This window comes from Schistocerca serialis, chromosome 2, assembly GCF_023864345.2.
Source record: "Schistocerca serialis cubense isolate TAMUIC-IGC-003099 chromosome 2, iqSchSeri2.2, whole genome shotgun sequence".
Taxonomy (NCBI): Eukaryota; Metazoa; Arthropoda; class Insecta; order Orthoptera; family Acrididae; genus Schistocerca; species Schistocerca serialis.
In genome coordinates, this window is record NC_064639.1 from 886,751,971 (window position 1) to 886,824,059 (window position 72,089).

General features: G+C 42.5%; 1 non-coding gene across 1 annotated transcript; it reads left to right on the forward strand.

Annotated features, from left to right (window-relative positions):
• Positions 1-23,380: 23,380 nt before the first annotated feature.
• On the forward strand, positions 23,381-23,453 carry Trnav-uac (transfer RNA valine (anticodon UAC)). The gene has a single exon. It is a non-coding gene; the product is annotated as a tRNA-Val (tRNA).
• Positions 23,454-72,089: the final 48,636 nt, after the last annotated feature.

Sequence of the window (72,089 nt, forward strand, 5' to 3'; positions counted from 1 at the left end):
TCATGTGACCAGAAATTCTTGTCTCCTTTCTATTTCACTTCACTGACCACTACTATATCTGGACTGAGCTCTCGCATTTCTCGTTACAGGTTTTGTAGTTTCCCTAACGTGTTCGAACTTCTGACATTCCACCCCCCAACTCAAAAAATGGCTCTGAGCACTATGGGACTTAACATCTATGGTCATCAGTCCCCTAGACTTAGAACTACTTAAACCTAACTAACCTAAGGACAGCACACACATCCATGCCCATGGCAGGATTCGAACCTGCTACCGTAGCGGCAGCGCGGTTCCAGACTGAAGCGCTTAGAACCGCTCGACCACAACGGCCGGCCCACGCCCCAACTCGCAGAACGTTATCTATTCGTTGGTTAGTCAATCTTTTTCTCATGGTCACCTCCACATAGTTCCCACCGAGACATTCGAATAGGGAACTAGCCCAGAATCTTTTCGCAATGGAGAGATCATCGTACACTTTTTCAGTTACTGGCCTCATATCCTGTGGATACACTTTACGTGTCTTTAATGCAGTGGTTTCCATTGCCTTTTGCATCTTGATGTCGTTGATCATTGCTAATTCTTCCGCCTTTTAGGGGCAGTCTCCCCCCCCCCCCCCCTCCCCTCTCAAAGTGCAAAAGAGAGCCCTGAACCTGTGTCCGCTCCTCGGCTCTCTTTGACAAGGTCGTTGGCAGGATGAGGGTGACTTCATTTGCCGGAAGTCCTCAGCCGCTATTGCTGATGATTTTTATTCAAAATTTAAGTAGTGGCGGGGTTCGAATCCGGGACGGAGGACGTTTTCATTACCGGTTAATCACTGAATGTTCGTTAGGAGAAGAGAGAAAAATTGTTATAGATTTTTCACTGCTGAGAACTCGGAAGGTCTACAGCGACTGCCTAATGAGAATATGGTGCTGAAAGAACAAGAAATCTGTCAGATTCTGAGAAGGAGAGCAGGCAGGCGCTTCGTCTTAGCTCGTCAGTGGGAAGGAAGTCTTCGCCTTAGAACTGCAGAGAGTGAGGACTTCGTTCTAGAGATGATCATAGATGCTTCACTGTGACAGAGTCGTGCTGTGATTAGATATCTTTTTTCAAAAGGGAACATGGTGAAACAAATATGTCTGGTATATTTGGTGTTAACTGCCCTTCCTACACCACCATCAGGAATCGGGTTGCTGCATTTCAAATAGAGCATTTCAGCAGCGAAGATGAAGAGTGAAGTGGAAGGCCAACTCAAGTCACGAGTTCCGGAAACCTTGGACGCTGTTCATTCCGTGATCCTGGATGATCGGAGGATAACTACTAAAAAGATAGCAGAGACCCTGTTCATGCCCCAAGAATGTGTGGGCCATGTTATTCACGAGATTTTGGACATGAGAAAGCTGCCATCCAAATGGGTTCCCAAATGTCTCAAAGCAGACGAAAAACGTGAACAAAGGGTCCCCTCACTGTCCATTTTGGACCAGTTTCGGGAAGGTCCTGTGGTGTTTTTGGATCATCTCGTCACAATGAATGAAACATGGATATATTGGTTGGCTCTGAGCACTATGGGACTTAACATCTGAGGTCATCAGTCCCCTAGAACTTAGAACTACTTAAACCTAACTAACCTAAGGACATCACACACATCCATGCCCGAGGCAGGATTCGAACCTGCGACCGTAGCAGTCCTGCGGTTCCGGACTGAAGCGCCTAGAACCGCATGGCCACCGCGGCCGGCAAACATGGATATACACTTATGATCCAGAGACCAAAGAACAATGCAATGAATGTAGACACAATGCTCCACTACTTAAAAGGCAGTTCAAACCGCTGAGATTAGCAGAGGAATTCCTCGCATCCGTCTTTTGGGATAGATGGAATTCTGCTTATTGACTTCTTACAACATGCTAAAACCATTACGGCAAAGTACCATGTTGAACTTCTCGACAAACTGGAGCAACAAAATGGCTCTGAGCACTATGCGACTTAACTTCTGAGGTCATCAGTCGCCTAGAACTTAGAACTAATTAAACCTAACTAACCTAAGGACATCAAACACAGCCATTCCCGAGGTAGGATTCGAACCTACGACCGTACCGGTCTCTCGGTTCCAGACTGCAGCGGCTAGAACCGCACGGCCACTCCGGCCGGCAAACTGAAGCAACAGTTGATCTCCGGACGCCGAAGAAAGCTCAGAAACGGAATCTTGTCTCTACGCCCTGCCTCATAAGGCGACCATCACACAACGAAAATTGGCACGTTTTCACTTTGAAATCCTCAAACATCCGCCCCATTCATCTGACTTGGTCCCCTCAGACTGTTACCTGTTCCCAAACCTCAAGAAATACCTCAAGGGAAGACCGTTTCTGAACACAGGGGAAGCCAGAAAGACTGCAAATGAGTGGTTTGCAGCACAGTCGGAAGTTTGTTAAGGAAGCTGGAATAATGTGTTCAGGTCAGCGGGAAATATGTTGAATAAATAAACTTTTTCAAACGCATAAGAGCATTTCTTTTGTATTGCCTACGTAGCGACTGAAATCAAGTCCATGCACTTTACTGTGACCTTAACTGCCATTGCATACTTTGGTAAAACCATCCTCATTGTAGCTATGTGACCTAAGACACACATATATGTTTAACAGGGCCATTGCTACTTAAATTCCAGATGTTCAATAGATTCAGTTGCGCGACTTTGTCTTAATATTACACATCATATTATGGGGAGCAGTCTGGTCACAGCATAGGTCACCGGATTCAGATCTTAGTACCACAGAGTATACGCTAGATGTTCAGTCGAATGACTAAGAAGGAGGTACTGGACGGAGTGTGGGAAGCATCACATCTTTTGCGGAAAGAATGACGAAAATACCGGTATGCTCAAGAAGGCTTCCGTGTGGCGGATTCCAAGTAGGGTAAGTATCAGGCGCGGCTCGTAATTAAAGGCTCTGAGTCGGAACCGCCCCAAAAATATATATTATAATACATTTCTCAATAACGCATTACAGAATTTAAATTATCAGAACATATTTCGCAATTTCCCACAGGGGTTTAAATAACTCATTTCGACGTTTTTGGAACTGTTGATATGTGATACCAAGTGATGCTTTTCGAACAGGTCGTATCTAGTCTTAAGGGGGCGTCTTGAAATGCCGCTCAGCCCCATGGAGCAGCTGTTTAGGGATTTGGCGTCCTCGGAATACAGTCTTATGGGCGTCCCGAAGGCCCTAGTGTTTCAGTCTGAGGGTGTCCTACCAACCTCCCACACAATTTTGACTTTGCACTGCGTACATTCAAAGCGAATGAACAGAGTTGGTGAAACTTTACTATCGAATCACTGTCTCCGTACATCTCTGTTAGGCTATCATGAGTCATTAATCGATATTTAGCATTATTGTTTTGACAGTGTTTTAGACAGTTTTTTTTCTTATTGCCATTATCTGTTCTATATACCGCTGGAATAAATTTGCAAATGTCCCGCCAGAGTCCAATAGACTACGGTAACATAAGTCACCTAGTGAGAATTTCACGAATGATTTGAGGAAGGAGCGAGCGAAATATCACCTGCGCGCGAAAAATGTCCCGTTACTTTAGGTTTCCTTGTTTACTGGCTGCGGGCAAACGGTCTTTTTTAGCAGGTTTCTTCTTTTGAGTATATTATGAATGAGTTTAGTGAGTTTTTCTTTCTTGCGAATAACAGCAGCATACCACGAGGTCGAAAACAACACAATATGAATTCACTGTGCAATTTATTAGGTAATACTGTGGAACTTGCAATGAGGATGCAGGGGAAGTAAGTTGGTGAGCCCAGACCCGATGTAAACATGAATCAACAACAAACACAGGCATGGGTATAGAAGCAAATTTAACGGAGCAATATCCAAAATGTAGCTGTGTGCACTATAGCACTTTAAATGCATATTTTCGTAATACACAAGTATAAATACGACAAATACGGCATGTAAACTACCATGGCGATTGCTCTGGTTGCTCATGTCACCTAATCACAGCACATAATCCGTGAGGTCATGGCAACATTGCTGTTTCGTCAAGCGAACTCGTAAACGCCGCGGTTTGAACGTACAAAACATAAAACATCTGAAGTTTCGAAATGGAAAAACTAAGAACATTAAGTATGCAACGAAGCTAACATACACCGCATAAAATATCTCCCCACAACGCGTCTTTTACTACTATTTGGGGTGATAAACTATCGAGAAATGTGGCGTTGGAGGATAAATAAGCTACCTGTGGATTTCATCTTGGAGTTAGTTTTTGATGTTATTTAGTAGTTCATTATGAAACGAGAAGAAGATACAGTATGTAAACGTCTGGCTAGAGTATGACATTGCCCCCCAGCCCCACCCCCTACTCCTCCGAAATATTGCTTGTACAGTTCGCGCAGAATACGGTGGCCGATGTTCAGTGACCAGTTTTCGTCCAAAGCGCTGGGCGAGTTCACTTGTTTGTTCAGAAGGGTTAGAGGGGAGGCGGTCAGTGATGACAGAGTCGAGGCGGGCAACTGGCAATCTTTCTCAAACAGTTTTACAAAAACTATTCGGTAAAGAAAAATAACTTCTGCTTTATTTATAGATCTATGTGTCAGGTTCATGATGTGCCCATCATTTCATTAATGATGATAGTTATAGTGATATTAGGTTGAAACTTTTCCGTCTCCTCTGTATCTCTTTTGTTACGCAACCTTCCCTTCTACAATAACCAATGAAACCTTCCCTTAGGATTTCTATCTCTTGCTTAATAATAACAAATTAAATCTTCCCTTTGAAATTAATTCTCTTTCTCAATCTTCGCAAACAAATTTAAATTCTGCTTATTAAAAGTGATTTTCTGATTATTTCGACGAAACATAGAATGTGTCGTCGTCGTGGCCCTCAGTCGTTACCTGCAATAATCCAAAACTGTTCCTTACCTTTCTTACTGTTACTGGACCGCCATCTGACTGCTACATCGAACTGCGACATGAATATACTTACTCTGTTTTACTATACTCTATTAGCTGTTGGTGGGCTGTCATAATAAGTAACTGCATTTATTACTAAAGCTGACGTTATTCTTTAATAGCAAATCTGACGTTATTCTTTAATTAATTTGACTTCAGTTACGTAATTCATAGTTAAACTTTTTCTTGACAACAATAAAATTTTGCAAAGTTTTACGTTGATGGTTTATGGGATGGAATATAATCAGTAATGCAATATTGCTGGCAAAAATTAATTATATTCAGAATGAAATGATTTTACAAACGTTCAAATGGGACTCACTTTTTACAATAATCTTACAACTAGCATTGCGCCAACATACCTTCAGTAGTCTTGAGTTTCTCAAAAAATAATTCAATAATATTAGTTCCTCTTATGATAATAGTTAACTGATGTCTCTGTACATCCGTTTATAATCTCTTATAAATCACAGCTGGTGGCTGGCAGGCACACCGCTCCTCTCAACCTCTCGCTTCGGACCTGCTACCGACTCGCTTCACTTCTCGCTTACTGCTGACTTCCTACGAACGGTAAAGTGCGGTCTCTCCCGCCAACAATGCTTCCTGGTGCAGACAATCCCTGCTACCATAACAAAATGTATCAATGCGCGGTCTTTCCCGCTCTTTTCTTAAAATGTATCCAAACGCGGTCTCTCCTGCCCTTTTTAAAATTATATCAATGTGCGGTCACTCCTGCCAACAATACTTTGGTGCAGACATTCCCTGCTACCTCAATTATTTCCAACATGACAAATATTAATTATTCCTACTTAATCCTATTAATAAAATATAAACATCTTTCGTAAATTGTGGTTTGACAATAGACCATAGAAATATACACATCTTACAAGGTGAATGTAAGACACTGTGCGAAATTCGGAAAAGTGTGCAATGAAATAAAGAGCTCGCTATGATTTTGCGTTTCGTGCATATTACATTATATGGTGTTCTGTATAAAATTTAGTTAAGGTATTGAATTTTTCTTTGGACTTGGTTATAGGTATCTATCTGTCACCAATCTCGAGAAAATGGATGTGATGTAGCACACTCATTTTCGATGGCGTCGGGCTAGTGATAAAGCCAGAGTGAAATATCCACAACGTTCCTCATATTTCAGAAATGGTTTCAGATATCGAAATGAGATTTTGCCAAATGATAGCACGCAAGCGGGAGAGTATTTTACCATATCGTTACTATGTAAAACTTCAGTATCTACCGTGTCAGTCCAATAACTACGGACATTTCGGCGAAAGAATGTAATTTTTAAGGGCTATCGATAGCTGGTGAAACGAGAAATGCTATGGGATTTGGAACAACATATGTGAAGACATTACATGGTTTTTTTTTGTGCTGAGGATGTGGTTTTTTATAAGCTACTGACTTTACTTTTCCTCAGTTTCTCACTTAATAAACTTAATAAACCACTGTTTCAGAATTCTCTCGCAGTTGCATCTGCACAACACGTCAGTGAGGCGAGACAGTGTGCACTCCGCTGTGTTTTGGCAAAAGAAGCAAATTTTGACGTGGCAACCAGAGAAATGTGTATGTTTTACTCAAGATTCGCCGCTCATGACGCTTGTCTGAAAGTTACAAATGGTTAACAATCCGGGCGAAAATAAATCGCTGCATTTTCGGCTGAGTTCTTTTTAGATACTAACGAAATCAGAGGTGACAGTAGATCCTTTTTGAATGGTCACCATTCAAGCGTCGGCGTGGAGGGGCCCCACTTAATATTTACAAATAACGAGAGTACAAGCTTCAGTTTAGAGCGGCACTTCCCCTACAGAGCTTTGAGTGACACCCCACCACTGCCGCCATCCCTACGCTACCCAGCCGAGTGCGCATCTAGCCGCCACGGCATTTTGCGCGCAGTAAAGTGACAGACTGATCTGCCCGAAGTCAAGCGAGGTTAGTTCCGATCGATAAATTTCGCAGCCATCCCCAATCTGGAAACCACGAGCCGCGCCTGGTTAAGCATGTAGGCTACAACGTTCCTCTAAGGCGACACGCATGGGGACGGCGTAGGTACCAGGGACAGACAGACAGAGACAGCAGTGTTGTGTGCCGTGCGCCAGTCTCCGTCAATTGACGCCCTTCGCAGCCCAGCCAGAGGCCACAATGGCCGCCTAAATAGACTCGACATTCCCCCCCCCCCCCCCCCCCCCCAGGCCCACACCACTGAACTCGGCGCCGTCCCATTCATCAGTCTGGCACACGCGATCGCGGCCGGACACTGATACGATACTCCGCCAGCAGCGACTGAACAATACGGCCGTCTGCCTCTCGCTCCAAATCAAACTTTCTACGAAACAAAGGAACTCGATAACAGCAGGTTATACCGGCTGCAGCTCGGTACGGAGAAATGCCCTTCAGCAGTCGAGCTGGAGAGGCGCTTCTGTTCATAATGGGGGTGGGGGGGGGGGGTGTTTAAAAAGTTTGATGCGATTTCTGGTCGGACTAATATAGGGTAATATCTACAGCACCAGAAAATGTTATAACGAAATTAAAATTTCTTATGAATCGACAGCGAACCACAGCCAAGAACACTAGTTCAGCTGTACATGCCTACGTCGCAAGGAGTAGACGAAGAGATAAAAAAACGTATATCAGGGTATCGAAGGCGTAACTCAGTATGTAACAATAGTTTAACAATCTTGAAAAGTTGGAAGTGAGTAGTAGGGGAAGGAGTAGAAGACAGAGTTACGGAAGAATATGGGCTGGGTATTACGATTGAGAGAGGGGAAAGGCTTCTTGAGATCTAAAATAAATTTCAGGTAGTAACAAAAATCACAAGAGGAGGACTTGGAAAAAGGAAGATTGCAGCTGGATTACATCATGGTCAGACAGGGATTCTCAAATCAGATACTGGCTTGTAAGCATACCCAGGTGCAGATATACACCCGGGTCACAACTTAGTAGTGATGAGGAGTAAACTGAAATTAAGAGACTCAACCGCAAGAATCAATTCGGGGAGGAGGAGGTTACTCATGTAGTGAGGAATGATAATATGCGTTTGAAGTACTCTAAGTCTGTAGATATTGCGATCATTAATACCTCAGTTAGCTCTTCAGTCGAAGAGGAATGGACATCTCTAAAAAGGGGAATCACTGAAGTTAGAAAAACATAGCTGCGATTAAATAACTGCGAAAAAAACATTGGATGGCAGAAGAAATACTTTAATTCATCGACTACAGAAGAAAACACAAAAATTTTCAGAGAAAGACAGGAAAACAGTCATATATATAAGTTACTCAGGAATGAATGAATAGGAAACGCAGAAAAGCAAAGACGAAATGGCTGTACCAAAAATGTGAGAAATCTAAAAAGAAGTGATCGTCTCAGAGACTGATTCAGCATACAGAAAAGTCAGTACAACCATTGGTGAAATTAAAAACAAGGACCTCAACATTAAGAGAGGAAGGGTAAGTCTACTGTTAAATGCTGAGGAGAGATCAGACAGATGGAAGGAATACACAGAAGGCTTCTAAGAGAGAGGTACTTGCCTGATGACGTGATGGCAGAACGAATGCGAGTCGATATGGAGAACATAAGGAATCCAGTGCTAGAATTTGAGTTGAACTGGGCTCTAGAACGCTTGCGATCGAGACAGGCAGAACGCAAAGACAATAGAAAAAAGCGCAGGTAACTCCAGTATATAAGAAAGGTAAAAAGAACGGACCCGCAAAATTACAGACCAACATCCCTAACTTCTGCTTGCTTCAGAACCTTTGAACATATTCTCAGTTCGAAAATAATAACCTTTCATGAGACTGAGAAGCTTATGTGCACGAATCAGCACGGTTTTAGAAAGCATCGCTCGAGGGAAACTCACGTGATATACTGAGAAATCGGGCGGCGACTACCGCCGGAGGTTCGGTCCTCCCTCGGGCATGGGTGTGTGTGTCGTCTTTAGCGTAATTTAGTTTAAGTAATGTGTAAGTCAAGGGACCGATGACCTCAGCAGTTTTGTCCCATAGGAATTCACACACATGTGAACATCTATACTGAGAACTATGGATGAGGGGCAACAGGTATATGGCATATTTCTACACTACTGGCCATTAAAATTGCTACACCACAAAGATGACATGCTACAGACGCGAAATTTAACCGACAGGAAGAAGATGCTGTGATATGCAAATGATTAGCTTTTCAGAGCATTCACACAAGGTTGGCGCCGGTGGCGCCACCTACATGAGGAAAGTTTCCAAACGATTTCTCATACAGAAACAGCAGTTGACCGGCGTTGCCAGGTGAAACGTTGTTGTGATGCCTCTTGTAAGGAGGAGAAATGCGTACCATCATGTTTCCGACTTTGATAAAGATCGCGATTGCGATTGCGATTGCGGTTTATCGTATCGCGACATTGCTGCTCGCCTTGGTCGTGATCCAATGTCTGTTAGCAGAATATGGAATCGGTGGGTTCAGAAGGGTAATACGGAACGCCGTGCTGGATCCCAACGGCCTCGTATCACTAGCAGTCGAGATGACAGGCATCTTATTCGCATGGCTGTAACGGATCGTGCAGCCACGTCTCGATCCCTGGGTCAACAGATGGGGACGTTTGCAAGACAACAACCATCTGCACGAACAGTTCGACGACATTTGCAGCAGCATGGACTATCAGCTCGGAGACCATGGCTGCGGTTACCCTTGACGCTGCATCACAGACAGGAGCGCCTACGATGGTGTACTCAACGACGCACCTGGGTGCACGAATGGCAAAACGTCATTTTTTCGGATGAATCCAGGTTCTGTTTACAGCATCACGATGGTCGCATTCGTGTTTGGCGACATCGCGGTGAACGCACATTGGAAGCGTGTATTCGTCATCGCCATACTGGCGTATCACCCGGTGTGATGGTATGGGGTGCCATTGGTTACACGTCTCGGTCACCTCTTGTTCGCACTGACGGCACTTTGAACAGTGGACGTTACGTTTCAGATGTGTTACGACCCGTGGCTCTACCCTTCATTCGATCCCCGTGAAACCCTACGTTTCAGCAGGATAATTCACGAGCGCATGTTGCAGGTCCTGTACGGGCCTTTCTGGACACAGAAAATGTTCGATTGCTGCCCTGGCCAGCACATTCTCCAGATCTCTCATCAATTGAAAACGTCTGGACAATGGTGGCTGAGCAACTGGCTCGTCACAATACGCCAGTCGCTTCTCTTGATGGTGCTATGGTGATGAAGCTGCATGGGCAGCTGTACTTGTACACGCCATCCAAGCTCTGTTTGACTCAATGCCCAGGCGTATCAAGGCCGTTATTACGGCCAGAGGTGGTTGTTCTGCGTACTGATTTCTCAGGATCTAAGCACCCAAATTGCGTGAAAATGTAATCACATGTCAGTTCTAGTGTAATACATTTGTCCAATGAATACCCGTTTATCATCTACATTTCTTCTTGGTGTAGCAATTTTAATGGCCAGTAGTGTAGATTTCCGGGAAGCATTTGACACGGTGCTCCAGTACAGGTTGTTAACGAAGGTACGAGCTTATGGAATAAGCTCACAGATATGTGAGTGGGTCGAAGACTCCTTAAATAATAGAACCCAGTATGTTGTTCTCGGCGGCGAGTGTTCGTCAGTGACAAGGGCATCGTCTGGAGTGTCCCATGGAAGTATGATAGGACCGCTGTTGTACTCTGTATCCATAAATGGTTTGGCGGACAGTGTGGGCAGCAATCTGCAGTTGTTTGGTGATGATGCTGTGGTGTACGGTATGGTGTGGAAGTTGAGTGAATGTAGGAAGATTCAAGAGGACTTAGACAAAATTTCCGGTTGCTTTATGAATGGCAGCTAGCCCTAAATGTGGAAAAATGTAAGTTAATGCGGATGAATAGGAAGGTCAAAACTGTAATCTTCGGATACGGTATTCCTAGTGTTCTACTTGACACAGTCTCGTCGTTTAAATATCTGGCCATAACGTTGCAAAGCGATATGAGATGGAACGAACATGTGAGAACTGTTGTAGGGAAGGCCAATGGTCGGCTTAGGTTCATTGGGAGAATTTTCGGAAAGCGTGGTTCACATGTTAAGGAGACCGCATGCAGGACGTTGGTGCGACCTATTCTTGAGTACTCCTCGAGTGTTTGGGATCCGTGTCAGGTCAGGTTGAAGGAAGACATTGAAGAAATTCAGAGGCGGGCTGCTAGATTTGTTAGTGGTAGGTTCGAACAACACGCAAGTGTTACGGAGCTGATTCAGGAACTCAAATGGGAATCCCTGGAGGGAAGAGGACGTTCTTTGCGATAAACACTGTTGAGACAATTTAGAGAACCGGCATTCAAACTGACTGCCGAACTATTCCACTGTGCCACCAACATACAGTGTGCGTAAGAACCACGAAAATAAGAGACGAGTAATTAGGGCTCGTTTGGAGGCGTAAAGACAGTCGTTTTTCCCTCGTTTTAATTGCGAAAAGGAAAGGAAATTAGTAGTAGTGGTAGAGGGTACCCTCCGCCACGCACCGTATGTTGGTTTGCGGAGTATGTGTGTATATGTAGATACCTACATTCTTAGAAATTTCTTCCCAAATTAAGACCTATGTGTGACGGTAGTAGACTTCTCTTGGCCTGCAATGCCCTTTTTACCATTGCTAGTCTGATTTTTATAGCCTTCTTGCTTCGTCCGTTATGGGTTATTTTGCTTCCAAGGTAGCAGAATTCCTTAACTTCGTTTACTTCATGATCACCAATTTCTATGTTAAGTTCTCACTATTCTCAATTCTCCTACTTCTCACAACTATTGCCTTTTGACAAGCAATGTTCTGTGCTCATTAGACTGTCCTTTCCATTCAACACATTTTGTAGTTAATCTTCACTTCCTCCGAGGACAGCGACGTCATCAGTGAATCTTATCATTGATATTCTTTCATCTCGAATTTTAATCCTTCTCTTGAATTTTATCTTCACGGTCTTTTCGCGTGACATAAGAAGCAGGAAGCAATACATTGCTTGAATCTTCAAGGAACTTAGGCTCCTGGAAGCAGAACCCTTGTCTTGGTAGTGTCTGCTTCTGGAGTTGTCTAAGCATCTCCGTGAGACTTTCGCGCTTACAAGATGACCCTGTAACGAAAGGTGCTGCTCGTCTTTCACTCTTCTGTACTTCTGCTATCAATCCTGTCTCATACTGACGAGCAGTATTCAAGAAGTGGCGGAAGGAGTGTTTTGTAAGCTACTTCCCTTGTTGGCGGACTACGTTTTCTGAGGATCTTTCCAATGAATCTCAGTCTGGCATCTGTCTCACCCGCAATGAATTTTATGCGGTCGTTCCACATCAGATCGCTCCATGCTCATACTCCTGGATGTGTTAGGAAGTAACTGCTGCCAGTGATTAGCCTGCAATAGTGCATCATACAGCAAAGAGCCTTGCTGTCTGTGTATTCACAAGACGTTACATTCGTTTATGTTGAGGGTAATTGTCATTCCCTGCACCAAGCATCGGTCCTCCCCAAGTCTTCTTGCATTACGCTAGAATTTCCTAGCGCAGCGGCTTCTCTGTGTACAAAAGCATCATCCGCGAAAAGCGTCATAGAGCTTTCGACGTTATCCACTAGTTCAAATATATAATGGTTCTAAAACATTTCCCTGGGGCACGCCCGAAGTTAGATCTACTCCTGAAGTCTTCTCCCAGTTCAGAATGACATGCTGTTTTCAGTTTGCTAGAAACTCTTCAGTCCAGTCACACAGCTGGTCTGATATACTATATGCTCATATTTTGTTCATTGGGCAGCAGTGCGGAACTGTACCGAATGCCTTCCGCAAGCCAAATACTTGCTAGGTGTATAAAAAAAGAAACACTAAAAAATGTGTATTATCCCAAGGGCAATCATTGCTGCGATTTAGGATAATCTTTGGGGGAAATTCACCAATAAACAAATGCTGTGTCATAGTACAGAAGAGGATCATTATAGCAAATGAAAGTCCCACACGCAGAAATTCTTGCAAACCGCTTTTTTAAGCACTCCAGATACTACCACTACCATTCCTGTACACTCTTGAGATGATTACATACATAAAGAAAATTTCAGGAACATGCAAGAACAACTCTCAGACAAAATGGACCATGCAAACTGGCAAAAACTTTACAATAAACTTCCTCACGACATCAAGGAAATAAAAGAAACACAAAATTTCAAAGTGGCTTTGAAAACATATTTATAAGACGGGTGCTATTATACTGTAAATGAATATCTGTTAAAATAAATTTAAATTATTTCTTTTGCTAAATGAATATCTGAATATCTGTTCACATAAATTTCAATTATTTCGTTTTTGTATTATGTATTTGAAACTGCTTTTTTTTATCTATTGTACTACATATTAGGTTGTACTTTAATGTATTGTATTTCAATGGTTTACTGTACTATATCGTGTACTTAAATTATTTATGTCATTGAATCAGTGTTACTGTTATGTGACATGTATATAAAATTATTTACTAATGTACAAAGTAAGCTATGGTGTATCCTATATCAAATATTTGATGAATGGATTCTTAACAAATAAAAAAAGTAACACGACGTCTACCCGGGGGCCTGTATCTGCTGCTTTCTGGCTCTCGTGGCGAACAGAGCGAGCGCGGTTTCACACGATCGTTGTCCTCGGAAGCCATGTTGGTTCCTGCAGAGGAAATTTTCGGTTGCCTCAAAAGTCATAAACACGAGCATAAAACATGTTTCAAAATTCTACAACAGACCGACGTCAGAGACAGAAACGTATAGTGTGGCGAGTGTCTCTGACGACTCTTGCTGAAAACGGGAAGTATCTACGTTTTTTCCCAGTCGTCAAGAACACTTCGCTCCTCGAAAGACTACTGTATACTGCTGGTGCTAGAACAGGGGCAAGTTCTTTCACATACTCTTCGTAGAATCGAACTGGTATCCCGTCAGGTCCAGGGGCCCTTCCTCTGTATAGCGATTCAACTGATCTTCTGTCCCTTGGTCACCTATTTCGATATCTGAACTTCGTGCAGCTTCCTCTGTGAAACAATTGTAGAAAAAGAAATTTGTATTTCGACCTTCCCTGTGTCATCCTCTGTTTCAATGCCATTATCGTCACAGAATGCCTGGACAGATGGCTTCGATCCGTTTACCGATTCAACGTAAGACCAGAACTTTTTACACTTTTCTGTCAAGTTGGTAGAGAGAATTTTACTTTCGTATTCGTGGAACACTCCATACATAGCCCCTCTTATGGTAGTTTCTAATCGAGGATGATTATGGTAATTTTGCTATCACAGTGGAATACATCGATTAGGAATTATGAGGACAATGTAAGATAGGTTAGGGAGTGTACAGGAGCAGTAATTTTTCCCTCTCTCAGTACGTGAATGGAACTGGACAGAAATTCACTAATACTGGTACAAAGAAGTACCCACTTCCACACACTTTACTGTGGCTTGCGGAGTAATGCGTGTGCAGACGTAGATGCTTGAAGATCTGCGCTAAAATTCCGTATTTAACGCAGAAAATTGTCGCAAAGTCTGTTGATAGGTACTGAATAACTTCTCCTCCTCTTGCAGGCAGCATGCACTAGCCAATGCAAAATGCATGTTTCGCTTTCTGCAGTCGCAGGTGGCGTGTCTGATTCACTGCACGCGAAAGGTCGCTCTCCCGTCATGTCGCGGGCGACGTAAACACTGGTGCTCGTGTATGTAGTGTGTAACTCTACTTGTGAGTCAGGCGTCTCTGTGGCTCGGACGTCATACTCTCTGACGTCACGATGTCACCAGCTGCTGGAGCTGCCACTCGCTGACGCGTTGGTCCAAGAGAAATAGTCTCCGAGTGATGCATTCAGTGAATTACGATACAGTTCTTCATCTGCATTTTTTAATTTTATTTGGCTCCTTCTGGCAAGTTTAACGAAGATTGTTAATTATTTTCGCAACTGTGGTGCACAAACCATTGTGTTCAGTAGCTCTCCCCTTTTCGATTAGTAGGTGTAAGCCCTCTGCGGCTTTCGGACAACAAACTGGCGGATAGGTTAGCAAAGGACACTATCGTTACGGGCAGCCTTGAGTATGGGACGCTCTGGACTTCGAAGGCATCCTGACACCGGTGGGACAATGAATGGAGAATCTCTAGGGGACGGTCATATACTGATCTATACATCCCTGCGTTACACATACGCACTGGTATGGTATGGGTCTGGGAAACCGTCAGCTTGAAAGCTCCTGCAGAAGAGAAAAAAAGATAAATGTCAGCATATGATGGCCTAAAAGTTCCTGTACAGCAACCTTAAACACTTATACCACTATCGCTTAGAAAAACACTTTGTAATAAATAAATAAAGAATAACTAAAATATACATACGTGTCACATATCATAGTCCTCTGAATCCAGAAATTGTGATTAAGTGGCACGTGGAAAGATGCACGGGATTCTTTCCTCACCATCCCCTCTCGTCTACATTCGCAGTTAATGCCATTTGAACTGCTCTTCTTCCTGCCACGGTCCTCGAAATTAATTTTTTTTGCTTTGTCTGTAACTTCCTTTACCTTTACCCATATTCCCTTTTCTCTCACAGTTTTGAAGCCAAAACCAATAGGATGGTGCTGCAAAGACATGACAATACGCTGTTTCATTCTTTTGTTTGGTTATAAAATATTATGATTTCTTCTCCAACGCTGAAGCCATTCAGCACAACAAAATAGGAAAGTAGGATTGCTGCAGTCACCACTCTTAAGCATAAATAGGAGAGGTCTATGATGCACTGGTTGAAATAAATGAAGACGAAAACACAGACAGAATGGTTGCACAAGGGGCTGGCAGTTTGGCAAACCTTATCTGCGGTTTTACGGTATGTTATGCTACTCCTCATTAATGCCGTCAGCAAAAAAAAAAAAAAAAAGTATTACTACTCATATATCGAAAGCTATAGATTTACTCGAAAAGACAGCAGAGTATTTCACAAACCACCGAGAGGAGCTCAGATTCCAAGATTATTCACTACACGTCAAAAAACTTGCCATCCAACTCGATGTAGAAAACCGCACTATAGCTGGTACAGCACAGATACGAAAGAGACGAAAGAAGAAACAGTTACAGTATGAGGAAGAAGACGAGAAAACCGAAGATCCATAAATACAGTACGAAGTAGCATTATACTTTAAAGTCCTGGATGTCATAGTAATATACGCTCTCAGTGAGAGATTTCAATAGCTTAAAAGTCGCAGCGAGTTTTTATTTTTATTTTTTGTGCGATATTAGTAAAATTAAAGACATGTCACCTGACATTATAAGTGACAAGTGTTCCGAAATGTGCGACAGCTGTTTTAGTCATGGACAGGCTAAGGACATAAGTCTTCTCAATTTTAAATACGAATTTCCGTTGGTCTCAACGTTGGTAAAGCCTGCGAGCACACAAGATCAAACTTTGAAAATCATACAAAGAGTATGGCTTCGCACGCAATGTAAGTATAGCTTTTATTAACGCAACCAATGACAGTGGCAAGTGGAGAAATAAATTTTTCGAAGCTTAAACTGATTAAAACGTATCCGAGGACAACAATGGGATAGACACAACTGTGTGGTGTCCACTGAACAACGAGCTAGATGAATGTCTGGACTTCAATGAAGTCATACGGGAGTCTGCTCATGCCAAGGCAAGAAACATATTTTTAATATAAGGTAAGTGTATAACATATACTTACCACTATTTTAGCTTTGATAATGCTTTATGTATGTCATGAATTTTCATTCATTTACTTAATAAATGTTTGTTTTAGGGTAGGCCCACTTTTGTTTTATCTAACGGAGAAACAGGGTGCCAAACTTCACCCGCCTGTGAAAACCCAGTGTTGGAGGTGCTATTTCATATACAACAGTCTGTTTACTTTGCGTTGTTCACTGAGACCCATAGTTCTGCACGGACCTCGTTGACATAAACCTCGTCAAGGAACAAGAGTAGCAGGATGTTTATAGTGCTGATTACATAGATGACAAATATAATGCTTTCCTTAAAACATTTCTCATGCTCTTTGAGAGTTGCTTTCCATTAGAACATTATAAACGGGGCAGTAGCAGTAAAAGGCAGCCCAGGTGGCTGACTAGTGGTATAATCATATCAGATATAACAAAGTAGGAATTATACCAAAATCTTAGAAGTAGCCACAGTCAAGCTACAGTAGCAGATTACAAACAGAACCGTAAGGAGCTTAAAATGTTATTAGGAAGGCAAAGAGTATGTGGTATGGAAATAGAATAGCTAATTCATAGGATAAAATTAAAACTATATGGTCGGTTGTGAAGGAAGTGTCTGGTCAGCAACAGAATGTCGCTGATATGAAGTGAGTTCGTAGTAAAACTGTTTACGTTACTGATAAATCAGACATATGTACAGTATTTGACAATCATTCTCTGAACATTGCTGGTGAATTAATTAAAAATTTAGTTTCTAAAGGGAATCATATAACTCTCTTGGCAAATACCTTTCCCAGATTGATGTCTGAAATACTCCTCAGTGATACAGACAAGGGGGAGACTGAAGATTAAGGACTCTCATGGATATGATGGAGTCCCTAGCAGAATATTAAAGTACTGTGCTGCACATGTTAGCCCTGTATTTAGCCACATTTGTAATTTTTTCTTTAGGAATGGTCAGCTTCCTGAAGGATTAACGTACTTAGTAGTAAAGCCGCTTTATAAAAAGGGAGAAAGGGATAATGTAGACAGTTTTAGACATATTTCTACGCCATCAGTGTTTGCTAAAGTTATTGAAAAGGCTATGTATGTATGTAAGGATAACTGATCATTTTATATCAAACGATTTGCTATCAAATGTGCAGTTCGGCTTTAGAAGTCGTTTAACAACTGAAAATACTTTATTCTCTTTTCTCTGTGAAATACTGGAGGGGTTAGACAAAAGGTTTTGAACGCTAGGCATATATTTTGATTTAACTGAGGCGTTTGATTGTATTGATCACAAAATATTGCTCCAGATGTTAGACCATTACGGAATACGGGGAGTAGCTCACAATAGATTCACCTCTTACATTAGCAACTGACAGCGAAAGTTCTTTATTCACAGTGTTGAGAATGGCTGTGATGTCGGTTCTGAGTGGGGCACGGTCAAATGGGGAGGGGGAGGGGGGGGGGGTGCCCTAGGGATCAGTGTTGGGGCCACTCCTGTTCCTTGTTTATATATGGTATATGCCTTATGCCCCATAGTATTACGGGTAACTAAAATATTCCTGTTTGCTGATGACACTAGCTTCGTAGTAAAGGATGTTGTGTGCAACATTGGTACTGTTTCAAATAGTGCAGCTCATAAGTTCATGGCTTGTAGAAAATAAACTAACGTTAAATCGCAGTAAGACTCAGTTTTTACAGTTTCTAATACACAATTCAACAAAAACCTGACGTTTTAATTTCACAGAAAGGGTATATGGTTCGTGAAACAGAACAGTTCAAATTTCTACGTGATAGATAGTAAACTGTCGTGGAAAGCCCACGGTCAGGATCTTGTTCAAATACTTAATGCTGCCATTTTTACTAAACGAACGCTATCGGAAGTGAGTGATCGTTCGACACGAAAATTAGTCTATTTTGCTTAATTTCATTCGCTTATGTCGTATGATATTACATTTTGGGGTAACTCTTCTCATTCTACACTACTGGCCATTAAAATTGCTACATCAAGAGGAAATGTAGATGATAAACGGGTTTACATTGGACAGATATATTATACTAGAACTGACATGTGATTACATTTTCACGCAACTTGGGTGCTTAGATCCTGAGAAATCAGTACCCAGAACAACCACCTCTGGCCGTAATAACGGCCTTGATACGCCTGGGCATTGAGTCAAACAGAGCTTGGATGGCGTGTACAGGTACAGCTGCCCATGCAGCTCCAACACGATACCACAGTTAATCAAGAGCAGTGACTGCCGTATTGTGACGAGCCAGTTGCTCAGCCACCAATGACCAGACGTTTTCAATTGGTGAGAGATCTGGAGAATGTGCTGGCCAGGGTAGCAGTCGAACATTTCTGTATCCAGAAAGGCCCGTACAGGACTTGCAACATGCGGTCGTGCATTATCCTGCTGAAGTGTAGGGTTTCGCAAGGATCGAATGAGGGGTATAGTCACGGGTCGAAACACATCTGAAATGTAACGTCCACTGTTCAAAGTGCCGTCAATTCGAGCAAGAGGTGACCGAGACGTGTAACCAATGGCACCCCATACCATCACGCCGGGTGATATGCCAGTATGACGATGACGAATACACGCTTCCAATGTGCGTTCACCGCGATGTCGCCAAACACGGATGCGATCATCATGATGCTGTAAACAGAATCTGGATTCATCCGAAAAAATGACGTTTTGTCATTGGTGCACCCAGGTTCGTCGTTGAGTGCACCATCGCAGGCGCTCCTGTCTTTGATGCAGCGTCGAGGGTAACCGCAGCCATGGTCTCCGAGAGTCCATGCTGCTCCAAACGTCGTCGAACTGTTCTTGCTGGTGGTTGTTGTCTTGCAAACGTCCCCATCTGTTGATTCAGGGATCGAGACGTGGCTGCACGATCCATTACAGCCATGCGGATAAGATGCCTGTCATCTCGACTGCTAGTGATACGAGGCCGTTGGGATCCAGCACGACGTTCCGTATTACCCTCCTGAACCCACCGATTCCATATTCTGCTAACAGTCATTGGATCTCGACGAACACGAGCAGCAATGTCGCGATACGATAAACCGCAATCGCGAGAGGCTACAATCCGACCTTTATCAAAGTTGGAAACGTGATGGTACGCATTTCTCCTCCTTACACGAGGCATCGCAACAACGTTTCACCAGGCAACGCCGGTCAACTGGTGTTTGTGTATGAGAAATCGGTTGGAAACTTTCCTCATGTCAGCACATTGTAGGTGTCGCCACCGGTGCCAACCTTGTGTGAATGCTCTGAAAAGCTAATCATTTGCATATCACAGCATCTTCTTCCTGTCGGTTAAATTTCGCGTCTGTAGCACATCTTTGTGGTGTAGCAATTTTAATGGCCAGTAGTGTAAAAGGATATTTTTGGCTCAGAAACGGGCGGCTCGGGCAATAAGTGGTGTAAGTTCGCGAACCTCTTGTCGACCCCTGTTCACGAGTCTGGGTAGTTTGACATTGGCCTCTCAATATAGTTTCATTTCTTGTTAACAATAACAACTTATTCCCAAGAATAAGCGGCTTTCACTCAGTTAATACTCGGGAGAAATCAAACCTGCATTCGGATCTGACTCACTTAACTCTTGTGAAGAAAGGTGTGCAGTATACTGCTGCATCCATTTTCAATAAGCTACCACTAGAATGCAAAAATATTAGCAGTAATCCAAGCGCTTTCAAATCGAAAGCGATGAGTTTCCTCATGGGTCACTCCTATTCTGTGAAGGAATTCCTTGAAAAATTAAGCTGATTGTTGTTGTATTGTTGATTGCATTTACTTAAACTTAAGGCTTGACTTTTTTCTGGTTCATTAACATTTTATTTTTATCTGTTGTTACTTTTATGTTGTAATTTCATGTACTGACACTTCCATGACCTTGGAGATTTGCTCCTCAATTTGTTCCTACGGAACTTGACGTGTAAATAAAATAAATAATTTTGGACGTTTCGTGCCTTTTGTAACTTCTGCCAACGTATGCGATCTACCATAGTTCAACGGTGCAGTGAACAGTCCTCCAGTATACAGTGAACACACGTGCGTTTGTTGCGTTGTCTTTGTGGTGTGCTACGAATATATACCACATGTCAGGATGGATATACAGTATGCTGCCCTCTGGTTAGGGGACGAGGAAAAGTGAAAATACTTTTGGTTTAGATTCTGAGAGTGATGTAACTTTATTATAGTTGACATAATTAATTTTGAAGTTAAAACTCCAAATGTATTACACTGGAATGTTTCACTTCTACTTCTGGTTGGTTCAAATGGCTCTGAGCACTATGCGACTTAACTTCTGAGGTCATCAGTCGCCTAGAACTTAGAACTAATTAAACCTAACTAACCTAAAGACATTTCACACATCCATGCCTGAGGCAGGATTCGAACCTGCGGTCGTAGCGGTCGCTCGGCTCCAGACTGTAGCGCCTAGAACCGCGCGGCCACTCCGGCCGGCTCTACTTCTGGGACCGATGGGTAAGTGGTTTGGTCCCTCCCCGCCCCCCGCCCCCCTAACCCAACCAACCAACTTCTGCTTCACTGACTGGTTCCCCATACTTGGCTCTCTTCTTAAAGGCATATTCACGTCAGAAAGACGTGTGAATAAATACGATATGTGAAAATATGACGTCTGGGATGAACGACATTGTGAAGAAGGCTGACTACATCTGAAATTGCTTGGAGCTTGGAATGGGGAGGGGGGGGGGGCGGGGGGCGGGGACGAGTTTGAAATTTTCTCAGAGGGCGCCAAAATCCCTGGAGCTGTCTCTCATTGAATGTGCAGGTGCGGTCTGCGTTGCGGAACGAAACTGCGCTCATAATCGCCGTATGTGTCAGCGGCATGTTCTTCGCGCAGCTCCAAGTGGCCCCTCTTGACATACTGTAGGTATTCGTTAGGAAAGCCATCATCTTGATGACCACGGACCTTGTCCGTCCGCCACAGCGCCGAAATTGTCACTCAAAATAATACACATGCATATATATATATATATATATATATATATATATATATATATATATATATAGTGTGTATCAAATACAATTGAAAATACTGAGACACAATAAGTTTTGCTCATTGAACGTGAAGTCTACCATAATTGATGGACATAGAATATATATTGATACGCTCCTGAGCACTCATAAACAATGTTGAAGGTGAATCATCAGAATGTTCTTATGTGATACACAAGCTGTCTTCTGCTTCTGGGAATACAAAACGTCATATTCATCATCGCCATCTACTGGCTTACTTTAACTACAAGAAATATATCATTTGGAAATTTTACCAAAATGTAGTTGCCTGCCATTCACAACATTTCTAACTAAAAAGATCAAATGGGGAACTCCCCTCTGATTCATTCAAAGACACCACATTTATATTGCTTTTTCATAGTTTCTGTCGTGCTTGAAGACCTTTCATTTTCACTTTTTTTTTTTTTGCTTGTCAGCTCTCTTCACAGTCCTTTTCTCTTTTTGTTCTAACTTTACCCTTTTCCTTTAACAGCTGCTTTCTCAGTTGCTGAAGTAATATGATCCTTCTCGTTTTTCAGTGTCCAGTTGTTTTCCGGGAGGAGCTTTTGGAAAACAATGAAACTTCGTAGGTAAGATGCATGATTGCTAGAGCCCCTGTCATACGTGTATAAAACGCAGGATGGCTGCCTCAACATTTAGCATATTATCTTCCAAAGCATTTGAAAGTGGTGAGATAGCTACCTGAATCCAATGGTTGTGCTGGGTTAGGCACACCACCGTAATTTAGAGGGTGGTCTGAAGCTGCAGACATAAGGAAATCCGACTCATTTAAGATGTTGACATTAAGTGGATTTTCTGTACCAATCAGTTACAGTTACGGGTGTCGCTGCCTTAAGAAAACTTTTACCAACACATTCTCTAACTTGAAAAACTTTCATAGGCTTGAATTTCTTAACATCCGTGAGTCTACACTGTTTCACTGTGTACTGTACACACGTGTTTCACTATGTACTAGTGACGCCATAAACTAAATGGTTGCTTAAGAGGCGTAATCTATATGTCTACTAAACTAGAAACTGATCAATGTATAGCTAATTGTGCATATTTGATAGGAAAACAGCAAATTCCTTTTAGCTGTACGTATTATCGAAAAGAGTTATAAAAGGATGTTTGTTGTAATTTCCAACTTTCAAATAGATGTAACGACATATAAAGAAGAATATAGCTCACAAAATTTTCCACAACGACTGTGAAAAATGTCTTTGATGAAGGTCAACGTACAGTGATGTCAATATGGCGAAACCGTAGGCCTCCACGAAACTATGTTACTAGGGACAGCTGAAATCGAATGTTTCACTGTGTACTATTTTTCGTTGGCTACCTTCCCTGTTTCTAAATCTCTTCAACTCACAGCCATCTGCTGCCCAACTCGTTTCTGTTTGGACGATAACAAGAATCAGAAAATAAAACTAGGAGGTTCTGAACGGAACGGTTAGATTGAGAAGATAACGATCCGTGACAGGAGACGTTTCCTACAAAACCGTGTTATTGATGCTCATTAACTCATATTACTTTCGTCCTGTATGTAAAAGGTATCACTTTCATCTATAAAAACGAAAATTGTTTGCTATGCACTTGGTGAAAATCCTTTCCTACAAATACTTTGTTTATAAATAAAATGTGAGCAATTAATAAATAAGGAGCAAGAAGGAAAATATAGTTATCACAAGATTTGATAATAATAGTGGTAATATCAGTAGTTATATGAGCAACGTGTTTCACAGTGGTTCCGTGGTGTAGTGGTTATCACGTCTGCTTTACACGCAGAAGGTCCCCGGTTCGATCCCGGGCGGAACCATAAGTTTCTTTTTTTTTTACTTTCTTACATACACTTAGAATTTAATAATAATGAAAACACACTACCTGGAAATATGTTATAAATAAATTATGTAAACAAGATTCAATTTTATATAAAAATTGGTTTGCGAAGATGAACTAGAAGCATACAAGTTAAAGTCATTTCAGGCTGCTTCGGAAAAAATGGAAGGTGTTCTATTAAAAGCAATACAAATACTGATGATGATAGCTTTAAAATTTTTGATTAGGACTTAAAAATGCCCTTACAAATACGTTACGCCCTAGAATCACTTACACTTATTGCAGTGTTGTTTGCTAATAATGAGATTGTGCAGAGTCGCTTTAGAATTCTCGAACAGCGTACAATTAATCTACGCTAATTTACACACAGAAAATAAGAGAATTTCTAATACAGAAAACATATGCACTTAACTGTTGCACAGTGAAATTGAAGTTAAAATTCAGTCCGTTATAGTTTCAACAACAGTAATGAGGAATCGAAATATGTTGACGTTCTCTTCATCTACATTTACATCTACATCTAGGTCTACACCTACATCTAAGTTTCACAAGCTGCTTTACGGTGCGTGGTGGAGGGTCCTCCTAACAACACTATCATTTCCCTCCCTATACTGCTCCGTCCACGTATGATGCGTGGGAACAATCCCGCCGTATGAACGTAATTTATCGATTGAACATTCCACGAAATTTACATCGGAGGAAGTAATATTTGGCCGACTCTTCCTGGACCTGAAACATACGCTCTCGGCATTTTAACTCTCCGTGATGCACTATACTTCTGTTGTAGCGTCTGCCACTGGACTTTGTTAGGCTTCTCTGTAGCGCTAGCGTACTTAATGCACGAGTATGCAAGGAAACGAGCTGCTTTTCTTTGGGTCTTCTCTGTCTACTCTGTTAATTACATCCATTAAGGAACTCAAGATTGGAGACCAACAATCGGCCGAGAGAGTGTTTTGTGAGCCAGTCCTTTCGTAACCCATACACATTTCCTCAGGAATTTTCCAGTGAATCTCAGCTTGGCATTTGTTTTTTCTACGCCTAGTTATATCTTGTCGTTCCACTTCACGTAGCTTCAGATGGATGTTTGACAGTTGCTACTGTTTCCAGTTTTTCGTTCATGAGTGTAGTCGAACAGTAATTAGTCTCTTCGCCTATTTGTGCGCAATGGATCACTTTTATTGAAGATGAGGATCAGATGCGCATACTTGCACCAAGCGTCAATTCTCTCCTGTTTTGCCCACATTTCGCTACAGTTTTCTATGATTAAAACTTCCATATACATGATGTCGCAGGAGGAATTATCAGTATTCAGGGATATGACAGGAACGATCATTCGGAACAAAAAAAGCCTATTACAGATGGGCTTTAAAATGCATAACTTAAGACTTAAGATCACGTCTCCATTGTCGATAGTGTGAAACAAATCTTTTCTAATACAAGCTCTTCGCCTTCCACATTTTGGGTGGAGATAGTGTGGGCAAAATAAAGTAAAAATTTATGGTGAACATGTGGTGTGAAATACATAACTGGAGAGCTGTGAGCACTTGATCAGTGGAAGAGATGTGTTTCACAGATAATAAGAACAAGTGCTCATGGGTCTTAACATACGCACTTTAGAACCTATAGTTACTGAACAATTTTTGTTTGTTTGATCCATACATATGGAAAGCAAGGAACTTGCAGCACAAGAGGTTTGTTTAACAGTATCGAAGATGATGAAGCGCTCGTAGTTCTTAAGGTAGCATTTTAGATCCCATATCTAGAAGACTTTTTTTCTTCGAATGATCGTTCCTGTCACTATCACCGAATATTTACCATCCCTCCTGGGACACCCTGTAGACAACAGAATCGTCTGCTAACTGCTTCAAAAAGCTTTAGACGTTTTCCAACAGGTCGTTTATATGTTTTATGGACAGTGACAGTCCCTATAATAGTCACGAAGTTACTGTAACACAGACGATATTGTGAGGGTCGTATACTTTCTATTTGTTTGATTGTCATGTTATTCTCCCGCAATTTCGTTGAATAGTAATTATGATACGTATATGGAATCTACGGTTGCGTTAATAACAGTATCGAATAGCGATTGTAAACGCAGTAAGATCAGCAGTTATAAAGCTATACGGCAGCTCCATCTTTTCTCTCTTTCATATTTTTTGGATTTGCTGATGTACTGTTAAAAGATCGTAGTGTGCAACAGTGGATAAAACTTTCCAGATACGCCATAGAGCTCTTTGAATACGGAAACTGAAATACTGACGTTCTGTTATGCAGTATACGTTGTTCGCGTTCGGGAATTTTCTTCACTTGGGACTTGGTGTGTATGTTGTCCTCGTCATAATTTCATCAACATCAACGGGCAAGTCACCGAAGTGGTGTCAAAGCAGTGTCAGGTGGTCTGTCATTTAAATTTTTGTGCGTCATCGATATGCACGTCAGAGAGAGAGAGCAAGTTATGTTTCTGTTAAACAATCTTTAGTCTTGTCGTGGCACTGGCATCTGCGCAATCTGATACATTTGTAGTTGAACTGCGGTACACGGGGGTGAAAGTTATATGGGAGAAGAGGCAACAAGCCACGTAGTTCCCTCCAGACCACTAGAGGCGCTAGGCGGTCAAACGAAGCTGGAATTGACCAATGAGAGCTATCCAATGGCGGTTGTTGATATTCTGTCGTCTTGTTATGACTATAGTCTACGGTTACAGTCGTCTTTGTATTTGTTTCATATTTACATACTACTGATCTCCATTATAAACAGATTTTTTCTTTAAATTTCATAAAATTCATCATGGAATTGAAAGGATTTCCTGCTGAAAAAATGTCTAAGGTAAGACATTTAATTTTCAACAAATAATCTCGTAGCCAATAAATGAAATGCATTCTCTTCTATTGTGAATTAAGCTGTGTGGTTTCCATTTGTTTATTTAAATAACTCTGATATGTCAGTAGTAGTTTTTTTTAATGAAGAATTTAATGTTTTTTAAGAATATTCAACACAACAAATTGACGTTGAAATACTCCTGTAAATTCCCCATCTGTTCATCTGGATATTACGTGCTTTCAACAGAGAAAGTTAGCAACAAGCATTTTTACAGGTTTCCAAAACAACCTCAAGAGTTGCTTCTGAAGTGGAAAAGATTTGGAAACTGTCACCTGATGTGAGCTGTGCTAATTATTTTGCTTGTGAAGATCTTTTTTTCGAAGAAGATTTGATGAATAAAACTAGGCATAGGCTAAACAGGGATGTGTTTCCAAAACATGTGGTAGGTGCTCCTTGTCAAATTGCTAATATCAGTCGTGAATCAAGTGAAACTGGTGTTAATAGCGAGTTAGGCCTACCAAGCCCTAGTGGTGCTATGGCAAATGTTCGTTACACAGCTGCTAATACCAGAAGTGAAACTGGTGTTAATGAACTACAAAGCTTTAGTTGTGCTGTGATAAGTAGTTCTCATGCAGCTATATGACAGTTACAAGAAAATTTTTATTGTGTGTGTGAAAAATAAAATTTAGGCTTTGTGTTCATTTCACTATTTTTATCCGCCTTTCCTATTTTTGGCACTCAATATTGATGTATTCTTATTTGTGTTGAAGCACTGACAATCGTAAGATGTAAGAGCATTTTTTTAAGAAATTAATGGTCAGTAGTGCAAGTTTTGTGGGCAGTTACTCACAAATTACAGTCCTGAACCGTAGTTGTAACAAATTTTATAATTCTTCATTAATTAACACTGTGATAAAGATTTATTAATTGAACCTCTTTAACTGCCATGTATTCTCTTAATAATAAGTTTTTGTTTCTTCATTGACTCCACAGCTTGGAAGAGTTCAAAGTATGATATTATTCAGGATTATCTGTTGTCCAATTTAGCTAGTACAATTTTTATTAAGCTTGTGACAGTTATTTAGACTACAAGCTTGTTTCGACTTACTGTCAGTTTCAAGTGTTGCGTCTAGTTATTATGATGCACAAAACATCCTGGAGACTTTATATGTTGATAGAAATCAATAAGTGTGTCAGTTTACAAATTTATTTTTGACGTTTGCATCTCACAGTCGCACCTCAAGAAAACATCATAGGAGCAGCGACTGTCAGACGCAAACGTCAAAAATAAATTTGTAAACTGACGCACTTATATTGATTTCTATCAACATACAAAAGCTCCAGGGTGTTTTGTGCGTCATAAGAACTGGACGCAACACTTGAAACTGAGAGTAAGTCGAATCAAGCTTGTAGTGTAAATAACTGAAGCTAAATAAAATTGTAGCAGCTGAATAGGACTACAAATATTCCAGAATAATAGGTTTCTCACTGCTGTATTGCAATGTGCTATAGCTGTATTTAAATAATTTTCTTATGAGGCTATCCAAGATAATTACATAGCATGCCCACAAAACTGAGATAAGAAAATTAAAAGCAAAAGAAACCTGCAATATACATAAGCTAGGAGGGATTCAACCAGCAATGTTTATCCTCTTTTAGTTCATTTCCATACCACTAGAGGCGCTGCTATCGGTCTGTATTTCCCACTTTTAACACTTCTTTTTTCTTGTTGTTCTGTGCTGTTGTAGGTGACAGATGTATTTAGTAGTGCCGTGTGGACTTGCGATTGTATCTGTTAGATGAAGAAAGACTGATTGTATAGGACAACAAGGATGAATAAGATGTATATATTAGAAAGCAAAGAGAATATAAATTTTGGATAATGTAACTTTTTTAATGACAAGAAGTTTGAGGTAAGACTGCAGCACTATGCACTTAGTTTGTCAGAATAACTGTCAGCTAGTTCACGGGCTCAGAACTGAGAGAAAGACCACCCAACTTCCCTGAGTCACGCATTAACATATTAACTGATTAAGCTGTTTGATTTTTTATAGAAATTCTCTGTTAATATTGCACGCTTTTTAAATCATTGTTCACTTTGTTAAGCATAGTGTTCTTCAGACGTAAGTTATGTGTGAAGATCACCCAAAGTTTTAATCTGACACATTTAATTCTAAAATCGTTGTCTTGGAATCTCATTCCATATAAATAGTTGATCTCCCCATCCAACTGCTTATCATTACGCATTACCAAATGCAACATTTTGAATATGTATTTAGAAATAGGAGTCTACCTTAGCCGCTGCCTGCTTGCTGTTTGCTATTGCACATTGGAGAATCTGCAACAATGTTGTCAAGACGCGAGGTAAGTTTTGATTAGGGGCAGATAATTGTTTTACTTAGGTTGTGCATTTACTATAAGGACAAGCTGCGTTCTGAAGTTACAGCTCAGTTGATATTAGGTTCTGTTTAGTCAAAGATTAGCACACGAGTTTAAGATCAAATGGTTCAAATGGCTCTGAGCACTATGGGACTTAAACATCTGAGGTCATCAGTCCCCTAGAACTTAGAACTACTTAAACCCAACTAACCTAAGGACATCACACACATCCATGCCCGAGGCAGGATTCGAACCTGCGACCGTAGCGGTCGCACGGTTCCAGACTGAAGCGCCTAGAACCGCTCGGCCACACCGGCTGGCGAGTTTAAGTTGGATAACAGTTTGTGGGTACATAGTTTTTGCAATACATAGACTTTTGTAGAGTGGGAGGTAAAGTTGGGTTAAATTTCGTACAGAAACAAATCTAGTGGGGAGGTTGCAGCAGAGTACATCTCACAAGTACATAAAAGTAGTTACAATTAAACGGAAATGTCCAAACGTAACAACCAGTCCACAGCACTCGGAGTCTCTGTTGTAGACGGTGGTGTCCTCAGATCTCCATGAAGTACTCAGGGTGGACTCTCCTTAACAATGTGTTCACCTCTACACCGTCAGCAAGTGAACGGAAACCCAACTTGTTCAGGGCATAACCACACCTCCCATGCCCCATCCTCATCGGTTCGGCTTCCATAAAGTTTGGCGTGGTAGCTGGAATCCCTCAACCTTCTTTGTAGGATGTTGAACCAGGTGAGCGTTGTTGGGTGGGTGTTCGTTCCAACATTGTCGCCACTTGGAGACCGTGACGAAAGAACTGACTCTTTTTGAATCCACCCCAAGTTGTTGGTGGGACAGTAAGCCATCGTACAAGGGTGTTCATATGAGATGCGATATTGTTGAGCCAATTTATCTGAGCTGTTTGTCTTCTTAGATCTTCCGGAGCAATATTAGCTAAGTCAGGTAACCATTCAATGAAGGTAAATCTGATAGTACCAGTGATAACTGTCACGGCTGCATTAGGCTGCACGTGGGTCTTTGTTGTGAGAGCGCCGTTTTCTACACAGGAGCGCAGCATTCAGCAGCAGAATACACAAGAGCGAGTGTAGCAGAGCGTAGACTGTTGGCGTCCGCACCCCATCTGTTCCCGGCCATCTTGGGAAGTAGATTCACTGTTGAGTCAAGTTCCTTAGACAACTTAATACACTGGTCTTATAATGTCAAGGACGATCCAGAATGAACCCTAGATGTATTGGGTTGTAGTTACAGGATACTTCAGATACCCTGAAAGCTTTCTTCTGTCAATGAAGCCCTCCACAACAAAAATCCCTCTTAGGATTTTCACTAGTAGGCATTTTAGAACTATACGCCTCCCCGCAATCTGGCGCGAACCCACCGTATTAAAAGAGAAAGACGTCTATGTACTCTTAACTCTATTTTTTTTTTAAATTCATGTCGGAACCACCAGGCAGCAAATTAAAGGGAAGAAATGGCGTACAAGTAATGGTAGTGGAAAGACAAGCACACTAGTAACACCGAACACAGGAGATAAAGTCAAGTAAATACGTGCAAAAGAGGACAAATAAGGTAGACTATAGTTTGTTCCAGAAGCTGGCAATGCCAGTTCCGTGAGACGAGCTGACATGGGATTCTCCAGGCTGCGCTGAGTGGGACAGGTCAGAGGTTTGCTTTGAATCTTGTAGTTCCTATCCGCTGTCTGTTAAACGGATTTCCAGACTTGCCAGTCTTTGAGATGAGCAGGGACTATTTCTGTGGAAGGTTCCATACGAGACTGGTCTTTTAAAGTTGACCGAATGTCGTCTTTAGGCTGATTCTGATGTTCTTGGTCTTCGGCTGCTCTGAGGAAACTATTTCATGACTGGAGAGTTCGAATAGTCGGTAGAATGCCGTGTGTGAGTGTTGTTCGGATGTGTGAAGACTTCATTCTGTCTTTGTCGTCTCTGGAGCGACTCCAGCCAAGTGGTAGATCTTGTCTGTGCAAAGAGGTTGCAGGCAGCGGGAGGTGAGTATGCAAGATGGGTTCGACATCGACTGGTTTAGTGAGGATGGATTTGTGCCAGACGGCAGAGGCATCTTCAGCAAAGGAATAGCGAAGAGACAGTGCTGTTGGTTCAACACACCAATCTGAGCCTGCGGTTTCACGGCGGTTATTGTTCCCACCACTGACTTACATTATAGTGTTGGCGCATTCCTCTAAAGGCAGGACCGCGTCCGAGATTACGTCCAAGTATTTTGGGATGGAGCCCGCACGTTAATACCGTTCTCTTCTGTGTTATCTTATAATGACTCCCTTCCCCGCACCTTTAACGAGATAAACACTTTTACAGATTTGAAATTAAAATATACACTCTTGTAGCAATTGATAGTGCTACTACAGTACATTTCTAATATCATCGGAAAGGTAGACATTACACATAATAAACTTATTATATGAGTATGATGTTGTACTCATCTGTATAGTAGTTCCAAATTCGAGGCTCTTTTGTTCGTTGTCTAAGGGTGAAATGAGATCCAGCGTGTTCTAATTCAATAGTAAAGAAACTTTTATTCCATCACAATAGTGCTTTATTTCACATTTCTGATTATTGTTAGCATACCAACAGTTATGCTTACCAACAGTTTCCCCCCCCCCCCCCCCCCCCATGAACCATGGACCTTGCCGTTGGTGGGGAGGCTTGCGTGCCTCAGCGATACAGATAGCCGTACCGTAGGTGCAACCACAACGGAGGGGTATCTGTTGAGAGGCCAGACAAACGTGTGGTTCCTGAAGAGGGGCAGCAGCCTTTTCAGTAGTTGCAAGGGCAACAGTCTGGATGATTGACTGATCTGGCCTTGTAACAATAACCAAAACGGCCTTGCTGTGCTGGTACTGCGAACGGCTGAAAGCAAGGGGAAACTACAGCCGTAATTTTTCCCGAGGGCATGCAGCTTTACTGTATGATTAGATGATGATGGCGTCCTCTTGGGTAAAATATTCTTCAGGTAAAATAGTCCCCCATTCGGATCTCCGGGCGGGGACTACTCAGGAGGATGTCGTTATCAGGAGAAAGAAAACTGGCGTTCTACGGATCGGAGCGTGGAATGTCAGATCCCTTAATCGGGCAGGTAGGTTAGAAAATTTAAAAAGGGAAATGGATAGGTTGAAGTTAGATATAGTGGGAATTAGTGAAGTTCGGTGGCAGGAGGAACAAGACTTCTGGTCAGGTGACTACAGGCTTATAAACACAAAATCAAATAGGGGTAATGCAGGAGTAGGTTTAATAATGAATAGGAAAATAGGAATGCGGGTAAGCTACTACAAACAGCATAGTGAACGCATTATTGTGGCCAAGATAGATACGAAGCCCACACCTACTACAGTAGTACAAGTTTATATGCCAACTAGCTCTGCAGATGACGAAGAAATTGAAGAAATGTATGATGAAATAAAAGAAATTATTCAGATTGTGAAGGGAGACGAAAATTTAATAGTCATGGGTGACTGGAATTCGAGTGTAGGAAAAGGGAGAGAAGGAAACATAGTAGGTGAATATGGATTGGGGGACAGAAATGAAAGAGGAAGCCGCCTGGTAGAATTTTGCACAGAGCACAACATAATCATAACTAACACTTGGTTTAAGAATCATGAAAGAAGGTTGTATACATGGAAGAACCCTGGAGATACTAAAAGGTATCAGATAGATTATATAATGGTAAGACAGAGATTTAGGAACCAGGTTTTAAATTGTAAGACATTTCCAGGGGCAGATGTGGACCCTGACCACAATCTATTGGTTATGACCTGTAGATTAAAACTGAAGAAACTGCAAAAAGGTGGGAATTTAAGGAGATGGGACCTGGATAAACTAAAAGAACCAGAGGTTGTACAGAGATTCAGGGAGAGCATAAGGGAGCAATTGACAGGAATGGGGGAAAGAAATGCAGTAGAAGAAAAATGGGTAGCTTTGAGGGATGAAGTAGTGAAGGCAGCAGAGGTTCAAGTAGGTAAAAAGACGAGAAATCCTTGGGTATCAGAAGAAATATTGAATTTAATTGATGAAAGGAGAAAATATAAAAATGAAGTAAATGAAGCAGTCAACAAGGAATACAAACGTCTCAAAAATGAGATCGATAGGAAGTGCAAAATGGCTAAGCAGGGATGGCTAGAGGACAAATGTAAGGATGTAGAGGCCTATCTCACTAGGGGTAAGATAGATACCGCCTACAGGAAAATTAAAGAGACCTTTGGAGATAAGAGAATGACTTGTATGAATATCAAGAGCTCAGATGGAAACCCAGTTCTAAGCAAAGAAGGGAAAGCAGAAAGGTGGAAGGAGTATATAGAGGGTCTATACAAGGACGACGTACTTGAGGACAATATTATGGAAATGGAAGAGGATGTAGATGAAGATGAAATGGGAGATATGATACTGCGTGAAGAGTTTGACAGAGCACTGAAAGACCTGAGTCGAAACAAGGCCCCCGGAGTAGACAATATTCCATTGGAACTACTGACCGCCGTGGGAGAGCCAGTCCTGACAAAACTCTACCATCTGGTGAGCAAGATGTATGAAACAGGCGAAATACCCTCAGACTTCAAGAAGAATATAATAATTCCAATCCCAAAGGAAGCAGGTGTTGACAGATGTGAAAATTACCGAACTATCAGCGTAATAAGTCACAGCAGCAAAATACTAACACGAATTATTTACAGACGAATGGAAAAACTAGTAGAAGCCAACCTCGGGGAAGATCAGTTTGGATTCCGTAGAAACACTGGAACACGTGAGGCAATACTGACCTTACGACTTATCTTAGAAGAAAGATTAAGGAAAGGCAAACCTACGTATCTAGCATTTGTAGACCTAGAGAAAGCTTTTGACAATGTTGACTGGAATACTCTCTTTCAAATTCTAAAGGTGGCAGGGGTAAAATACAGGGAGCGAAAGGCTATTTACAATTTGTACAGAAACCAGATGACAGTTATAAGAGTCGAGGGACATGAAAGGGAAGCAGTGGTTGGGAAGGGAGTAAGACAGGGTTGTAGCCTCTCCCCGATGTTGTTCAATCTGTATATTGAGCAAGCAGTAAAGGACACAAAAGAAAAATTCGGAGTAGGTATTAAAATTGAGGTTCGCCGATGACATTGTAATTCTGTCAGAGACAGCAAAGGACTTGGAAGAGCAGTTGAATGGAATGGACAGTGTCTTGAAAGGAGGATATAAGATGAACATCAACAAAAGCAAAACAAGGATAATGGAATGTAGTCTAATTAAGTCGGGTGATGCTGAGGGAATTAGATTAGGAAATGAGGCACTTAAAGTAGTAAAGGAGTTTTGATATTTGGGGAGCAAAATAACTGATGATGGTCGAAGTAGAGAGGATATAAAATGTAGGCTGGCAATGGCAAGGAAAGCGTTTCTGAAGAAGAGAAATTTGTTAACATCCAGTATTGATTTAAGTGTCAGGAAGTCATTCCTGAAAGTATTCGTATGGAGTGTAGCCATGTATGGAAGTGAAACATGGACGATAAATAGTTTGGACAAGAAGAGAATAGAAGCTTTCGAAATGTGGTGCTACAGAAGAATGCTGAAGATTAGATGGGTAGATCACATAACTAATGAGGAAGTATTGAATAGGATTGGGGAGAAGAGAAGTTTGTGGCACAACTTGACCAGAAGAAGGGATCGGTTGGTAGGACATGTTCTGAGGCATCAAGGGATCACCAATTTAGTATTGGAGGGCAGCGTGGAGGGTAAAAATCGTAGGGGAGACCAAGAGATGAATACACTAAGCAGATTCAGAAGGATGTAGGTTGCAGTAGGTACTGGGAGATGAAAAAGCTTGCACAGGATAAAGTAGCATGGAGAGCTGCATCAAAGCAGTCTCAGGACTGAGGACCACAACAACAAACAACAACAACCAACAGTTCACAAAGAAAATTCTTTTCTTGTTAAAGGGAACTTCTTCATAATTGCAGCTTTTTCATGTTAACCACAACTCACATAGCATCCATGTTAACACTAAGACGCATTATTTTCACTTACATGCTGCCAGATGCTATTTGAGACAAAGAATAAGCGCTTCGCGCCAACTTATAAGGTTGATGTTGCCTCAAGGACGACCGTACTGGGCTGCCGACTGTGGTGCGCAATTCGATCTTTATGTTAGAACATACGTTCCTCTAATGTTCCAGAAACGATAGTTAATCAAATTACAGTTGGTATTAATTTCCTGTTTTTCAGCAGTGAACAATTTTAAACAGAGCAACATTTTCTTTTAAGTTTACGAAAATGTAAGGATAAATTTAGTAGCACAGTTCGCTTTAAAAGACTGAAACATATAATTTTTAAGGTTTGTAAATATGCCACTTGCTTAAGACAATGAATATTTGACTTTTTTACCATGTCATTGTATTTACGGAAAATTAGGTCTGTTTTGATACACAATCACAATGTTACATTCACTGAATAAAAATCTTTTGTGAACAATTACGTAACTGAACTGTTGGCAGTTATCTAAAACACGTCGCATTTTTGGTAACTCATGTAGAATGGAATCTGTAAGATAACTAATTTTCTTAGCACAAAATTAATTCATAGAAATTTGTAAAATTATTTTTAATATGCTGTGAATGACTTTGGAAAGACAGAATATTGTAGCAAATGCACCAATGTATATAGTAAAGATATGGGAAGCATAAATGATGTAATTCGTAGTTGAAATTTAGTTAAAACATTTCTGAAAAGAAGATGGTATCGCAAATTTCTGTATCTCCAGGAATTACCGTAAATCTGGTTCGTTATGATCTGAAATCCTTTAAATGTACGCCTTTTGCGGAGATGGAAGCTCCAAAACAGTTATTTGTGATTGATTACGCTTAAGATGGTTCTAAATTTAGTATTGCTCTAGGGCTTTAGATAGCCTCACTTCAACTTCTACAAGAGCACTGTACGTCATTTCTTTTTGCGGCGCACTGCTAAGGACATATCTAACAATCAAAATATGGAACCTCTATAGATTTACGCGACCGAACTGTGAAAAGTTTCCGTTTACAGACTGGTCTGTTCCTGTAGTATGCGTAGGATTTCAGTTCGAATAGCTCGACGTTGGCCTCACAGTTTCCAAAGCAGGGCCCCGTTCCACGTATCATACGTCTCTGTGCACTCTTCACTGTCACCATGTCACATACTCCCCCCAACCCCATTTCAGTTCGAGCCAGAAGGCAGGGCGCTAACCGGCGCCCAATGAAGCGATAAATCAGGCCTTCCACAACAGCTGCCGGCGACGCGGCTCGCTGGAGACTCATTATTAATTTCCAGTTTGGTGGCTAATTGCTCTCCGCATTAAACTGCGAGCTATTCATCACCAGTGAAAGACAAAACCGCTTCGTGACGCTGTTTATGCACTGGGAGACGTGGACTTAATTAAAACAGCTCATTAAATCGCAGGTTCTAGCCTTAGACTTCTTGCATGTGTCCATGGGCTGAAAATTCACACACAAGTCGTGGACTGGTTCCACTCTGTTCTTAATATTCTCACCTTTTCAATGTCTTCGAAAGATAAATGCCCGGAATATTTCATCAGTAACTTTTACTGACCTCGTCAGGCGTCGCTGCAATATCGTTGGAAGCTAAACTGACATTAAAGGGTTTCAGCTAACGAACGAAGTAAAACTCTTGTAAAAAATTCTTCGAATTGGGTCAGCTACACACAGTTTGCTTATAATTAAACTACGGCTACTCAAAGCGGTCCAGTGCGTGCTGTAATTATCGAAAGGCAGCGAAACTTAGTAGATATTCTAATGCATTAACGCGCAACCGATTTACGCTGGAAAAGAAGTAGTCACACTTTTGGCCACCAGGTGCAAATCTGGCTCTGTGAGTGCAAAAAGGGGTATAGAAATGTTTCCATATGTTGTGAGTTAGGAAGGGGGCGTGGGCAGAAAAGGTCAAACAAGTGAGAAAGGCACAATGTTGATTTTATTATTTGTATTTTATCCATAAAGGATGCAATTTTATCATTATCCGCTGCCATGCTGCATCTGTAAAACGACGTGATCAACTGTTGCTCGTAGCTGTTCCAGAGGAGTCTGACCAACGTATTCCTCTATACTGGCCTCCAGCTCAGGTCGAGACCGAACGTGTACCTGGTAAATGCGTTCTATTAGATAACCCCAAAGCCAAAAGTTGTAAGTGGGCTGCTTATGTGTTGGCAGCGCTGTGTAGCGCTTTGCATTGGATCTCTGACAGCGCTTTCTTTGTAAGAGACTCTGTGGCTGGTCGGACTCGTTGTGGGAAGTTAATCGCCAGTACTGTTGGGCAGTTGGAAGTTAGTCTCCAGCAGTGATGGAAGTACTGTTGGGCAGTTGGAGGTGAACAGCCAGTAGTGATGGATGTTAGATGTGAGAAGTTAGCATTGATGGAGGGTAGAGGTCTGGAGTGTTAGCGTAGGCTAACGATGTGTACATGTTCGACTTGGAGATTTAATATTATTCATGATCATATACCTTTGTAGTTGATGTCAATGACGATTTATATTCGTGTTTGAACTGGATGTCACATTATTAAGGTAAAAAATACCTTATTTGGTTGGCAATAAAATCTTTCCTTTGCTAACCACATGCCTATTAGTAGTTAGTGGCTTTAGTAGTTAGAATCTTTTATTTAGCTGGCAATATTGACGCTTACTGTATTGCAGTGGTTCGCGTAATGAAGATTTTTGTGAAGTAAGTGCTTAATGAAATGTATAGGTTATTGTTAGGATTTCTTTTTAGTCATGGCCATTCTTTTGAATTAATTATTTGAAGTCAGGTTGTAATTTTTTTGAGCAGTCAGATTGCGATGTTCTAAAATGTTGTGGGTCAGTGCTGACATGATAATAAATAGTAAAGAGAAAGTATGCTCAGTATGTTCAGTTTTACTCAGCTGTTTCAGAATCAAATAACGTAGAAGTTTCATCTCCTCAGTCATCCTGCAATTTAAGTGCAGACACACTCATTTAAATAAAGAAGTTTCCAAGTCACATGGATTCAGGTCAGGAAATCTTGCAGACCATGAATTTGGAAAGTCTCTGGAGATAACTCGTTCGTGGAAGATTGCATTAAGTAAATCTTTCACTGGGCGAACGACATGAAACGTTGCCCCATCTTGCAAGAAAACAGTGATTTTCACACAGTTACTCTCTTCCAAAGCAGGAGTGACGTGCTGTGCAACGAGGTCCTATAACGTGCAGACGTCACGATTCACCCGACAGGTTCAAAATGGTTCAAATTGCTCTGAGCACCATGGGACTTAACTTATAAGGTCATCAGTCCCCTAGAACTTAGAACTACTTAAACCAAACTAACCTAAGGACATCACACACATCCATGCCCGAGGCAGGATTCGAACCTGCGAGCGTAGCGGTCGCGCGGTTCCAGACTGAAGCGCCTAGAACCGCTCGGCCACCCAGGCTGGTACACCCGACAGGCTCTCTGGGTGTATTCCCTTCAAAGAAGGACGGTTCGAGAATGAATGTGTTTGTGAATCCGGACCTCACGATCACATAGAGTGAACGCAATGGCTTTTCGTACACAACACTCGGTTAAAGCAGTAACCCAAATTCGGCAGTTCTGTGTACTGATTGCACTCTATAGTGTAAAATGTTCCTCGCCACTCCATAGAATATTGTCGGGCCACATGTCGTCAACGTGGATCTCCGCCAGAAACCGAAGAGTAAATTGAGAACGTTGCTGCGGATCGTGAGGTTTCAGTTTCTGCACCGTCTGGATCTTGTACGGGTACCAGTGTAAAATAGACCGTCAAATTTTCCGTGCTGTTGATCATTGGTCGGACAATTCCCGTGACGCCCCACGAGCGCTACCACTACCCTGGTCGTATGTTACAAGTTCAGTTGCTGCAACGGCAATAACTTGCGCTGGGATAGGACGCCTTCCTCTTACAGGTACCACACCAAGCTCACCCGTGTAATCGAATTTCATAATAGTTATACTGACTTCGCGCCTCTCCTCAGACTTTCAGTTGGCGGTACTCTCTCAATGTAGCACAGTAATTGCTGCCATTCCCTCACGTTATGACTTGTCAAATGACAACGTGTATGTCATACCGCCCTACCCCAATGAACCTTGGACCTTGCCGTTGGTGGGTAGGCTTGCGTGCCTCAACGATACAGATGGCCGTACCGTAGGTGCAACCACAACGGAGGGGTATCTGTTGAGAGGCCAGACAAACGTGTGGTTCCTGAAGAGGAGCAGCAGCCTGTTCAGTAGTTGCAGGGGCAACAGTCTGGATGATTGACTGATCTGGCCTTGTAACACTAACCAAAACGGCCTTGCTGTGATGGTACTGCGAACGTCTGAAAGCAAGGGGAAACTACAGCCGTAACTTTTCCCGAGGGCATGCAGCTTTACTGTATGGTTAAATAATGATGGCGTCCTCTTGGGTAAAATATTCCGGAGGTAAAATAGTCCCCCATTCGCATCTCTGGGCGGGGACTACTCAAGACGACGTCATTATCAGAAGAAAGAAAACTGGCGTTCTACGGATCGGAGCGTGGAATGTTAGATCCCTTAATCGGGCAGGTAGGTTAGAAAATTTAAAAAGGGAAATAGATGGGTTAGAGTTAGATGTAGTGGGAATTAGTGAAGTTCGGTAGCAGGAGGAACAAGACTTTTGGTCAGGTGAAATCAATTAGGGGTAATGCAGGAGTAGGTTTAATAATGAATAAAAAAATAGGAGTGCGGATAAGCTACTACAAACAGCATAGTGAACGCATTATAGTGGCCAAGATAGACACGAAGCCCATGCCTACTACGGTAGTTCAAGTTTACATGCTAACTGGCTCTGCAGACGATGAAGAAATTGATGAAATGTATGATGAGATAAAAGAAATTATTCAGGCAGTGAAGGGAGACGAAAATTTAATAGTCATGGGTGACTGGAATTCGAGAGTAGGAAAAGGGAGAGAAGGAAACATAGTGGCTGAACATGGATTGGAGGAGAGAAATGAAAGAGGAAACCGTCTGGTAGAAGTTTGCACAGAGCATAACTTAATCATAGCTAACACTTGGTTCAAGAATCATAAAAGACGGTGTATACATGGAAGAATCCCTGAGATACTAGAAGGTATCAGATAGATTATATAATGGTAAGACAGAGATTTAGGAACCAGGTTTTAAATTGTAAGACATTTCCAGGGGCAGATGTGGACTCTGACCACAATCTATTCGTTATGAACTGTAGACGAAAACTGAAGAAACTGTAAAAAGATGGGAATTTAAGGAGATGGGACCTGGATAAACTAAAAGAACCAGAGGTTGTACAGAGTTTCGGGGAGAGCATAAGGGAACAATTGACAGGAATGGGGGAAAGAAATACAGTAGAAGAAGAATGGGTAGCTCTGAGGGATGAAGTACTGAAGGCAGCAGAATATCAAGTAGGTAAAAAGACAAGGGCTAGTAGAAATCCTTGGGTAACAGAAGAAATATTGAATTTAATTGATGAAAGGAGAAAATATAAAAATGCAGTAAATGAAGCAGCCAAAAAGGAATACAAACGTCTCAAAAATGAGATCAACAGGAAGTGCAAAATGGCTAAGCAGGGATGGCTAGAGGACAAATGTAAGGATGTAGAGGCTTATCTCACTAGGGGTAAGATAGATACTGCCTACAGGAAAATTAGAGAGACCTTTGGAGAAAAAAGAGCCATTTGTATGAATATCAAGAGCTCAGATGGAAACCCAGTTCTAAGCAAAGAAGGGAAAGCAGAAAGGTGGAAGGAGTATATAGAGGGTCTATACAAGGGCGATGTTCTTGAGGAAAATACAGGGTGATTCAAAAAGAATACCACAACTTTAGGAATTTAAAACTCTGCAACGACAAAAGGCAGAGATAAGCACTATCTGTCGGCGAATTAAGGGAGCTATAAAGTTTCATTTAGTTGTACATTTGTTCGCTTGAGGCGCTGTTGACTAGGCGTCAGCGTCAGTTGATGCTAAGATGGCGACCGCTCAACAGAAAGCTTTTTGTGTTATTGAGTACGGCAGAAGTGAATCGACGACAGTTGTTCAGCGTGCATTTCTAACGAAGTATGGTGTTAAACCTCCTGATAGGTGGTGTATTAAACGTTGGTATAAACAGTTTACAGAGAATGGGTGTTTGTGCAAAGGGAAAAGTTCTGGACGGCCGAGAACGAGTGATGAAAATGTAGCACGCATCCAGCAAGCATTTGTTCACAGCCCAGGAAAATCGACTCGCAGAGCTAGCAGAGAGCTGCAAATTCCACAATCAACTGGCGCCACCACACTGGCACTTACCTGTCCGTAACTATCTGAACGTCAACTACCCGAGGGGATGGATCGGCCGCCAGGCAGCCCATGACAGAGCACTTCATCACTGGCCTCCAAGAAGCCCTGATCTTACCCCCTGCGATTTTTTCTTATGGGGGTATGTTAAGGATATGGTATTTCGGCCACCTCTCCCAGCCACCATTGATGATTTGAAACGAGAAATAACAGCAGCTATCCAAACTGTTACGCCTGATATGCTACAGAGAGTGTGGAACGAGTTGGAGTATCGGGTTGATATTGCTCGAGTGTCTGGAGGGGGCCATATTGAACATCTCTGAACTTGTTTTTCAGTGAAAAAAAACCTTTTTAAATACTCTTTTTAATGATGTATAACAGAAGGTTATATTATGTTACTTTCATTAAATACACATTTTTAAATTTGTGGTATTCTTTTTGAATCACCCTGTATTATGGAAATGGAAGAGGATGTAGATGAAGATGAAATGGGAAATATGATACTGCGTGAAGAGTTTGATAGAGCACTGAAAAACCTGAGTCGAAACAAGGCCCCGGGCGTAGACAACATTCCATTAGAACTACTGACGGCCTTGGGAGAGCCAGTCCTGACAAAACTCTACCATCTGGTTCAAATGGTTCAAATGGCTCTAAGCACTATGGGACTTAACATCTGAGGTCATCAGTCCCCTAGACTTAGAACTACTTAAACCTATCTACCCTAAGGACATCACACACATCCACGCCCGAGGCAGGATTCGAACCTGCGACCGTAGCAGCAGCGCGGTTCCGGACGGAAGCGCCTAGAACAGCTCGGCCACAGCGGCCGGCTACCATCTGGTGAGCAAGATGTATGAGACAGGCGAAATACCCTCAGACTTGAAGAAGAATATAATAATTCCAATCCCAAAGATAGCAGGTGTTGACAGATGTGAAAATTACCGAACTATCAGTTTAATAAGTCACAGCTGCAAAATACTAACGCGAATTGTTTACAGACGAATGGAAAAACTGGTAGAAGCCGACCTCGGGGAAGATCAGTTTGGATTCCGTAGAAATGTTGGAACACGTGAGGCAATACTGACCTTAATAGATTAAAGAAAGGCAACCCTACGTTTCTAGCATTTGTAGACTTAGAGAAAGCTTTTGACAATGTTGACTGGAATACTCTCTTTCAAATTCTGAAGGTGGCAGGGGTAAAATACAGGGAGCGAAAGGCTATTTACAATTTGTACAGAAACCAGACGACAGTTATAAGAGTCGAGGGGCATGAAAGGGAAGCAGCAGTTGGGAAGGGAGTGAGACAGGGTTGTAGCCTCTCCCCGATGTTATTCAATCTGTATATTGAGCAAGCAGTAAAGGAAACAAAATAAAAGTTCGGAGTAGGTATTAAAATCCATGGAGAAGAAATAAAAACTCTGAGGTTCGCCGATGACATTGTAATTCTGTCAGAGAAAGCCAAAGACTTGGAAGAGCAGTTGAACGGAATGGACAGTGTCTTGAAAGGAGGATATAAGATGAACATCAACAAAAGCAAAACGAGGATAATGGAATGTTGTCGAATTAAGTCGGATGATGCTGAGGGAATTAGATTAGGAAATGAGACACTTAAGGTGGTAAAGGAGTTTTGCTATTTGGGGAGAAAAATAACTGATGATGGTCGAAGTAGAGAGGATATAAAATGTAGACTGGCAATGGCAAGGAAAGCGTTTCTGAAGAAGAGAAATTTGTTAACATCGAGTATAGATTTAAGTGTCAGGAAGTCGTTTCTGAAAGTATTTGTATGGAGTGTAGCCATGTATGGAAGTGAAAATGGACGATAAATAGTTTGGACAAGAAGAGAATAGAAGCTTTCGAAATGTGGTGCTACAGAAGAATGCTGAAGATTAGATGGGTAGATCACATAACTAATGAGGAGGTGTTGAATAGAATTGGGGAGAAGAGGAGTTTGTGGCACAACTTGACAAGAAGAAGGGACCGGTTGGTAGGACGTGTTCTGAGGCATGAAGGGATCACAAATTTAGCATTGGAGGGCAGCGTGGAGGGTAAAAATCGTAGAGGGAGACCAAGAGATGAATACACTAAGCAGATTCAGAAGGATGTAGGTTGCAGTAGGTAATGGGAGATGAAGAAGCTTGCACAGGATAGAGTAGCATGGAGAGCTGCATCAAACCAGTCTCAGGACTGACGACAACAACAACAACATGTCATACCGTCATACAAACGGTGTGAAGCGCCAGATTCGCACCTGGTGGCCACAATTGGAACTACTTTTTCCAGCGTTAACCGGTTTCGCATCAACGCATTAGCATACCTACCAAATTTCGCTGCCACACCATAATTATAGCCAACATTGGACCTCCATGAGTAGCTGCACTTTAATGGTTATCACCAGGCATTTGGGCATGTAACTACCAACATTCTGTGCTTAATATTGAAGTGCGAGTCTTACTGAACAGAAACTGTTACGATATTTGAATTTACGTCCTGGAAATGCGCTGCTTCATTCCAAGGTTTAAGGTTCACAAGTTGTTAACGTGTTAAATAAGTGACGATTGCGGTCAACCAAGTGGAATTAACCGACAGTAACTATGTCAAGCTTTACATCACTAGTCCTAACCAGTTTTTTAATTGTTATGTGGAACCAACTCTTGATATGGAGTGATGGACAGTTTCGTGTAACATTTGAGTCTCCATTGAAACATAACTCATAAAAGTCAAGTTCGTAGTAATAATATCGGTATCAGTAATTTATTTGCCAAAGGGTCACTTTACAGTGGTATGGGATTTTTTAGCTTCACACAAGAAAAATGTCGTATTTACAGACATATGAGTATACACACATGTGTTTGATTAGGTGAGGACAGGGAAGTTATCCGCCGTGTCGTTGTTGTCACAACCATTCCGGCGTTTGCTTGAGATGAGTTAGAGAAACCGCAGAAAACCTTAATCAAACTGGCCGGACAGAACACGAACCTTCATCCTTCCGAATTTGAGAGCAGTATCTTAACCAATGCACTACCTCATTTGGTTTGTACCTAGCATACAATGCTCTCACGTTTGTACATTCTTAGAACAAGTTGGTTTAATAATACGAAAAAAATATACACTGATCATTTAGTCGGCCGACACATATAACCAGACAAACCACACACGCTTGCAGATGGCTCTAGGTCCTTGACGCGACATCTCTGTTTGATACATCTTCATGTCTTCCCTTCAGCCAGTCTCAAAATGTAAGTCGTCTCGACCACATTGAATGAGAACTATGTTTTATCAAAAAACGAATATAAACTGTAAAGAATACACGTCAAATTTTGTACTACATCTTACATTGTACTTGACAGTTGTATATAGTGCAAATGAGTTAGGCGGGTTATGGAGCCCCTCAGGAAAATAGCGGGTAGGTCGGGGAAGAATGCCAGTGTGCACTCGGTGTGCTTGCCGGGGGGTCTCGTCCGTAATGTGGAGGAGGCCCTTCCGGCAGCTATTGAACGCACTGGGTGTGACCGGCTGCAGATAGTAGCACATGTCGGAACGAATGACGCCTGCCGCTTGGGTTCTGAGGCCATCCTTGGTTCCTTCCGGCGGCTGGCTGATTTGGTGAAGACAACCAGCATCACACGCGGAGTGCAAGCTGAGCTTAATATCTGCAGCATAGTGCCCAGAGTCGATCGCGGTCCTCTGGTTTGGAGCCGTGTGGAGGGTCTAAACCAGAGGCTCAGACGACTCTGCGACTATAATGGTTGCAAATTCATCGACCTCCGTTATTGGGTGGAGAACTGTAGGGCCCCCCTAGACAGGTCAGGCGTGCACTACACACCGGAAGCAGCTACTAGGGTAGCAGAGTACGTGTGGCGTGCACACGGGGGTTTTTTAGGTTAGAGGGACCCCCCCTTGGGCGAAACGATAAAATACCTGACGGCTTACCAGAGAGGACATTATCATCGTTGATAAAGAATGTCCGTCCTCAGAGACCAAAAACAGGAAAAGTTAACGTAATATTGGTAAACTGCAGGAGTATCCAGGGCAAGGTTCCTGAATTAGTATCTCTTATTGAAGGAAATAGTGCGCATATAGTATTAGGAACGGAAAGTTGGTTAAAACCGGAAGTGAACAGTAACGAAATCCTAGACACAGAATGGAATATATACCGCAAGGATAGGATAAACGCCAATGGTGGAGGAGTATTTATAGCAGTAAAGAATTCAATAATATCCAGTGAAGTTATTAGCGAATGCGAATGTGAAATAATCTGGGTTAAGTTAAGTATCAAAGGTGGGTCAGATATGATAGTCGGATGCTTCTATAGACCACCTGCATCAGCAACCGTAGTAGTTGAACGCCTCAGAGAGAACCTGCAGAACGTCGTGAAGAAGTTTCGTGATCATACTATTGTAATAGGGGGAGACTTCAATCTACCAGGTATAGAATGGGATAGTCACACAATCAGAACTGGAGCCAGGGACAGAGACTCTTGTGACATTATCCTGACTGCCTTGTCCGAGAATTACTTCGAGCAGATAGTTAGAGAACCAACTCGTGAAGCTAACGTTTTAGACCTCATAGCAACAAATAGACCGGAACTTTTCGACTCCGTGAATGTAGAAGAGGGTATCAGTGATCATAAGTCAGTGGTTGCATCAATGACTACAAGTGTAATAAGAAATGCCAAGAAAGGAAGGAAAATATATTTGCTTAACAAGAGTGATAGGGCACAAATCGCAGAATATCTGAGTGACCACCATCAAACGTTCATTTCTGAGGAAGAGGATGTGGAACAAAAATGGAAAAAATTCAGAAACATCGTCCAGTACGCCTTAGATAAGTTCGTACCGACTAAGGTCCAAAGCGAGGGGAAAGATCCACCGTGGTATAACAATCATGTACGAAAGGTACTACGGAAACAAAGAAAGCTTCATCATAGGTTTAAGAGTAGTCGAATCATAGCTGATAAGGAAAAGCTGAACGAAGCGAAAAAGAGCGTAAAGAGAGCAATGAGAGAAGCATTCAACGAATTCGAACATAAAACATTGGCAAACAATCTAAACAAGAACCCTAAAAAGTTTTGGTCATATGTAAAATCGGTAAGCGGATCTAAATCCCCTATTCAGTCACTCGTTGACCACGATGGAACCGAAACAGAGGACGACCGAAGAAAGGCAGAAATACTGAATTCAGTGTTCCGAAACTGTTTCACTGCGGAAAATCGTAACACGGTCCCTGACTTCAGCCGTCGCACGGACGCCAAAATGGAAAATATTGAAATAAACGATATCGGAATTGAAAAACAACTGCTATCACTTAGTAGCGAAAAAGCATCCGGACCAGACGAGATACCCTTAAGATTCTACAGTGATTATGCTAAAGAACTTGCCCCCTTTCTATCAGCAATTTATCGTAGATCGCTGGAAGAACGTAAAGTACCTAGCGACTGGAAGAAAGCGCAGGTCGTTCCCATTTTCAAGAAGGGTCATAAATCAGATGCGAATAATTATAGGCCTATTTCGCTTACGTCAATCTGTTGTAGAATAATGGAACATGTTTTGTGTTCTCGTATTATGACGTTCTTAGATAATACAAATCTCCTTCATCATAACCAACATGGATTCCGCAAACAGAGATCATGTGAAACTCAGCTCGCCCTATTTGCCCAAGAAATTCACAGTGCCGTAGACACTGGCGAGCAGATTGATGCCGTATTCCTGGACTTCAGGAAGGCATTTGATACGGTTCCGCACTTACGTTTAGTGAAAAAAATACGAGCTTACGGAATATCGGACCAGGTTTGTGATTGGATTCAGGATTTCCTAGAAGAAAGAACACAACATGTCATTCTTAACGGTTCAAAATCTGCAGATGTAGAGGTAATTTCGGGAGTACCGCAGGGAAGCGTGATAGGACCTTTATTGTTTACAATATACATAAATGACTTAGTTGACAACATCGGTAGCTCCGTGAGGCTATTTGCAGATGACACGGTTGTCTACAAGAAAGTAGCAACATCAGAAGACTCGTACGTACTCCAGGAGGACCTGCAGAGGATTAATGCATGGTGCGACAGCTGGCAGCTTTCCCTAAACGTAGATAAATGTAATATAATGCGCATACATAGGGGCAGAAATCCATTCCAGTACGATTATGCCATAGGTGGTAAATCATTGGAAGCGGTAACGACCGTAAAATACTTAGGAGTTACTATCCGGAGCGATCTGAAGTGGAATGATCACATAAAACAAATAGTGGGAAAAGCAGGCGCCAGGTTGAGATTCATAGGAAGAATTCTAAGAAAATGTGACTCATCGACGAAAGAAGTAGCTTACAAAACGCTTGTTCGTCCGATTCTTGAGTATTGCTCATCAGTATGGGACCCTTACCAGGTTGGATTAATAGAAGAGATAGACATGATCCAGCGAAAAGCAGCGCGATTCGTCATGGGGACATTTAGTCAGCGCGAGAGCGTTACGGAGATGCTGAACAAGCTCCAGTGGCGGACACTTCAAGAAAGGCGTTACGCAATACGGAGAGGTTTATTATCGAAATTACGAGAGAGTACATTCCGGGAAGAGATGGGCAACATATTACTACCGCCCACATATATCTCGCGTAATGATCACAACGAAAAGATCCGAGAAATTAGAGCAAATACGGAGACTTACAAGCAGTCGTTCTTTCCACGCACAATTCGTGAATGGAACAGGGAAGGGGGGATCAGATAGTGGTACAATAAGTACCCTCCGCCACACACCGTAAGGTGGCTCGCGGAGTATAGATGTAGATGTAGATGTAGATGAGTACAACATTTGGCGATATATTCTGTATTGGTTGCTGCTTTCTTCTTGAAACTTACGGTAGTAACCTACCGAAAGCAGATTTTACAGTTCACGTATGACGATTAGTTTCAGATTTTTTTATACACCAGACTGTTGACGATATGTGTGTAATGAAAATCAAACAAAACAGAGGAACGTCACATCGACCACCGCTGTTACAGCTTTCCGCAATAAGCAGGTGCGACTGTTTCACCAGACCGTGAGGAAAACGTCATGTGAAATTCGGGAACGCTGATGATGGAACTTTCACCACGAAATACGTGCAAGAAATAAGAACCGAAATACGGACAATCGACAGGATATTCGATTCGTAAAATATATTAAGGAAGTGGCTGCCAGATCCCACTCGTCTTTCTGCTGTACCGTCTTTTGCGTTTCAAGAGGTGAACAAGTGCAGCAGTTCGAGGTGCAGGACCGCACCTTCTATTCCACAAGTTACAATAGTCGGACGAAAAGTCGAAATCTGGTTCCTCGAATGGAAATCCAGTGTACTAAATACTACGACATGACTGGTAAGAGTCGAAATGTGACATTTACCGTCCTATTAAAAAGTTCCACTTCCAAACGCAGTTATTGCATTTTTCACTGATAACCTATGGTCCTGTCAGCAGAAAGGTGCCATAAAACACTTCGAATTTCTTTCTTTGCTTCCGTTGTTTCCAATTCATCTTGGCCATTGGATTGCTTTATGGTCCATCCAGGAGAGCTGCCGTGATGTGCGCCATCGGCCAGAGCACGTTCATAAGCGAAGAGTGTTGTAAGACGTGGATCGTTGTTACGTGAGCAGTTTCATGTCGCTGCCTTTCACATTTACAGTTTTACTTTCAGCGGAGGTTTTTTGTTCTTTGGCAGATAACTTTCCTTGTTAGTTACATCTGGTTCGTCACACACATATCGTGCGAGCGGACTACTGAAATTTTTCTCTCACCGCCTTTTGGATTATACTTGCATAATTGAATTACTTCCCTTTTTCAGTTGTAAATGTAATATCATAAAATCGGTTGTCTATGTGGTTTCGCATACTTTGACTTTCGTATTGAAAGAACTAATGTTTCTAAAAGGGAGATACGAGAATTCTAGGAACTGCACGTCTCTCTAAGAAGTTTCTGTGACGCAAATGCACTGTACTCTTGTACAGGTGAGAAGGTCGCAAAAATAGTCGTGGCTAACAAGTAATGGGCGGAATGCTATGAATCTTAGCCGAAACGTAGAACATATAAAGCGAAGCAAATACAAGACGAAAATACAGATAATACACATCCATACAAAAGAAATTTAGAAAATGCATATGTCGGTTTGTTGTAACACATGTGTCGTCAGTACAGTGTGTTATGACCCCGAGCAGAAACGTGTCACATTCGCGTATTCGTGGATCTGTGACACTGTCAGCGTTGGTATCCGTGCGAAGGCTGAAAGGTTGAAGAAATAAATAGGATGGCTCTAGGGAAATATTATGGAAATCACATGTTTTAGATCTCCAACTGATATTCTATTAAGCTAACAGCACTGGAACACAGTTACTTAAAGAAATGATTACGAAATGAAACTTGGTTTAATCTCGTAGTTATTGACGACCTTATTTGTCTCCTGTTTTCTTTAAATAAAGTACACCAAGATTTACAGGAAATATCTGCCTATACTTCTGCGTTACTTTAGTCTCGTATAATTTTATATTAATTCTATCTGGTTTCCCATTCATGAAGTGCTCGTTTTTTTAATCACCCTGTTAATTTCAAACGGTCAAAATCTTGTGTTCGTGGAATGATCATTGCGTGTTTTGCTAGCCTACCCACATGCTTATTCAATACTATTCCTGCGTAACCCCTTACGCAAATTAATTGGACATGTTGGCCACTCGCACTGTTTTTCCCAGTTCTTGCTCACTACCCAGAGTATGTATTTGAGATGTCTCCACCATATTGGACAACTGTAAAGACAGAGTCCACTCTAGCTTTCTGATATGATAAGAAGGTTCATAGGTGATACTGTTCTACCATAAATTACTGCTACCCTAATGCTAATGACATGTGCTTCTGCTGATAGGATCGACGTTTCTTTGGGGAGAGAAAATTTCTGGTAGTACCCAGTGTTTTGGCGGAGATTTTTCTCCGTCAATATTAATTTCGTAGAAGTCCTGGTGACGTTTCGCATTTGTAGTACCGTACAAGCTATTGAGTTTTCTGTCTGAAAGGCAGATACTGTTCAGCTGGAGGTTAACGTTGAGTATAATTAGTGGTTGATCGTATCCTGGGAGTAGGACGCAAGTTGTTTAGAGTATACACCGATGTACCAAAGGTAAGGACGAAAGGAAATTTCGCATAATGTACCACTGTCAAGTAACGTGGCTCTATGAAACTTGGACCACACATAGAAACAACTGCTACAGTACAGTACAGAAGTTAACTGTAGGAAATACACAGTGAGACGAACAGAAATGACACTTTAATTCAAAGACTATCATTACACTGAAGCCACCGTGGTTTATGAAGGGTTTGTTGTAAGGAGCGTGTGAGAACTCTCCATTACATTGAAAACAATATAGCCAACTTGACGCTATTCTTTGCATTGTGTAAGACTGGAAATAAATCAGCACTGAGATATCGACAGTAACAATCTGAGGGCGAAACATGGTAGCGCGATTCTAAGCATTGTTGTGAGACTAGTAACAATTGAGGGAGAAACGTGGGAGCGCGATTCTAAGTACTGTCAGTCGAGAGCTCGGAGACAGAAGACGTGTCAAGCTGCCCTCACGTCGGTGATGGCAGATCTTACCAAACTGAAGGCCTGACTTAATTTATATGGCCAGGAGAGATTTAGATGGCTTAACTGCGCTGGAAGATGGAATTCTAGGCAAAATTCGCAAGCACAGCGTAAAGCGCAATTGCAGGGTTAGGCTCGTGATTATTAGTCCGAGTTTGCAATAATCCCATGTTGTGCTTGTCAGTTAAAGAAGCATCCTTATTCTCCAAATAAATATTCTGTGGTTATTAAATGTTAATGCAATTTTGAAATTGAAATAATTTGTTAATCTGGCACTCAGCCATTATTGATACTTATGTCATTGTCAGGCATTTCGCCATTATTAATACTTGTCAAACTGTTATTGGTCATAAGGATTGCTGAAGTTTTTTAAATAGACTGAATTTATGAAATCCCCTCTTACAAGTTATTTAGTAGTTAACAGGACCCAAGCAAACTCCTTTTATTAAATTCATTTTTAGTAACAATAAGCTTTAGCCGCTGATGCTGCATGCTGTTGCGAATTGCTGCAAACCACTTGAAAAAAGGCAGTCATCTAAAGAGATGACTGCAAAACTTAGGGCCAAAAGACAGACTCTGACACACCACAACACGTCATCTACTCTAATTCAGTAATTGCATTGCACAAGCCAGATTCTGTATCACTTGTAAATTCTTGTTCAAAAACGCAGTCAGATATCTTAGGTATTCATTGTCACAGGTTGATTAGTTCCTGTAGTTTTTCATATTCGAATACGCAGTCAGACAGCCTATCCAAATATTAGTTTTAAGTTTTTCATGTAACGACCTGTTGAGGGCTTAAATGACAGTCAAACTGACACTCATACAGCACGCACACAGTGTTCTGCAGGTTAGATTCCGATTACTGATTGCTCAGGCTGCTTATAGAGTCCATTTTCACACTCGAACGTCGGCTTAATTTGTTGTAGCTACGCAGTATTAGTTGTAGGTACGTTACAGTGTGATTACCACGTCCGGCAACGAAAGCACTGCAATGTGGTAACAGTGTGGCTACGAGGTTGGTGAGGAGTTCCTGTGGAGGACGTCCATTTTCCACCATAGTAATTGCAGGTTGATCGTTCGTGCATGTGGACATGCTGCAGTACATCTTCCCAATGTATTCAACACGTGCTCGATGGGATTTAAATCGGAGGAAAGGGCAAGCCGATACATTCGCGGAACATTCTTTCGTTCCAGAGCTCTCTTGCTGCTGCCCTTTTCGGTTCTATCGCGCATTGTCATCCATAACAATGAAGCCAGGCAGGCCCGAAGCACCTCTGAAAAGATGCACGCGGGGACGGAGTACAGCCGACCAGTGAGTGTGCCGAGTTTAAAGGTTTGGAGGTAAGTAGTCCCATGCAGCCTTATGCCTCCCCATTCATAACTCCAAAACCATCATCTTCGACAATATTCCTGGCTCCATTACTTGTTCCCACCTCTCGCTATAAGAATATTGTCGGCCATGATCGTTTTAGTGGTCCAGCTATTTATGGTGTGGCTGGAGGCGTAATGCTGCATGAACGTAGTGACCTCCAAATCTTAGTACACGGTACACTCACCGATCATTGTACTGTCACGCTGCACTCCTCCACCACGTGCGGTACATACGGCGCTGACTACATCTTTATGCGCAACCACATCAAAAAGCTCAGATGACGGAGCTGTTGGAACGAGAGGATATTCGGCGAATTGGCTGGCCTGCCCTTTCCCCCACTAGAATTGCATCGAGCATGTGTGGGATACGTTGAGGTTAGCTTAGATTAGATTAGATTCAGTTTTCGTTCCAAAGACACAAAAATAAATGAATCTCTTGGGTGTGGAACAAGTCAGAGAGTATAACACAAAAATCATAAAACATTTGAATGTAGCACTCACTACCCTGATTATTTGTTAGGAGAATACATTGCAGTAAACTGGAAATACGAATATGTACAAAATTAATACACATTGAGAATCAAACATATTTAAGTACTTTTAATAAATTTATCACACACAAAACACCTAATCTTGACTGTTTTGACCAATGACTGTCAAACTGAAACCTAACAGACATTTTTAATTAAACGGGTCTAACAGTCCACGTTAAGATATTCGTCTATAGAGCAGAAGGAGTTGCCTATCAAAAAGTCTTTCAAACTCCGTTTAAACTGAGCTTAATCTGAAACCAAGTTTCTAATGGTTGCTCGAAATTTATTGAAAATGTGTGGTTTTTAATATTGGACCCCTATTTGGACCAAGGTAAGTTTTTCAAGGTCTTCACGTAGATTGTTCTTATTCCTAGTATTGATACTATATATTGAGCTATTGGTTGGAAATAGGCATATTACTTGCAATAAATTTCATTTAGGAATAAATATAGCGAGGAAGAGTGGTTAGAATACAAAGTTCCTTGAACAGGTTTCTACATGATGTTCTTGAATTTATACCACAAATGGTTCTTATCACACGCTTTTGCATCCTACAAACTTTTGCTCGGTTTGATGAGTTACCCCAGAATATGATCCCGTATGACATAATAGAATGAAAGTAAGCAATATATGCAAGTTATTTTTTAAAATCTGTATCTCCTACACCTGACATCATTCTCACTGCAGATACAGACTTGTTTAGGCGCTTCAGCAATTCTGCAGCCCGTGCACATGAAACCAAGTTTCTAATGGTTGCTGGAAATTTATTGAAAATGTGTGTTTTTGAATATTGGACCCCTATTTGGACCAAGGTAAGTTTTTCAAGGTCTTCACGTAGATTGTTCTTTTTCCTAGTATTGATACTATGTATTGAGCTATTGGTTGGAAATAGACATATTACTTGCAACAAATTTCATTTAGGAATAAATATAGCGAGAAGGAGTAATATAATAAAATAATAGAGTGAAAGTAAGCAAAATATGCAAGTTATTTTTTAAAATCTGTATCTCCTACACCTGAGATTATTCTCACTGCAGATACAGACTTGTTTAGGCGCTTCAGCAATTCTGCAGCCCCTGCGCATGCACCAATAACCGTCCAGCAGTCGTCAGCCACGCTGGTCGAGGAATGGAACGGCCCATCACAAGAACCCCTCACGAACCTTGTGGCTAGCATGGGAGCACGGTGCAGAGCGTTTAGTGGCGTAGTTGATGATCACACACCCTACCAAGAACCATGTCGCATCTTTTGTACTGTCCACGGGACCAACATAAATCGCGGTGATTTCAGTGTAATTATTGTCTTGGAATTAAAGTATCGTTCCTTTTCGTCTCTCTGTGTATTTCCTGTACTGTACAGTAACAGTTCGTTCTATGTATCGCCCTGGTTTCATCGAGATAAGTTACTTCGCAGTGACATATCATGCGAAAGTTAGTTTCGTCTTGCCTGCCGGTGTATGTTAGCACGATCCGTAGCGTGTGAATATGGCTGCCCTTTGGCTGAGAAGGGGCCTATGTACAGGGTGCCAATTATTGAACTATATGAAATAAAATCGTCATAGCTTCTGAACGGTTTGCGTTAGGACGTTCAAACTGCGCCGTTCGCCGCGGGGCATAATGGGAATTAGTATGCGCAGTATGGTTTGGTTCAGGGTACGAAGTCCACTTTCATTTGGACGGGTTCGTCAATAATCGAAATTAGTGCATTTGGGGAATTGAGAATCTGCATTTCGCGATCGGGAAGTCTCTTCACTCGCAACGGGTGACCGCGTGGTGGTTAATTCACGGAATAACCGGTGCGATATCCCGTGATGGCACGGTGACTAACGAACGGTACGTGAAGGTTTTGGAAGATGATTTCATCCCCATTATCCAAAGTGACCCTGATTTCGACAGGACGTGATTCATACAGGACGGAGCTTGACCCCATCGAAGCAGGAGAGTGTTTGATGTCCTGGAGGAGCACTTTGGGGACCGCATTCTCGCTCTGGGGTACCCAGACACCACTGGCATGGGCCTCGATTGGCCGCCATATTGTCAGGATCTGAACACATGCGACTCCTTTTTTGTGGGCCTATATTAAAGATAAAGTGTGCAGCATTAACCCCAAAACCGTCACTGAGCTGAAAACAGTCATTCAGGAGATCGTAGACAGCATCGACGTTCCGACACTTTAGGGGGTCATACAGAGTTCCGCTATTCGTCAGCGTCACATCTTCGCCAACAGTGGCAGGCATATCGAACATGTCATAACCTAAATACAAATGTCTGTAGTGACGTTTACGTGTTGAATAAAGTGTGTGAACGCCGTAGTTTGTAACTAGTTTACGTTTTTTTTTTTTTCACTTAGTTCTATAATTGTCACCCTGCATTTGACTTGACTGCCGGGTGATGCTACAAGGATCAAAATGTAATTTAAATGATGACTAAGTGACAACCTCAGTTGCCGACAGGTGTTGTTGTTGTACCTTGATGTGGACAGCTGAAAATGTGTGTCCCGACCGGGAATCGAACCCGGGATCTCCTGCTTACATGGCAGACGCTCTATACATCCTTTTTTTTTTTTAAATCTCCTCATTTTGTTCGCTTTTGTTCGTTGAATCTGCTCGGGGCGGACGTCGTAAGACACCCGTTTCAGTTCGTCGTTGATCGATAACTCAGTTTTTTATTACAGAGGGCAGCTAACCCTCTGACCGAACACGCTGAGGTACCGTGCCGGCTATCCATCTGAGCCACCGAGGACACAGATGAATCGCGCGACTGCAAGGACTTATCCCTTGCACGCTTCCCGTGAAACTCGCATTCCCAACTGTCCACAATTCTACATATGTATTGTACCTTATAGACATTTGCCCACCCACTCATTACTCGCGCTATTCATTTGTGTCCTCTGGGGCTCAGATGGACAGAGCGTCTGCCGTGCAAGCAGGAGATCCCGGGTTCGATTCCCGGTCGGGGCACACATTTTCAGCTGTCCACATCGAGGTATAACAACACCTGTCGGCAGCTGAGGTTGTCAGTTAGTCATCATTTATTCCCGGGGGAAAAGCTGCACGGTCATCAACAGTAACTGTTCTTTCGAGAAACAAGCTACTGTCTTCACAAAATGTAATGGTTTTTGTCGTCAGCCCAAGTGCTGCTATCCTTCCCTACCATTTGCTACATGTGCTCTTCACTCCCACACGTCTGCTGTTGTTGTTGTTGTGGTCTTCAGTCCTGAGACTGGTTGCTGTTACTGACTAAATAATCAGGTGCCGGCTTGTCACAGCTCAGAAGGCGGGTGTGTTTAGTTAGCACCTGGTTCCCCACACCTGGGCAGCAGCCAGCCAGCCAACTAGCAGCCACAGACACGGCGTGAGATGGGCGCCGCGCGCTCGCCGCTGCCTGCGCCGACCCCGTTCCACGCATCGCGCCGGCTCTCCGCTGCTTCGCATCCAAATAAGGCTTTACTGTATATCTTTGCTCTCCTCTCCTCACCTCGGCAGCGTACGCCCGCAGGCGAGGGAAATCTCGCCAGTGTGGCGGCGGTCGGCCGATTTATGGAAACGATCGCCTGCGCTCGCGAGCTGTGATTTGCGAGAGCCCTGCCTGCCTGCCTACCTGTAGCTGGCTGTCAGTCGAATAAATCTGCTGTGTCCGAGGCACGATCGCCGTCTTACTGAATGCTCTCCTCTACCATACAGGACTGGCGAGGGTTGCCACCCCGCACTTCTGTCGTCCTAATCAAAAACCTATGAAGGTACATCCTATTTTTTATCACCGAAATGACAACTTTGGATCACGATACAACTTTATTTTGTCCTCTTTGTCCAGTGTTTCCTCTGTTCGTAATACTCCCTCATACGGTTGCTGTGTTGTTGCTTGTTCTTTCGGTCTATGTAGTCTTGTTTGGACTTGAAACACAAATAATGTATTCTGTTTATAACACGAGTGCTTTCGGGATGTGACGGACCTCTCAAGATCTTTCCGAACTTCCGTAATCCACGTCTTTCCGTTCCAGACGTAATGAAATATTTGATTCGGTAGGCTATTTTTTTCGATTCTGTACAGGTATCTAAGAAACATTAGCCTCCTTTTCCTCAATCTTCGAGATCATCCACATTCTAGCTTGCACTTCCTCAAGAGGCGTTCAGCGGCACACAGGTATTTTTTTTTTTTTTTGACCATAGTACTGTAGTGTCTTATTTGGGCTCTGCAGGAGATGCAATTTTTATTGTTAACAGTTTTCAGTCAGCTCATACGCTCTCTCCATATTTCAGATCCGATCGCCTATCCCAGCTTTTTTTAATCCATTTTCTTCTGTGGCCTACGGTCGCAGGTTCGAATCCTGCCTCGGGCATGGATGTGTGTGATGTCCTTAGGTTAGTTAGGTTTAAGTAGTTCTAAGTTCTAGGGGACTGATGACCACAGCAGTTGAGTCCCATAGTGCTCAGAGCCATTTGAACCATTTTCTTCTGTGGTCTCACCGAGATACTTGAATTTCTTTACCCTCGTAATCTGGCCTATCTATGTTTCGAGGAATTTCGGTCCATATTTGTCATTTATCATAAATCTGGTCTTTTCTGTCGAGATCCTCAGTCCCGATTCGCTAGCGATTCTCTCTAGGATGCTGATCTCTATGGTCGCTTCCTCTGAGCTTTGCCAGGGGAAACCAAAGTCATTCGTGAAGCCCAGGCAGTTCAGTTCCATTCGACTCTTTCCCTAAGCAGATCGGGCTTATTCCTTTATTTTCAAGTTCTGATTTCTAAATTTTCTCAGTCTTTCCTAGACCACACCTGCATAGTACCGGCGATAGGCTGTCATCTTGTCTCACGCCTGTCTCGATTTCAAAAGATCGGGACAGTTCTCCCAGGGATTTCAACTCGGAGGTTTTGCCTGTTAAGGGTTATATAATTATGTTTCATTCAATTTGGGTTTGACCCCACATTTCCCGATGACACCTTCCAGGGTCTATCTGTCTACCAGGTCCAAGCTAAAAGACCTGAATATTGTTTTTGTTATGGACTTCACTCTGAATACTGCATTGTTGCAGCTTTTCGTATTAGTGTACCCTGTGCAACCTTGTCCATCTCTGTATATCTGCTGCAGCCTACATCGATATGAATCTGCCTACTGTAGTGAAACCTATGTCTCCCTCTACAATTTTTTACACGCCACAAGTAGCAGAATGTCTCGTATCAGAGGATCCCCCCTTTGAGCCAAGCAAAACAAAGTAGTAAGTCTGTCGCGCAAGTCCCTACGTGACTATAGATGGAGAGCAGCGTTCTCCGCCGCAGTACTAGCAGGGTGAGTGTGGCGGATCCATCGTCCCAACCACCTTTTACCCCAATGAAACAGCCCCCATACTCATCTGACAGCAGCCTTTGTGCACCTGGGGCTGTCCTGGAGGGACCTGGAACGAGGAAGAACCCCCGCCCCTAACCGGGATTGAACCGGGACCTTCAGTGCTGGAGTATGCTACTTACCCGCTACACCAGCGTGGCCACTCTTTTAATCAAGTTGCACAATAAATTTTTCATCTCTCTGAGTTGGTCGAATACCTCTTTATTAGTTACTCGATCTATCCAAAACGTAAGTATTCTCCTGTACTATTAAGTTAAAAGGCTTCTATTTTCTTCCTGACCGAAGTGTTTATCGTTTACGTTTCACTGCTGTAGAAAGCTGCTCTTCAGATAAATACTTCCAGATAAACTTTCTCACACAAATTTATGTCAGATGTTAAAATATTTCTCTTTTTCAGGAATGATTTTGTTATTGCTACCATTCTGGATTTTATATACTCTCTATGTTGACCATCGTCAGTTCTTTTGCTGCTCATCTCTGTCTTTTTGGTGTCTCGTTTTCTTATCTAATTCCCTCGGCATCGCCTGGTTTAAATAGGCCACATTCCATTATTTTTGTTTTATTTTTATTGATGCTCGCCAAGACTCTATTCATTTCGTTCAAGTGGTCTCTTTTCTTAAGTCATTGGCTATCTTCGCAGTATTATCATTGGCAAATTTTAAAAGTTTTTATTTCTTCTTCGTTCTTTAATTCCCTTCCCAAATTAGTATCTGACTTCCTTTACTGCTTGCTTAATATATACGATAGATTGAATAACGTGGGTGATTGACGTAACTGTGCCTAATCACTTCTCTGTAATTTATCTCTGGTGCTTTCAGAAGTCGAATAATTCAGTTAACATTAGAATTTGTTTCTTTATTTACAGTGTACGGCCGGCCGCGGTGGTCTAGCGGTTCTAGGCGCTCAGTCCGGAACCGCGCGACTGCTACGGTCGCAGGTTCGAATCCTGCCTCGGGCATGGATGTGTGTGATGTCCTTAGGTTAGTTAGGTTTAAGTAGTTCTAAGTTCTAGGGGACTGATGACCACAGCAGTTAAGTCCCATAGTGCTCAGAGCCATTTGAACCATTTTTTACAGTGTACGACCACAAAAATCGTCTTCAGACTGTTTCCGTTTGTAGGAACCATCTTCAGCTCTGTTTGAAACATATCCTAATACAATGAAGCCAGAGTGGCAGCAAGGTTCTGAATTTGATCTTCGATTTCCGGTACGGATCGAGGATGACATGTGGGCGGGCAATATCCCCGAATTTGGGATACTGTTGAACCGCGTGTTCTTCACGAAGAGCCATTGCACTCGCCGTGTGTGACTGTGTGATGTGGACTAATAAGCACCTTTGTTCTCGGTCCATTCTTATTTGAAGAGGGGGTGTCAGGTGTACCTTGACGTCTGCACATTATCGAGACCTCCTTGTACAGCGCAGCTGTGTGGAAACACTGTTTTCATGCAAGATGGGGCGACACGACATGTCGCTTTCCTAGTGTAATGGAACGTTCCATGACCGTGTTATCTTCAGAGGTTTTCCAGATACATGGCCTGCAAGATTTCCGGAACTGAATCCATGTGACTTTTGGCTCTGGGGATATCTAAAAGAATGCGTTTATCGGGGATACGTGCGGTCTATACCTTATCTGAACGGAAAAGGTTGCTCAAATTCCATAGGAACTGCAACTTTTGATGAAGTTTTACAGCTGCAGCATCTACTCGACATCTCCAGTGCTCATATTCAGTAAACTGTGAAATTAACATTATGCCTTTCTCACTTGTGTGACCTTTTCTGCCCACGGTCCGTTCCTAATCCACTACGAATGGAAATACTTCCATATGCCTTTTTTGCATTCACAGCGCCACATTTGCACCTGATTGCCAAGATTGGAACTAATTTTTTTTTTCCAGTGTAAATCTGTCCGTATTAACGCAATAAAATACCAACGAAGTTTCGCTGTCACCAGATAATTACAGCCCACACGGGGCCTCTGTAAGTAACTGCACCTTAGTTATAACCACCCGGTATCAAGTGAGAATGAAGTGAGCTGCCCTACGCTTGCAGATGTCAGTAGCAGGTGACCGCCATCGTGAGTAGGGGCTACGCGGGGCTGCGGCCGACTCGCCGGTGTAAACAGAGCATCGGGGGCTGCAGGGCAGCAGCAGTACGAGTCGCTGTGGTGTTCGGCGCCTCGCATGCAGACATCCGGCTGGCCGCGCCGCGCGCCTGCAAGTGCGCGGCTGCTGGTGTCGGGGCTTCCGTGGAGGCGAGGCGAGGACTGCCAGTATCGGGGACAATGCCGCGGCGCCGCGCGAGCAAAGCAATCAGCAGCCACGGACGCGGCCTAATATGGACAACACGAGGCTCCAGCTCCAGCTCCAGCTGCAGGTGAAAGGCTCGCGGGCTCCAGAACCGGGCCGAGGACCCCTTGTACGCCGTCTATCCCCCGGGTACGCGGTTACACTGTGATCTACGGGAAGTGTCTGCTCCGTGACACGGCGTGGTGGCGGTGTGGGGCGGCGCACAATGTACTGAAGGCTCAGCTCTGCCTTAGGTGTGTTGACGTCCGCACACACATTCCTGTACATCTGTCAGGTGAACCGCGGCATGAGCGTCAACACATTTGTGGTACCGCCTCCTTCTACAAATGAAACCGAGTGCTCCGACAAGAACTTGAACCTCGTTTAGAAATATTGTCTGAGCGTACCGGTGTAAGACTGCAATGGTCACCACTGGCTCGTTAAAGAGTAATAAAGTAATTACGATCTTTCTACTTGTTACTTGTATTACCTTTGCTTCACCGAAAATACCTTGACAACAGTGAGAAAGCCTATACGCTTGCACTCTGGTTGCCAGCCCCTAGAGTCTAACCAGGCCGCACAAACAACTTGAGACGCGGGCGGTACCGGCGGGTCGGCCGCGATGGAAGAGCGGTTCTAGGCACTTCAGTCCGGAACCAAGCGGCTGCTACGGTCGCGGGTTCGAATAGTGCCTCGGGCATGGATGTGTGTGATGTCCTTTGTTTAGTTATGTTGAAGTAGTTCTAAGTTCTAGGGGACTGATGACCTCAGATGTTAAGTCCCATAGTGCTCAGAGCCAACTACCGACGCGCCCAATGTCTCGTGTGAGGATAAAAGGAATCTCCACGCCGTTCGTCGATCTTCCAGTCACGGCACATACTATAGGGGGCAGCAGGCGCCAGCAGAACACCAATCCTTCTACCACAGGGAAACTAATAACATTCCCTACCCCCAGTGACCAAAACTTCAACGATTTCAAAATTGTGACGTGATGTCATGCTCAGTTGAGACTTCTTTATGAAGTATAATGGACGCTGGCCAACAAAATATACCAGCAGTCCAACAGAAAGGATACTGCAATCGTGGCCGAAACGTCAGTACTGTTCAGTAACAGTTATTGTGCAATAAGAGCGCCAGCATAACTAGAGACAATTTTGATGTCAACTTATTCCGGCGAAGAAAATCTAAGAAGTTGTACCAGTAACTAGCTACCCGCCCCGACTTCGCAATGTTAGGGAAGTATATACACCCCAGACGACTTCTGTGACCAGTAATAGATTATACCCCCCCCCCCCCCCCGAGACTGATTTTATTGATTTTATATCTTGCTTACAAGCAACGTCAGAGCAGTAACTACAATTCCAGCTTCAACTAATAAATGCACACAACAGACGTGCAATCCAAGAGTCACCAATGTTAAGCAGTGGATATGCAGGTAGTTTATCAGCGTTGTTGTGTGAGAAATGGTTCAAATGGCTCTGAGCACTATGGGTCTCAACATCTGAGGTCATCAGTCCCCTAGAACTTACAACTACTTAAACCTAACTAACCTAAGGACATTACACACACGTCCATTCCCGAGGCTGAATTCGAACCTGCGATCGTAGCAGTCGCGCGGTTCCGGACTAAAGCGCCTAGAACCGCTCGGCCACCGCTGCCGGCGCTGTTGTGTGAGAAATCACAGCGCAGATACATTTCTAAAATCAAGTGTTCAAAACATTCTCTAGAATATTGTGACGACTCCCGTTTGTCACATGTCGGTAAGTGACAATATAGACTGAAGCGCCAGTAAAACTGTTATAGGCATGCGTATTCAGATACAGAGGTATGTTAACAGGCAGAATATGGCGCTGCGGTCGGCAACGCCTATATAAGACAACAAATGTCTGACGCAATTGTTAGACAGGTTACTGCTGCTACAAAGGCATGTTAACAAGATTTAAGCGAGTTTTAACGTGGTGTTACAGTCGGCGCACGAGCAATGGGTCACAGCATCTCCGAAGTAGCGATGAAGTGAGGATTTTCTCGTACGACTATTTCACGAGTGTACCAACAAGATCAGGCATCCGTTAAAACATCAAATCTCCGATATCGTTCCGGCCGGAAAAAGATCCTGCAAGAATGGGACCAACGACGACTGAAGATAATCGTTCAGCATGAAAGAAGTGCAACTCTTCCACAAATTGCTGCAGATTACAATGCTGGGCCACCAACAAGTAACAGCGTGCGAACCATTCAACGAAACGTCATCAATGTGGGCTTCCGGAGCCGAAGAGCCTCCCGCGATGACTGCACGTCTCAAAGCCTAACGCCTCGCCTGGGAATGTCAACACCAACAATGACCTGTTGATGACTGGAAGCATGTTGCCTGATCGGACGAGTTTCGACTCAAATTGTATCAGGCTGATGGACGTGTACGGGTATGGAAACAACCTCATGAATTCATGGACCCTGCATCTCAGCAGAGGACTCTTGAAGCTGGTGGAGAAACTGTAATGGCGTGGGGCGTGTGCAGTTGAGTGATATGGGACCTCTGACAATTCTAGATAAGACTCTGACAGGTGACACGTACGTAAGCATCTTGTCTGATCATCTGCATCCGTTCATGTCCACTGTGCGTTCCGATGGACTTGGGCAATTCCAGCAGGACAATGCGACACCCCACACGTCCCGAAACGCTACAGAGTGGCTCTAGGAACACTGAGTTTAAACACTTCCGCTGGCCACCAAACTACACAGATATGAACATTATTGAGCGTATCTGGGATGCCTTGCCCGCATCTCGTGGTCGTGCGGTAGCGTTCTCGCTTCCCACGCCCGTGTTCCCGGGTTCGATTCCCGGCGGGGTCAGGGATTTTCTCTGCCTCGTGATGGCTGGGTGTTGTGTGCTGTCCTTAGGTTAGTTAGGTTTAAGTAGTTCTAAGTTCTAGGGGACTGATGACCATAGATGTAAAGTCCCATAGTGCTCAGAGCCATTTGACCCATTTTTTTTGGGATGCCTTGCAACGTGCTGAAGAGATCTCACATCCTCGCACTCTTACGGATTTATGGACAGCCCTGCAGGATTCGTGGTGTCACTTTCCTCCAGCACTACTTCAGACATTAGTCAGGTCCATGCCATGTCGTGTTGCGGCAACTGTGCGTTGTGCATTTTATATTGTATTGTCATGAACTTTATGACTGGAAGAGCAGGGCTTGTGAATTCTGGCGATTTAGCTTCTGTTTTTCCCATTTGTTGCAACGTGGCGAGAAGGGCCAGATGCAAGGTTTAATCGTTAGGTAGACAATATCGAAAATGCGGGAGGATTTTTCCGGAAACTGGAACAAAGCCTCTCTGTGTATCTCCTAAGCCAGAATACTGCAGATGAGCCGTCGACAGCAGTGCAAGCTACGTGAGTTCCCGAGAGAATTCCACAAAAGCCTACGGGTTTTCCTAGAAACGGACGCAGTGAAAGAGTCACCTGCATTTTCACGCGCAGACGTCTTTCCGTCAATCGTAAGGCTATTGCCAGTACACTGCCAACCTTCAGTTCGGTTAATAGAGAGGAGTAAATCCTGCACGGTTTACCTACATGCAGGAACGGAGATGGAAATTTTCAGTTGTCACTGTGACAAACCTCACAATTTCCTCCCCTCCTATGGTAATTTAGAGAAGAGTGTGTGAATCTGCACTCGGTCAGTAGCACTTTGTGGGGTGAATGCAAGCTGGCTGTTCATGTCTCATCTCTATAGAATTGCTGTTCAGTGCCGTTCTTCAGCGTGGTGCATCTTTTGCTGTTTAAGTGTAAGCGGCGCGGCTTTAGCGTTTACGTTGTCTTTATGCTGCATAGCTCACAATTTACGAGTCTGCCTGGCAATTGCTGATTGCTTTTTTACCGATATTTCTCTATCACACTGGGATCAAGAGTCGATGCTATCCGGTATATGCTCCCTTATGAATTGCCCAGTCTGAGAAAACTGATTTGCATCTTAATATACTGTCGTCCAGAGAGCATTCAGGTGCCTTCTGCACGATACGTTGTTTCTGAATTTGGGTGTTACCACTCTGGTGATTCAGAAAAATATTGACGTTGTACGTACATTTGATGAAACTAGTTGTAAATGAATCCACCCTCTACTTCAACAATATTCACTGAGGGCAAATACATTAGTATTTTGAAGGTAACTTTTTCACACACAACGTTCTGCTGAGGCGAATCTTTTGATTATAATAAATATCGTCCGATGATTCTAGTTCATTGAGATGCAGTAACTGTGACGGTGTTTCCAAAATGACCAGGTGCCATTACGGGAAACATACTCTTTTCTTTTAATCTGGAAAGTTAGTTGGGTCCTTTTTTATTACAAGAATTTAATTGAATTTTATTTTGCTGACAATGAAACTTGAGCTTCATTAGCACGCAGCAGCGTGAATAATGCTCATTGCAAGAGTTGTAAGATTCTTCTGTATTCCGTCAAGGCATAGAATTGCCTGTTTGTGTGCCGAATTCGTGAGTGTGGCAGGCAGTCTGCACGAACGACTGCTCTATCCCGGTCGACCTACATACCGCACAACACGATCGGACAGGAACAACATTTAAATGTTTTGAAGAAGAGAAATGTACCTGCAAATTTTTTCCCGCACACATTGACTCCCGAACAAAAACAACGACGCTTGGACGCCTGCCACGACTTGATTGAAGAGCAAAACTCGGACAATTCTTTTCTGGAAAAAATCATTTCGACTTACTAAACAAATTATCAGTATGGGTGCCGTTGCTATTGTGTCTACATTTTCTGGTGGAGCGCAAAACGGTGGCAGGACAACGGGAGAACGGAACACTGCTGGTGCCTGTCGCGGTTATTGACTTCACTGTCAGTTGGTGGGAAACGGCTTTAGCGCTCTTTTCTTTTCCCTACAGGCACGCTTCTGGCATTTCCAGCGTTTTCTTGCTAATGGAATTCTCAACTAAATTCGCGTGGCAGCAACTCATTGAGGCAATGTTCTGGTAAAGGCGTCGGAATTCTTTTCCTCCTAACCACTGGGACGTGAGCTCTCTTTACAGTAACTTCTGTAGCAGTGCTTGGCAGTTCACAACTCACTGACATGGTCTCCGCTACGCTGGTGCAATGTGTGAAACGTCAAATGAGGTCACTGTAATAACTTTAAATTACGAAAGCTCTATCTAGCCATTATAAATAAATCAGTTTTCACATAACAGCTCAACTCTGACGACATTTCTTGGTTTTTGTAGTATCTCATTGTGAAGATACTTAGCACCAAGCGCAGGTGATGCTTTGTCCTAGCAGCATTTTTAGCTCCACCGGGAAACGTCTTGTACGAGACGGGACTCCTAAGCAACGGAAACGATGCTGAAAGCTCGTAAAGTTTGAAGTCATCTTCAGTTAATGGAGGACGCCTCCAGAACTGAATACTTTCGAGCCCACACACCTGTGCAGTGACCCTCTCATGAGCCTCATAATAGGACAGTAATCCGTGACTGTTATAGTAAAGTATGTATGTATGTACTGCAATTAGTCACACTGTTTAAGGGGACTGGTCCGTGAGTATCAGAGGAAACTTTGAAAAAAATTGTCAGATTTATAAACAGTGTAAATCAAAGAATAAGATTTGAAAGCCCACATAATGCTTACCATCTTTTAATATATGTTTTGGGAACATTTTTGTGTATGAACCACAGCTTTAACTCTAACACTTTTTTTAATTGTATTTTTCTGTTGCAAGTGAAATAAACCATGCTAATTGTTTGTGTACATCATAGACACACATTATCCAAAATACAAACAAAGTAGAACATTATTTTTTTTTCTGTAACTTCTTCGCACTATTATCTTTAAAGCAGAATATTGAAAAGATGGTGCTGTCATAAACTGTGGTACAAAAAATTTTAAGTATGATTATCAAAAATTTTGGAGATGAATTCAGGGTTTTTCTTCAAAAAAGCATTTTACGTTCAAAGTTAAGTCACAAGAGTAGCCTACTTTTTGGCGAAGCATGTTTTAAGGCAGTATACAAAAATTTCAGATTTCTGTCTTTAATGGTTTTTAGACAAAGTGTACCAGAACATGAAATAATTTCACTTTTAGGAAATTCAAGGTAAAGTTAAACTTGCTTTTTCTATTAATCTTGCACGGCACTAATGCATCCCAGGTCCATATTCGTCTTGTTTCCTGCGTTGTTCTTCCTCTCTTCTCTTTTTCACGCTTCTTCTTCTTATTCTTGCTTCTATGGTGGTTTCCAACTCTGATTTTCCTGTTTCGAAGAGTCTGCTTCGGTCAACGGCTATTAGAACTCTGTGCATATTTAGCCCACCAAGCACTCTCATCAGTTCCATAACACTAAGCCTTGACACTGCACAGTCATTGAAACATAGAACAGCATCTAGCACAAAGTCCTATTAGGATAGTTTTTGGTATCTGTTCCCATATACAATTGTTGAAACTTTCATTTGAATTTTGAGTCCTACCATGTAAACATTTCTTTAATAATCTTGTGTTACTAAGATCCCTTGATATAGGTTTTATAATTTACATTATAGCAAACTGCAAAGAATATTTATGGTTGTAGGTCTCACCTTGAGTAACAGCCCTCTGGTAGCCACACCATGATTCGTTGCCAGGTGGGAAGAGTGCATGACATGGTTGTCATCTGTGGAGGATTTATGAAAGAAGATAGTCCATACTGCCTTTTCATTCCCTCGAGGTCCTTTTTATTTTGTCTTATGGCTTGTCCATAACAATACTTCAACCTGTCTATTTGTTCGTCTGTAAGCTTACCACGTCCACTAATGCATTTACCATCAGCTAATTTCTTTCTCTTCAAATCACTCTTCAAGTTCCTCAGATTTGTACCTTACCTTTTCTGGACATGTCCAACATATTCTATTTTTTCAATTTTTGTATCACCATAAGGTTTGGACTCACAAACGTTTTGGCATACTTTTGAGTCTCCGTCTCTTAAATAAGATGTATACATCGCACCATGTTTCTTCGCTGATCTAAGAAATATCTTCTCAATACCTTCAGATTCCATCCTTCCACTAAGGCCACTAAAATTAATGAAACATTTATGATTTTCAGTTCCACTAGTGCAGTCATGGCAGTACTTGGTAATACATTTCACATCAATCACCTTACCATTGTCCAAGGAGGTAGCTGTCACTACACCATTTAGGGGGCTACGGCCTCTTCGGTGTCAGGATGCGTCCAGGGCTGCAGACATATATGTATTGCTGTCATTCATGTCTACATTTTCCTGAACAGCATTTTTCATATTATCATTTGCTACTTCTTCTAAAGTCTGCAAAATAATTTTATTGTACCTTTCAAACTTTGTATTGGGAGGTCAGTCCATAAGAGCACAGAAAATTTGTGTACTTCTGTACCCTTTGCCTATACACCTCAAAGCATAAGCAAGTGTGATATTTGTGTTAGACGCTACCTGTTTAGTTACGCCACAATTATTACCACATTCGCTTAAACCACAAAAATTACAAACAATTCTTAATTTTGATGCACAATTTCTTCTAGCACGTATCTCCTCAACTACCTTCACATCACTATTGCCACATTCCTTAGACTGCAAAGCTTTACTTATTAGTTCATATAGAGCAGAGAGTTCAACAATAACGCAACCTGAATCAATAGTTGGCGCCTCTGTATCATCAGCATCAATACTGTCAAGATCATTGTCCAAATATTTCAATTTTAGCTTCGAAGCACTTGGAGTAATTAAAGCTGATTCAAGTGTTGTATTTCAGTAGTAGCAGAGTTAATCCGTTTAGTGAACCGATTTCCATAAGATTTACGTTGTTTAACGCCGAACTTCTTAATTCTTCCCATTGCAAGTAGGATAAGAAACTCACGCTTACAGTAAGAAACTCTCACACAGAATTACTTCGCTGTAAACAAAATATTCGCGCCAAAACAACAGCAAACAATGACTAAACTCTCTGCCTAAACAAAAGATAAGTAACTGTAAAACTTTTGCAGGTTAGCCAACTTAAGGGACTAACAAATCATAAAAACGAAACAAATGAGAGCAAAACTTTATTTTTAACAGAGCTGACTGTATGCCATGAGGACGTCGTGGTGTGTGCAGCCACTTCTAATTCCTCTAATTCTGTACTTTCTGTGGTCCATTTCCTGGAAGTAAACTTTTCTCGTTCAGAAAACTACGGAAAATTTTTTAATACAAAAATTTAAAAAATCGATTTTTTGACAGTTATTCATGTACAAGTCCCGTTAAGATTACTAATCTTATGGCATTATCTTATTACTGTGCTTTAGAGTCAACAGTAAAGAATGGCTCTACTCCAGACGTTCCGTTCTGTGAAGCCGCGTCAGAGGTACGCGTGCAGCTTGTCTCCGCCGATAAGGACCTCTCTGCCGCAGCCTTCTGAACAAGTCTGCGTCGATACAACATGTCCAGGGTATGCTGCGAGGTCAGATTCCAGTTGCCGTGCCGTGCAGTCCTAAGGCGGTACCGTCGTGCCCTTACAGTCAAATAAGGGTTCTCTCTTTCTAATGTCAGACGTGTTCCTGTCCTGGTCTTCGGGATACAATTTCGGTTTCTATTAACTGTCGCCAATCCAAGAAACAACAGAACGATTCACATTAACTCATCGGGCCAAATTAGTTTGCGACTGTCCTGCTTCCTTTCTTTCTATGGCCCTCCACCGCAGAGAGTCTGGTAGGTATCTTCTCTGTGCCGTACTGCACCGTCTGTGACTGTGTACACAGCGATTGTGGATGTGAGGCTACCCGGCAAACACTATCTCGTTTCATAGGTGCCGCGATGTCATCGTTGGCACGATTGTCCGTTGACCGGAATGCTATCTTCCGTGCAGAACACGATCGTAGGGACATCTGGTTGACAGTTAGTGTGATTGTATCGTGAATTATAGGCAGAAAGAGGAAACAGCTGTTTGATGCTTTAATTTTGGACACCATGTATTTTTGTACTGTACATCTCGATGAAAATAACTGTCAATGCTTTATATATACTCGTTTTATTATGAATTACACCTGGTGTTTTACTCGAAAGAAAGGTAAGAAAGATATTCCCATAATCACACTATTATCTGACACACCGAAAAAAAAATATCGAACGAAAAGAAACCAGGACCTGTAATAATCGAACACAGGCGAGCCGTTTGCCTCGATCGCTCGACCGCCAACCTCGCTCTGCTGCACACGCAGAATGACATGTGCCCAAACTACAGCATGAAAACACGAAAACGTTAATAACTCGAACATTACTAACTTTGGCTTCTGTATTATAACAATAAAGAATATTTATTTTTAGACTATCTTTCGATGTATACTATTGGAAATACGATTTTCCGTCATCGACTTTGACCTCGATTTTTTCAAAAACTAGGGAGTGTCTAGCGAATAGTCGAAACACGTGTCTCTTTATTTTCAGTATAGAACGCCCTTGTAAAACTTGATCAAAATCGGTGATCCATATGTCAGACCCTTTCCGTGTTAGCCGGCCGGTGTGGCCTAGCGGTTCTAGGCGCTACAGTCTGGAACCGCGCGACCGCTACGGTCGCAGTTTCGAATCCTGCCTCGGGCATGGATGTGTGTGATGTCCTTAGGTTAGTTAGGTTTAAGTAGTTCTAAGTTCTAGGGGACTGATGACCACATAAGTTAAGTCCCATAGTGCTCAGAGCCATTTGAGCCTTTCCATGTTAAACATTGTGACCGGCTGCGGCAGGTACATTATGTCCTTGAAGTGCTAGAAGCGGCGACTGCCGGTACCATCTTACGTCGCTGACTGCTCTGAGAAAGCCAGAGCCACAGCCGGGAGCGGCGTTGACGCGCTGCGATAACATCGCATCTCTTCCAGCTTTTCAACGACGCAGCATCAGGATTTAAAGTAGAAGAAACTTACAGGGACCACCTGCAGAGTCGGTGAACGCTGAGAAAGTTCTGTTCATTGCTATCCGCTGTCCAATAAACACCACGCACCGGGAACTAGAGCTGGACAGACTCCCCGGGTGGCGGAGTCTGTGCCTGCTGGCAGCGCGCCAGTAGACTGGAGTGAACTCGGGGGGACGCTGGGTAGCTGGGCGCTCGTTCTCGACACCAGCGAGTCGTGCGGGACGGGCTTGTACGTCAGCCGCCGCGCTGAGGGCCGCGACCTCGGCTTGGGTTCGAGACCCGGTCAGGGCAGTCGCGGCTCTGCAGCCGAGGCCGCTTCACCTGCACTGCTGCGAGCCAACACCGTCCCTTATCCCGCTCTCTTCGACGAACACCAGCCTTACGGGGTGTTAGCGTACCCTATCTACAGGCACAAGTCCTTTGGTAGCAGACGTTTCTGAGGCTTGTGTGGTGTCACCGCCAGACACCACACTTGCTAGGTGGTAGCCTTTAAATCGGCCGCGGTCCATTAGTATACGTCGGAACCGCGTGTCGCCACTGTCAGTGATAGCAGACCGAGCGCCACCACACGGCAGGTCTAGAGAGACGTACTGGCACTCGCCCCAGTTGTACAGCCGACTTTGCTAGCGAAGCTACACTGACCGATACGCTCTCATTTGCCGAGACGATAGTTAGCATAGCCTTCAGCTACATTTGCTACGACCTAGCAAGGCGTCGTATTCAATTGATATTTATTATGTGAAGCATGTATCATCCAGAGAGATGTTCTACAATTGTGGATTAAAGTTAAGTATTACATCAACTACGTACTTTATTTGCAATTCTCAAGATATTGTCCTGTTCCAGACCTCACGCCAGCCAGCGTGTAATTAATCGCGTGCATTTCGGCCTCCTCTAGAAACACAGTGTTGGCTGTTCTGCCAACACTACAGCTTGTATACCTGTTTCGCAAATAAAACCACCTTTCTTGCTGTACTGTAATTTATTTCTACCAGACGCGTTTCACTTCTTTTACTGTAAGGCATCTTCAGTGGGATAATTGGCTGTCATTTGCGTTTCATCTCTCTGGTCTGGAGATCGCACTGCCACTTCATTTCCAAAATATAAGTACATTTTCATATTCCGAACCTTTTCTTCACACTGTTCACCGTGTTTATCTTTGTTTTTCTGGTGCACTATTAACCTTTTGCCACTACTTATAGACATTTGTTCGTAAACCGTGCTTTTAAAGACATAAATATTGTCAGTTCATTTTTCGAAACCAAACAGGAGGAAACACACAATGAACTCACAATATTTTCGTCTTTAAAAGCACGGCTTTCGAACAAATATCTATAACTAGTGGCAATTGAGTAATAGTGCACCACAAAAATAAGAATAAACATGGTGAACAGTGTGAACAAAATATCCGGAATATGAAAATGTGCTTATGTTTCGGAAATGAAATGGCAGTGCGACCTCCAGACCAGACGAGAAGAAACGCAGATGCCAACAAACTATCCCACTGGAGATGCCTCAGAAAAGGCGATTTTAGGCGATTTTATTTAGTTATTTTTCTTTAATTTTTAGTGACATATGCGCGGCTATGAACAATCCACACATACGCAGATCATCACTTACTTTATTTGTTTTTGTAATATGTACACATATTACAGATTTTCATTCTAGAAACAAACAATGTAAGCGATGATTTGCACTTGTGTGATATTCTGTGCAATGGAGCAGGTACAACACTTGTAAAAAGAAAAAAAATTCTATCTCCAACATTAGCATATATAAAAAACATTACAAGATTCATTTCTCCGGTTTTTTTTATTACAGTATAACCTCAAAAAGACATCAACAGTGCAAGAATGCAGAAAATCACACATGCAAATATCGCGAAAAATATTTATGTAAACAAATGCACTTGCAAGTGATCATTTAAATCACGAAGTTAGAGTTTTCGTGTATCGATGACGCTATATATTGGTCACTTCTCTGACAGACGTAGCTAGCGTTGCGAGTGATACGTCCTGTTTATATCCAAACCGGACTATGTAACTACACTCCTGGAAATTGAAATAAGAACACAGTGAATTCATTGTCCCAGGAAGGGGAAACTT